The 65223-nt window shown below is 41.7% G+C and overlaps 1 protein-coding gene across 2 annotated transcripts; it reads right to left on the bottom strand.

Annotated features, from left to right (window-relative positions):
- Positions 1 to 4794: 4794 nt before the first annotated feature.
- On the bottom strand, positions 4795 to 36334 carry LOC114899046 (cytochrome P450 2J2). Of its 2 annotated transcripts, none has more exons than XM_029229403.1 (9): positions 36071 to 36280; positions 25648 to 25810; positions 22554 to 22703; positions 21775 to 21935; positions 18982 to 19158; positions 16814 to 16955; positions 13667 to 13854; positions 10473 to 10611; positions 4795 to 5215 (listed from the first exon to the last, which is right to left on the bottom strand). In XM_029229403.1, exons 1-9 carry the CDS (start codon positions 36278 to 36280, stop codon positions 5193 to 5195), a joined length of 1353 nt encoding a protein of 450 aa, XP_029085236.1. In that variant the 3' UTR covers positions 4795 to 5192. The 2 variants fall into 2 exon arrangements, with proteins under 2 accessions (XP_029085236.1, XP_029085234.1); XM_029229401.1 differs by having other exon boundaries at positions 4812 to 5300; positions 36071 to 36334.
- Between the last annotated feature and the right edge of the window lie 28889 nt (positions 36335 to 65223).

Raw genomic sequence — 65223 nt, 5'->3', positions numbered from 1 at the left:
AAAAAAAAAAAAAAAAAAAAAAAAAAAAAAAAAAACTCCTACAAGAGATCATAGGCAAAACATTCTCTGACATAAATTGCACCAATGTTTTCTTAGCTCAGTCTCCCAAGGCAATAGAAATAAAACCCAAACTAAACAAATAGGACCTAATCAAACTTACAAGCTTTTGCACAGCAAAGGAAACCATAAACAAAACAAACAACGTACTGAATGGGAGAAAATATTTGCAAATGATGCCACCAACAAGCACTTAATTTCCAAAATATACAAACAGCTCTTACAATTCAACAACAAAAAAGCAAACAAGTCAATCAAAAAATGTGCAGAAGACCTAAATAGACATTTCTCCAAAGAAGACATACAGATGGTCACTAGGCACATGAAAAAATGCTCAACACCACTAATTATTAGAGAAATGCAAATCAAAAGTACAATGAGGTGTCACCTCACACCCGTCAGAATGGCCATCATCAAAAAGTCTACAAATAAATGCTAGAGAAGATGTGGAAAAAAGGGAACCCTCCTACAGTGCGGTGGGACTGTAAATTGATGCAGCCACTATGCAAAACAACATGGAGGTTCCTCAAAAACTAAAAGTAAATGATCCAGCAATCCCACTTCTGGGCACATATCCTGGCAAAACTATAATTCAAAAAGATACATGCACCGCTATGTTCATAGCAGCACTATTTACAATAGTTGAGACATGGAAGCAACCTAAATGTTCATCAACAGCTGGATGGATAAAAAAGATGTGGTGTATATATGTACAATGGAATCCTACCCAGCCACAAAAAAGAGTGAAATAATGCCATTTGCAGCTACATGGATGGACCTAGAGATTATCATATTAAGTGACTTAAGTCAGAGAAAGACAAATAGGATTATCACTTATACATGGAATCTAAAATATGACACAAATGAAATTATCTACAAAAAAACAGAGGCAGACTCACAGATAGAGAGAACAGACTTGTGGTTGCCAAGGGGGAAGGCGGGTGGGGAAGGGATGGATTGGGAATTTGGGATTAGCAGGTGCAATCTATTATATATAGAATGGATAAACAACAAAGTCCTACTGTATAGCACAGGGAAACTATATTCAATGTCCTGTAATAAATCATAATGGAAGAGAATGTGAAAAATATATATAGAGAGATATAACTGAACCACTTTGCTGTGCAGCAGAAATCAACACAACATTGTAAATCAGCTATACTTCAATTAAAAAAAAAAAGATAGGGCAATGGAATTTATCCAAACTGAAGTACAGAAGGAAAAGAGGCTGAAAAAAATTAACATAACTTCAGGATCCAGTAAGTCAATATCAAGGGGTCTAACATACATGCAACCGAATCCTATGTATATGGGGGCAAGGTGTGAGTTCATAAATAATATTTTAAGAAATAATTTATTTATTGAAAAATAATTTGAAGACCAAAATGTACCCAAATGTTCTCAAAATATTAAAGTCATTGATGCAGTAACATCAACGAACTGCAATTAGGATAAACAAAAAGAAAATTCTACGGAGACACTTTATAACCAAACTGCTAAGGAGTAACAATAAGAGAAAAAAATCTACAAAACAGCCAGAGAACAAAAGACTCATAATGAATAGGAAAAAAATATATATGAATTATTGTGGACTTTTCACCCAAAGCTAATCAGAATAAAATGAAGGCTCATCTTCCATTACAAATATATTTGGAACTTTACTTTCAGAGACTTAATGGCAGAAACACCAAGGAATACATGTGACAGAGTAAAAGTTAAAACTAGGCAAAGAATCCCTTGTAAAGTATGTCACAGCTGTACAGCATTGGTCCAATTTCTGCTACATTTATAGTCCTGGCCTGTTCCTGCCATTCACAGTGCTGACCTTGGGAGACAGCAATGTCCTGAGGAGTCCTGTGTCATTCATCTACACTTTCATTCAACATAAAAAGAGAAATAGCATTTATCACGGTCTGATTGTGGCCCGGATAGCACATTTGTAAAGGAATGTGAAAAAGGGCTTCTTTCTTTCTCAGTTTCAGCTGGAGTCCCAGTTGCTGCCAGTCAAGTGGTCCCTGCCAAGTGCTGGTGAGGCCCCAGGTCTAAAGTAAGGCACTGGGACCCTCCCTGTACGGGCCCTGCCACGGGTACGCGGAAACAGCTTTTGAAACCTTGTAGCCCACTGCCTGGAAAGATGGTATATAATAGGTGGTAAGGTGAGGAAAGGACTCTCCTGGAGTAAACTTCAGTCAGGTTGCTCTAAACTCTCTAGGCGTTGACCTTGGTGACTGTCCTTGTCAGGCTTGCAAGTTGCAGCAAGATTCTTGCTCAGCCAGATTAGAGGGCAACCCTTACCCTCAATATCTGATCACCCAGGCCTGCCTTCAGCCAGACTCCTATGGAGTCAGTTTAACCTTGTCCTTTTCCATCCACTGACCCCACCCTGCTCCTTGGCTGTAAAGCCCCACCTGTCCATGCTGTATGCAGAATTGAGCCCAGTTCTATACTGAAGACTCTCTCCTTCTATTGCAATAGTCGTGAATGAAATCTGGTTTTGACACTTTACTACTGTTCAGCTCTGGTCTTCTTTAACAGGAGGGTCCTCCTTACTTCCCACCCATCTCCCACAAAGGAGGGAGGGACATAGTTACTCCTCACTAGGGAGGAGGCTTCAAGCCAAGAGGGATTTACCTGTGCTGTGTGGAGTTCCTGGAGTACAAGAACGAGTGCCACATGGAGGTTTGAAACTTCCTATAGGCAATAGGCTCAGTGAGGGCGACTGCAGTGGCTCTCTTGAGAGGGCTGTTTTGGGAGGGACCTCCACATAATGTCATCTTTGTCATCATGTGACATATTGTGGACCCTGTTGCACAGCCAGCTCGGGGTCATCTTGGATCCTAGCAAGAGGACTGCCTGCACTGGTAATATGGGATAAAAGGAGCTGAATTTGCAGATGCCCAAGATTGGGAGAGAAACATTAGGTAGAGGAAAAGCATGACCCCCTCAAGGGCAATGCACATGGAGGGCCCTGGTGGATTGGGGGCCTCCTGTGTGTCAGACACAGATACAAAGGAAGAGGGAAAGGGGAGCAGGAGCTTCCAAAATGGACCAGCAACAAGAGAGTTACAAAAGGGAAGAAAACAAAATCTTTGTGTCATGCTTGGACAGGAAGAGAATTCATATTTTAGAGTTTCTCCAGTGAGCTTTGGGGAAAGAAGGAGACATTTTACATGGCCAGAAAATTCAACTACTCTCAGTCATGTGTCCCCAAGCTTCCTGGTTAATTGTGGTCACACTCTACTTGGCTCTGGGTCCCATTGCTTCTATTAGGTCAGGATGAGTGTCCAGGGGTTTTCCGTTGACTCCACAGGGAGTAGGTAAACGCCTGCCCACTTAGAATCATGGAAAATGAACAGCAGCCCAGGAATGGAATTCAGAGATCACTCAACAAAGCCCTTCATTTAACAGCTGAGGAGACTGAGCACAAAATGGAAACTCTTTTGGCCAATTTCTCAGTCTTCTACGTGGATGATCTGACTGAGGGAAAAAAAGAAGTGGAAGACAAGATCTCAGGTGTTCTGTTTGATTGGTTTTATTCTAGAAAGAGCATTTGGGTTGTTTTCTAGAGATGCAACTTTCCAGGAGGTTACAAAGAAATGGCCTCCCTCCCTCTGGTGGGTGGCTTTGGTTCTCCTTTTCTGTTCTTCTAGCAGCCAGGAAAGATCAAATCTAACTCCTACATATTAGGAAAGGTTACCACTGCATCCAGACATACTCTCGGCTCTCTCAGACAGACTCAGGCGAGCACCAGCTAGACTCAGTCTCTGTCTCTCTCTTGCCTGCCACCCTCCGACCACCAATTTTCTCTCTCTTGCTTCTTCCCTCCCCCACCCCACCTCATTCTAATTCTCTCTCTCCTCCCTCCCTCCCTGTTTCCCTTTCTAATGGTCTTCACTGAATTGGCTTTTCTCTGAATCCCAAGCAACAGGAATGAAAAGCCCCAGGTCCTTGTGGCCCGTTTTGCTCTGACCTATTTAAATTACTTAAGTCTAACCATCTTAGAAAAAAAGACCTTCTGTATGGGTTAGGCCTGTTTACCAGGTTTGTTTGTATTGGTCTGCATGGGGGTTGGTATCAAAACCCCATGGACTATCAGGGGTACCTGGCCTTCCAGTTGATGCCATTTTCTCCCCTCAATGACTACATGGAGGAGGGTTGAGCAGGATTCTGACATTTCTAGTTCCTGCTATAAAATATTCTACCAAGGCTCAGCTGTTGTGTTTAGGCAGGGAATACTTGCCAACCAAAAGCCAACATCAATTTGTGAGAAATGATCACACCCACCACATTGTCAAATCCAGTATGAAATGGCTTGGGAATAAATAATGCCTGAGAAGGGATTTAAGGTTAGGAGGCACCTTGAAGGCAGAAAATATTTCCACATTTTTTCCCCCAAACCTGCTTTCCAGGTTTGGTTAAAGTGGTCACATTCTTCTTGGTCCTGGGGTCCAAGGCCAAGGAGTGTATCCTTAGGTAAATCAGAGAAATTTCTTCTCCATAGAAACCTGCCTATAAATCAGGAATCCTACCTGCCCTGCTGACTTCCCAGGGGCCATTCGGAGGCAGAAACAGGATGAGCTTGCCCAGTGCTACCAAGCGTGAGGGCCTTTCTAGCTGACCTCTGTGGCTGCCCCAGGGCCCGACTTCTCCTATCCACCATTTCGCACCACTCTGACCCGGGCCATCTCAACAGGCCAGAAGCAAGTCCCCGTTTAAGGAAGGAAGCAGGAAGGAGGCAGATCACAGCTATGACTTTTATGATGTGCTTTATGGTTTCCAAATCACTCTGGTTTTTACAGCAATTCTTCCTTTAGAGAAGGAATCACTATTCTCTTTTCATTTCCTGGCTGGAGAGGCAAATCACTCACAACATACCTGATTTGCTCAAGGCTCCACTGGAGATGGCAAAGCTGGGGTTTGGATCCTGTTTCCTCTGAGTCCAGTTCCTATGACCTGTCCTCAGAGGCACTGCATGCTCTTCCCTCACTGCTGAGCAGGCGCTCCTGCCTTGGGGAGACACGGCCATTCTTCCTGCTTTCCTTCCCCTCTCCCTCCCTGACAACTTCATGCCCGAGGAACGGCACAGAGGCGGTGGCTGACTGGAGAGATGGTCAGGCTCATTCTGAAGTTCAGACTCAGCTTCTCATTGTTTGGAGGCCTGAAGGTAAATTTTTGCACAAGGGAAGTAAAGAAAATAAACAACTCAGTTCTCGCCAACTGTTCTCCAAGGCACATCCGCTTACCTGAAAGACAAAAATATAAGGTGAGTTACCTGTTCGGGCGGCATCTGTGCCCAGCAAGGACTGAAACCTTCTACCACGTCTTGTGAAACCTGAGCAAACGGAGGGTCTGCTAGGCCCTGGGGCTTTATGTACTCGGCTTATTTGATCGCAGCCACCTGAGTTAACCAAAGCCCAGCGAGCTAAATCCACAATCACACACTCCGATGCCTTCAGGAATCAGGCAGATGAGGCACAGGTGAGGCACAGGTGAGGCGCAGGTGTAGATGAAAGAAGTCAGAGGCCTGGGTTGATCTAGCAAGTGAAGTCTAGCCTAAGGCCTTTCAAAAATCCATTAGCAAACAATAATGACAAAAGCAGACAAAGAACAAAATTCTAGGTAATTTTTCTCAATTGTTAAAAGAAAATTGTTGAAAAGTATAAGCAAGTAAACATCAGAGCAAGGTTTCTCAAGTATGAGGCATCTTTTCTCTTTAGCACGTTTCCCTCCTTAATGACTGGAAACCTCTCTGCCATGGCTACCTGCGCAGGGCAGATGCCATCTCATCCCACCTGTGCTTCACGTCTTCCGGGTTTCCGCCACTCCCTCCCCCTCATGAACGCGCTCCTCGCCTGACTTGTGTAACAGCACCCCACGCTGGTCTCTACTACCAGCCCTCTTGTGGGTGTTTTAATAACTTACGTTCTCCCTAAGTAATATATATTCACTACAAAAAGAAAAAAAAATTGTGAAAAGTATAAACACAATAGAAGATCTCATAATCCAGACAGAACACTTGTTAACATTTTGACATATTTCCTCATGGTCCTTGTAAGGATTCTCCAGCACACCATCACTGGGATTACTCTTTGTAGCTAATTCTGTGCACTGCTTTTACTACTTTGTGTTTCCCCATGTCATGAAACTTTCCTGGAAATAGTTTATATACGCATGCCTCTATTTTGTTCTTGCCTATAATGAGCTGTTGAGGAAATAAAATTAGAGAGTATCTGCAAAAGTGTTTAGTAAATTGAAATATGCTTCAGAATTATATCATACTTATATTGTTTTGTGCCTGTTTCCCACCAGCGTGTGCCTATTTATCTCTGTTCCCCTCATCCTTATCTCTTTACCCATCACAAATAGTACAATGAGGAAATCTGTTAAAATAGTACCAGATCAGATGTATTGTAAATACCCAAGATTTTCCTAGAAGAATTCAGATATTGTGACAAACCTGGACCTAGGGTGTCAGGAACCAGGGTTAAAGTACAGGTTCCGCCAGTAACCAGCTCTGAGCTATGAGTAAACCCTTTATTCTTACAGACCTAAACATGTCAAACTTGTCAAACATATGAGATAATCTCTCTCCTAACTACATTATGTGGCTGGGCAAGGATACCAGTAAGACAGGAGATATGAATTTGCTTTTAAAATTATGAAAACAAGGGCTACTTGATTTCAAAGCTTCATGCTGGACCACGGGAAACATGGACCTTCTCCTTGATGCTTCCACTAACTAACCAGGTCAATTATCTCATTAGTAAAATGAGAACACTGACCCAGGGTTTTTGGGAAAAGTTCTTCCTAACCTTATCTCCTATGATCCAGTGACTTTTTAAACATTTTTTTGAAAAATGAGGACTCAGCCTCTTGCCTTTCATGAAGCTGTCTGCTGCTTTGTTGGATCAACTGCGAAATACTTAAATGAGGAAAAGAAAATATAAATTTGCAGTAAGAGCTTTGCCATTTGCCCTGATTGTGTACGTATCCTAATTCCACACCTGATCATCTTTTGCAAGAGAAGGGCAGGAGCTGTCCACACCCCATCCCTTCAGGGAGGCTGTTTTTAGAAAGTGCTGGATCAAGAATGAGGCAAAGCAGCTGTGCACCAAAGCCGGGAGTGTGGCGGGGGAAATCCAGACAGTGGTGTTGACTTCTTAAGTCAGTGCATCTTTCAGGTTTCTATCTCTTGAAAACTGTTTAGCTAGGCCTCATTCTGTCACAGCTGAGGGAATCCCCAAATTGCTTGCCTTCTAAGAATTTCATTCTTCTCAGGCAGAAAGACAGTGAGACTAACTGCTTGCAAAAATGGCTCCAATTTCCCCTCTCGCCCTGTACCCCCATCATTTGCAATGTGATTTCATAGCTCTTCCCATAAAAATTGTGCTATTTTCCCTTCCCCTTGCACTGGGTCTCACCTTATGACTTGTACTGGCAACAGAATGCAGGGGGGAATGATGGTTGCCAGTTCCCAACCTGGCCCTTAGGAGGCATTGTGTGCTTCCTGTTCTCCCTCTTGGGGTCTTTATCTTCCACATGAACACCAGCCCGGCTAGCTTGCTGGAGGATGAAACTTGGAAAAGAGCCCCATTGTCCAAGCTGAGGTCATCCTAGATCCGCCTTCAGCCTGCTGACCTCCCAAAAAGGCCAGAGAGGCCAGCTAAGATCAGTTGAGCTCCCAGCTCAACTGCAGACTCCTGAGCAATAATACACACTTATTGTTTTAAGTCACTGAGTTTTCCACCTTTGTTATGCAGCAATGTAATAATGGATACATATAATATGAACTTGCTGAATCTTAAAATGGAAGGGCCTTTAAGTGGGGAAATGAGTTACATTGTAATTATTCAGGAAGGAGCACTAGATGAGAACGAGGGAACTTGAGTCTTAGGACCTGTTCAGCCAATTCTTTGGGCGTGTGATCTTGAATAAGAAACAATTCTCTCTTATTCTTAGTTTCCTTACATTAAGAAACGGCATACTGATCGATTGCCTGTCTAACTATTAATAACTGAGTTGCTGTAAGGATTAAATGAGATAATTTGCTTGCAAATGAAACCTGTAATTAAAAGGGTGTGTTATAAATCTCAATAGCAAAAACAACAGTGAGTCAAGAATAATTATAATACTTAAAATACACAGGTGAAACTTTGCATTATAATAGGAAATCTGAACTCTTGTAGACAGGAAGACTGGAAGGTATTCCCATATCTCATGTCTGCTTTCATGTTAGGAAGTGACTTGTCCAACGTGAGGAAAAGTGGCATAGAACCAGAGGAAGAAAGACACAGAAGATCTAATCAGAGTCAGTCCAGATACACTCAGGACAGTGTCCTATAGCAGGAAAATCTGGGCTCCGGATCACGCATACATGGGTTCAAATTCAAGGGCCTCCCTTTCTGTACTTTGGTGGCATGATCAACAAAATGACACTGTCTCAGCAAATCAACCTATATTTAATTTAATGATAAGAAACCTATCATGAATTTCTGAGTGTCAATTCTGTAGCATAGTTACCTTTTTTAGGAGACACTGCTAGGAAGAGCACAGGCTTTAGTGTTTGATAAACCTGGTTAACATTGAGTTGTAGCTCTGCCTTGTGAGCTTTATAGCTTTTTAGATGCTCTAAACGGCCCTGCCAAGCCTCAGGGCTTATCTCCAATGTGGTGATAATAGGAATTTGAAACTTGTAAGTGTACACTAGAACACATGCTCCTTAAGAGATATTTTTTTCTACTTCATTCATTGTCATATCCTCAGGGCTGAATGCCTGACACATGATAGATGCTCAGGAAATATTTATAAAATTAAGAAATTGGGAAATTAGTTGAATTGATCTCTGCAACATACCTAACTCAATACATGGAATATACTAAAATTTTTCTTACTAATTTTACATTGTTATAAATTAAAACACCCTTTTTGGAACTGGCTGGCTTGGAAACATGGGAGTTTTCACTGCATCTTCTTTTGTACATTTCAAGTTGTATACCATGTAAATGTATTAATTAGGTTTTTAAAGGGTCATTAGAATTTGAAACAGCAAAAGGACCTCTTCAGGGACCTGTTATAGAGTAGAACCTCATCTAGTTAAGCCTGTGGCACTTAGAGTCACTTGTGATGCCCATAATGAGAAGCAAGTAGCCCTTTTCCTTGCCCCTCCCCAAGCCTCTTCTTAGCAATTGGCTCTAGTTCTGTGTGAATGGGTTGCCCTAAAAAGATCTTGGAACATTTAAAACTCTGTAAAGAAGGCAAGTGTTCAACCTTCTCTCTGGGAAACAGGCAGGGTCTGAGCTCTTGTTCCAGTGTTCTGGGGGACAGCACAACGTGAAGCTGAAATCTCCATCAGAGTCAAGCCAGGACTTAGTAATTAAGGGCATGAGTCCTGGTGATGCTCCATCCAGGGAATCCTGAGTTGCAACCAACAGCAAGAGTGAGTCATGCTGGGACTTCCCTGGTGGCACAGTGGTTAAGAATCCGCCTGCCAATGCAGGGGACTCGGGTTCGAGCCCTGGTCTGGGAAGATCCCACATGCCACAGAGCAACTAAGCCTGTGCGCCACAACTGCTGAGCCTGTGCTCTAGAGCCTGCGAGCTGCAACTACTGAGCCCACGTGCCACAACTACTGAAGCCCGTGTGCCTAGAGCCTGTGCTCCGAGAAGAGAAGCCACTGCAATGAGAAGCCCGCGCACCGCAAGGAAGAATAGCCCCCGCTCTCTGCAACTAGAGAAAGCCCACGTGCAGCAACAAAGACCCAGTGCAGCCAAAAATAAATAAATAAATAAACAAACAAACAAAAAAAGCATGCTTTAAGAAAAAAAAAAAGAGTGAGTCATGCTGGAGTGGACTATCTGGTGTGGACTGAACACTGCTGCTTGCCATTCCGGTTAAACAGTGAAGGCTGCCCTCCATGAGCTGTCAGTCACTGCAGCTGACCCCAGTGGTGTGCTCTGAGTGGAATTCAGTCCGGAGAAGAAGAGGATACTGGCCCTAGAGTGTCAGGATGCATATAAAGGAATAATTTCAATGAGCCCAAACTCTTGCATCTTCCCATAAAAAGAAAGGCACTAAAATCATAAATTTGAGATGTCTGTTTTTTTTTTTTTTTTTTTTGTGACTAGCAGTAATCTTTTGATGTTTGACTACATGGTTTTTTTTCCATCAAAAACTCCTATATATCCTCATTCTTTCCTTATCTTTTGGGAACAGTCCCTAAGAACTATCTGAGAGGCTGCCTTCCCAGGGTAGAGTCCTCAGTAATGCCCCGAATAAAACATTCTCAACTTTTAGGTTGTGAGTTATTTCTTCCTGTTGGACCTGGAGACATTCCAACTAAAGCAAAGCACACCAGGGAGAAGAGTAGGGAAGGGCTGAGAGTCTGGGTTCCCACACTCTTATTTCTTGCTACTCACCTACTGAGAAAGGCAGAAAGGCTTCCCTTTTCTTAAACTGTCCATTCTCCAGAAAATGCTCCGGATTGAAAACGTCGGGGGTGGCCCACTCTGCGGGGTCCCTGTGCAGTGCAGTCAGGTTGGTCAGGACCATGGTCCCCTGGAGAAGGCAGCAAGGACTCAGGTAAGACTTGACCCACACAACACACATATGCAGAGGGGTGGCAGTCCCCCCGGCTCTCACACCAAGGCTGATAGCACCCTGAACTCCCTCAGCCTCCCCAGTCCGCTCCCTCTGAGCCCAACCCCTAGGACCCTGCTCTTTGCCATGAGACAGCTTACCATGATGGACTGGAATTGTCTGCTGGGAATTTTACCTGGGGAAGTGTGACTACTCGACTGCAGAATGGATCTCTGCAGGGACTTGTCAGGGCATAATTTGGGAGGGAACACGTATGCATCAATAAGAGAAAAATGTGACATCTCCCACTCTCTTCCCTCCAATGTCTAGTCCGTTCTACAGAGTTTAATAATAGAATGAGGTCGCCCAGTGAAAGGAACCACTATCCTTCCAGATGCATAACAAGAAACCCAGGAGTCCTCCTTAGTGCCTCCCTTTCCCTCATTCTGCCTTCATCCAGTCCTTAAGCTAGGCTGGTCAACTGTACTTGAAATTTCTCTTGATTCTGTCACCTCCATTTTATGTCCACCACTGCCCTCTGGTCCAGGCTATCACCTTGCTTGGTTATACTCCTATAATAGCCCTAACGATGTCCATTTCCTCTCTTCCCCTTCAATGTGCTCCGCACGCTGAAAGCAGAGTTAGCTTTGAACATGATTTAATCATTCCACACCCGTCCACCCGCCACACCTGGAACCTGATAGATACTCTTCAATAGCTCCTATCACTCTTAGATTAAGGACACATCACCTGCTCCCTGTCTGAGCGACCCTCCTCCTGCCTGCACTCCCACTATATCAAGCTTCCTTCAGTTTCTCAAACATGCCACGTGTTCCCACTCATTTCTGTGCCTTTTTACATGCTGTTCACATTGCCTGAAATGTCCTTCCTCCCCACTCTGTCATCGAGTTGACTCTTAATCATCCTTTTTTTTTTTTTTTTGCGGTACGCGGGCCTCTCACTGTTCCGGCCTCTCCCGTTGCGGAGCAACAGGCTCCGGACGCGCAGGCTCAGAGGCCATGTCTCATGGGCCCAGCCGCTCCCCGGCATGTGGGATCTTCCCGGACCGGGGCACGAACCCGTGTCCCCTGCATCGGCAGGCGGACTCTCAACCCCTGCACCACCAGGGAAGCCCTCTTAATCATCCTTTAATCCTCAGCTCAAACGTCACTTCCTCTGGGAAGTCTTCTCTGCCTGCGCTTGCTCCCATTCCTCATTGCAGCTAACTTGCGTCTTTCTAAAAGCCAGTGAGTTTTTTCCTTTGGGCGGTTACCATGGTTTGTACTTATAAACTTGCATGATTATTTTCCTCTGAGTTGTTTTCTGAGCCCTAAACGTTTTAGGTGCTTAATGAACATCTGATGAATTAATAAAGAATAATAACTGCTATTTTGAGCACTTTCTATAGTCGGCACAAGGTTAAATAGTATACATGCATGATCTCATGACATGTTCACCTGTGAGGTGGATTTAAATGCACTTTTACGGATAAAGAATTTGAAGCTCTGAGAGGTTGAATAAGATGCCCAAAGTCACAGGGTGGGAGGAAGTAGAACAATGATTTGAATTAGGACGTTTGACATCAGAGTTATGGCTCCTAGCCTCTACAATGTATAGTCAATGGGATCTCACAGTTCCCAGGATGATAATTCCAGTCAATATTAAAAATCAATGTTAGAACAAGTCTGTTGAGCTGGGATGATTCCCTGGAGCTAAATGAATTGCTGTAAAAATGCAAAGATCACCTGTGAGATAATTTACCTCAGCCTTCACCCACAAGATGATCAATCATAAGAAAATAGTAAATGCAATTGCTGCAGGAACAGCTGCTTTTCCTGGCTCTGCAGGGATGGTGACTAAGGGGTGTCCAATGCGGAAACTCCTCTGGCTTTGCCTTGAGATCATCCCCAGGTACAACAAACAGAGCAACTTAGACAAACTGGATCTAATGGATCCACAGAGGCCCACCAAGGTGGAGAAACGAAAGAACTGTAAATGTGCAGTGTGCAGAGAGGACACTAGGGGGCATAGGAGAGCTGCCTGCTGAGATCCTAAGAGTGGTGGGCAGAGTGAGAGCAGAATTTCCTTTGTGAGGACCGGGAATTTAACAGGGATCCACTGAGGAATATTTCAGGGAGACTCTTTTAAAGTCAAAGCGAAGCAACACCTGTGGAGAGAACATGGTGTAGTACAAAAAAGATGAGCCTGGGAATCAGAACACTTCCGTTCCTGGAGCCCAACTCTTGTCGCTGTAGCTGAGAGATCTTATGCAAGATTAATTACTCCTTGAGCTTCGGCTTCCAAATTTATAAAATGAGGATAACAGAATTATTCTGAGGACTGACTAAGACATTTTAAATAACCTATATAGTCCATGGAACATAATCCTATTTAAAAAGCATTGGTTCCTTTCTCTCCTTTTCTGATATTTAATACTGCACACAATTGTATTGCTTTCCCTTGTGAGACAGTCCCATTAAGGGGCTGTAAGTCAAAGCTGGAAAAATACCAGTGGGGATATTATGTTAGAAACACCAGCATCAATGTGATGTTGGCCCAGGAGGTCTCAAATGTCCCTTCATATTTCAACATTCTATAACCCAGGATTATGAAGCAGAATTTTCTAAAGTAAGTCTGGCAGGTCCCTATCCTGTAAGAAGCTCTCCCAAGGCAAAGAAATGGACCACATGGCAAAGTCTGACTGAGAATTGCTTCTTGCTGTATCCCCAGAAATATTCATAATGCATGTCACGTAGTAAGAAATCTCACAGCAAAGAAAAGCCAGGCTTTGCCTAAACACAGTTGACCTAGAAATCCCCCTTCCCCTCCATAACTCCTATTAACATCCAGTTGAACTAATTTTCTAAGATCATACCCAGGGAACAAAACTAGTATTTCATCTGGCATAATATATCTCTCTCCCTATTTAAGTGATTCTCTAGGACAAGAACACATGTTACTTTTCCAGTTGAGATTCCCACCATTTACAAATATGAACTTGGAGATCTGAGGCTGTGAATGAGCCCCTAATTACCTTGGGCAGGTGGTATCCACCCAGGGTGGTGTCCACTGTCACCTCTCTGGGCACATTCATGGGGATGATGTTTCCCATTCTCTGCACCTCGTGGATGACAGCGTTGGTGTAGGGCATGGACTCTCGAGCTGCCGTGCTCGGCTGCTGTGATTGGCCAAGCACCCTGTCGATCTCAGCTTGGACTTTTTCTGGAAAAGCAGAGGAGGTTCTATTATTCCATAACTTTCTTTGAGCCTCGTTAAGTTAAGGAATGGAATAACCAGGATCAAAATGGCTAAAGTTATCGTAGGCTCTCTAGACTAGCTCCTCAGGGAGGTATGTGAGTGGAAAGTGGGCCCTGGTGTGAGACAAATCTGGTGGCAAACTCTTGCTCTACAACATTCCTGCTGCACTTTACTGAAATCATTTGAGCCTCAGTTTGCTCTTCTTATTCGTTAGGATAAATCCACTTCCGCTTTAGGATGTTTTGAGATTTACACGAACTGATTTAGGGAAGCAACCAACAAATGAAAAAAAAACCAATTAATTGTGCCCCAATATCTGTTTTCTTCTTTTTCTACAAAAATAGATATTTTAGCTAGATACCTGGTTGCACAGCTAAAGACTACATTTCCCAGATTACCCTGTGACTAAGCTCTGACCAATAGAATGTAAGTAGAGGGGATGTTTAATACTTGGAAGAGGCCATTAAAGGAAGGGTGTGTGATTCCTCCTCCTTCTTCCCTTCCTACTGGTAGAAAGACAACCTTAGAGGTGAGCCATCTTTGAGAGTGCCAACAAGGGCACCATTCTAGATACAGCAGAGCAACACAATGGAAAGAGATTGACCCCAAAAGGGTTCTGCAGAGTCCAGCTTAGAGTTTCTCATTTGAAAGAAAAATAAAACTCCTTTTTTTTAACTGAATATTTAAAAACTTTGAAAATTGTGGTAAAATAAACATAATATATAATTTACTATCTTTATCATTTTAAGTGTGCAGTTTATTCACATTATTGTGCTACCAATCTCCAGAAATTTTTATCTTGCAAAACTGAAACTCTACATCCATTGAAGAGGATGCCATTTTGCACTTTCCCCAGGCTCTGACAACCACCATTTTACTTTTGCTTTCTATGAATTCAACCACTCTAGATACATTATATGAATAGAATCACACAGAATATGCCTTTTTTGACTGGATTACTTAGTTTAGCATAATGTCTTCAAGGTTCATCCATGTCGTAGCATGTGTCAGAATGTTTTCTATTTTTTTTTTTTTTTTTTGCCGTACGCGGGCCTCTCACTGTTGTGGCCTCTCCCCTTGCAGAGCACAGGCTCCAGACGCGCAGGCTCAGCAGCCATGGCTCACGGGCCCAGCCGCTCCACGGCATGTGGGATCTTCCCGGACCGGGACACGAACCCGTGTGCCCTGCATCGGCAGGCGGACTCTCAACCACTGCGCCACCAGGGAAGCCCAGAATGTTTTCTTTTTAAGGCTGACTAATATTCCATTGCATTCCACATTTTGCTTATCCATTCATCCATTGATAGTAACTTGGGTTGCATCTACTTTTTTATGCCATTTTAAGCCACTGTTATTTTGGAGCCTCTAATAGGGAAACTATATCAACACACTAACTAGGTGGCTTTTAAATTTAAAAAGGACTTCCTTGGTGGTGCAGTGGTTAAGAATCCACCTGCCAATGCAGGAGACACGGGTTCAATCCCTGATCCGGGAAGATCCCACATGCCACGGAGCAACTAAGCCCATGCACCAAAACTACTGAGCCTGTGCTCTAGAGCCTGCAAGCCACAACTATTGAGCCCACGCACCACAACTACTGAACCCTGCGTGCCTAGAGCCCGTGCTCCGCAACAACAGAAGCCACCGCAACAAGAAGCCTGAGCACCGCAACGAAGAGTAGCCCCCGCTCGCCGCAACTAGAGAAAGCCCGCGCACAGCAAAGAAGACCCAATGCAGCCAAAAATAAATAAATAAATAAATAAATAAAATTTATGAAAAAAGTATCTGATAAATAAAAACACAGAGAATTTATAAATAAATTTAAAGAAAACCCTGTAATTCACAGTTACAAGCACATTTTTTAAGTGCATGACTCAGGACACATAAACATAAATCTACACACATATAAAATAAACATTTATTCATATGTATAAGGGAAGAAAGTTTCACAAAAAAAGCCTTATCCTTAATACACAGAAAGCACTCTGATTTCCCTAATCTATTTTTTTTAATTTAGGGAAAAAAGTTAGTTTCGATCTACTAAATTGACTTTATGTCCTGTTAATAAACTTTTACCCACAGTTTGCAGAACTGTATCCCAACAATTTTTATCCTTCATGTGCTTAAACTGTTCTGGGGCCTAGAAAAGGAAAAATGATTGTAACAGTCACTGTCGTCGAAAGGATTACAGTCTGTGGGGAAGATATATAAATAATGTGTGGTAAGCAAAGTAATGGAGGTGCAGTTAGGCAACCTCTAAAGGAAGGAAATGCTAGTATTTTCCCAGAAGTGTGGGGAAACATCTTAGAGGGGCTGTGGTTGAGTAAACTCTTCAAGCATAGCTAGGAGTTTACCGTGCAGAGAAATTAGGGAAATACATTTTGGTATTATCCTTCTAGGGAAGAGCAGGTGTGACGGCCCAGAGGTACAAATAAGGACAGTGAAATTAAGTGACATATGACTTAATGATGCCCCCATGCAGGGTGGGTAGAGTCGAGGCTGGACGGGCAGAAAGAGGCCCAGCAGAGGGCATGATATACCAGATTAAGGAGTATGAGCATTGTCCACAGGGCAATGGAAGACATTACTTCAAAGGAGGGAAGGCTGCGACCAGATTTCATACGTGAGTGGAATGGAACTCTTTCCTGGAACTCACCACAATGTCAGTGGACTTCACTGTTTTCCCCACTGGACTGGGAGTTTCCTGAGGGCTGGGACTCTCTGTTATAGTTGTGTTACATGGACCCATCACAATCCTCACAGAAAAACCAAAGAAGGTTCCCATTCTCAAGTTCACCTGGCCCGGTAACTGTCCTACGTATCTCTCCATCCTACCGTGCTATCTTCTGTTCCCACCTTGGGACAGTGTGTTCCAGGGCACGCCATTCTGACCTGGCCCAGGCCCATCCACTGACATGCTCACCTTGGATTTCGGGGTAAAGGGCCATGTAGAGCAGACCCCAGCGCAGGGTGGTCGAAGTTGTCTCCGTTCCAGCAAAGAAGAGGTCCAGGGTGCTGTAGATGAGGTTTTCTTCGTGGAAACTTGAAGTAGCACTGCCCTTATGCTAGAAAGCACAATGATTATTGGTTTATTCAGATGGTTCTTAGTTGCCACAACACAGAGGCCCTCATCCTAGAGAAAACGTGGAAGGAGAGAGCCCAGGAGAAATGACTTTCCCTTTGGTCATCTCAGGAGGCAGAGGCTTATTACTGCAACATCACTAGAGTCCTCCTGCCCCAAGTGCTGGAAGCTTTTATTAGCTTTGGTGGATGAAACAACACAACTAATTTTTTTACACCCATAATTTGGGAGAATCTAGCATTACACTGGAAAAACAGCCTTGGGTTCCAATATTAGCCACACCATTCACTATCTGTATGACTTGAGCAAGTGAATAAACCTTTCTGTGCTTATATCCTATTTCACAAAATAGAAATAACAATACTCACCCCTTAAGATGGCATTACGAATTATACGAGATGGAAAGGACACATAGCAAATTCTCAACAAATGTTTGTACTGATACCAGAAAGAATAACTGAATTTCTCTAAAGTACAATAATTCTCATATCTCCCTGTTAATCTTTTCCTTTTTAGGTTAAACTTCTCTGGTTCCAACAGCCATTCCTCATGGCACTCCAGCAGCTTTGCCACGTTCCTCCAGAAGCTTCAATGCATCAACATTCCTCCCTCTGTGGTCCCACACCTGCACACCATATAGCAAGTGACGTCTCCCCCTCTGGGGAGTAATCAATGCTTCTATTAATGTTATGTCAATCAGGTGAAACAAGAGTGGAGTTGGAAAGAAATCCACATTTCTGCCAACTCTAGGAGAACGAATGAGTAATCTGCTGAGTCAAAGATAATGACACAGACGCAGTGATGTGTGCTAACCAGAGGTGTTACTATGGTAAAGGATATACATCCCATTTTGCTTTTTTCCTGTAGTAATATTAAAAAGCAGATGACATGGCGATGAGGGAGGAAGGCGAATGTCCGTCCCATTTGAGGCTAATCTCTGGCAACTGACACAGATTCACTTGTGCTCTGCACTGGGAGCTGGGGGAAGGGGTAGGTAACTGGGCACCGGTCTGACTAATGATGAAACAGCACTTATTCTTCCTTTGGTATGTATCTCCCTCAGATATATGCCGAGGACAGAGACTAGATCATGAGAAGGCAGTATTTGGGCTTTCCAAAGCCCTTAAGCCAAATACTGTTAAACCTCTATCTTTATTTCTAATTGTCTCATCAATTAACTCATAAATCAATTCTGAGTTAATGTTATTCCTACACTCCATGAAGTATTGCCTCTATTTTCCTTCCCTGTGGTAGGCTGAATAATGACCCACAAAGATGTCCATGTCTTAATCTCTAGAACCCGTGAATGTTACACGGCAGAAGGGACTTTGTAGATATAGTGAATTAACGATACTGATATGGGAAGATTATCCTGGATTATCCCAGTGAGCCCAATATAATCACAAGAGTCTTTATAAGAGGGAGGCAAGAAAGTCATAAAGAGAAGATGTGAGGATGGTGGCAGAAAAGATGCTACATTGATGGCTTTGAAGTCGGAGGAAGGGGCCCTGCAGCAGGGAGTACAGGCAGCCTCTAGATACTGGAAAAGTCAATCAGTGGATTCTGTCCTAAAGCCTCAAGTAGGAGCCAGTCCCTCCTGCAACTTGACTTCAGCCCAGTGAAACCGGTTTCAGCCTTCTGACCTCTAGAACTGTAAGGGAACAAATGTGTTTGTTTGTTTGTTTGTGGGTTTTTTTTGCGATACGCGGGCCTCTCACTGCTGTGGCCTCTCCTGTTGCGGAGCACAGGCTCCGGACGCGCAGGCCCAGTGGCTATGGCTCACGGGCCCAGCCGCTCCGCGGCATGTGGGATCTTCCCGGATCAGGGCACGAACCCGTGTCCCCTGCATCGGCAGGCGGACTCTCAACCACTGCGCCACCAGGGAAGCCCCATGTGTGTTGTTTTAAGCCCCACGTTTGTGGTGATTTGGTACAGCAGCAATAAGAAACCAGAATCCCCTCATTTGCTCTTTAAGAGTAAAACTCAGGTAACAGCTCTGGTTTCCTCACCTTTTCTATTTCCTTGAGGTAAGCATCAATGAAGTCTCTTGCTTCAGCAGGATTCCAACCTCTCTTGTGGTTTTCAATCACACGGGCAACAAACATTTTCAGTTTCTCCCAGTTCCTGAAGAGCATTTGGTGGGGCCCAGGAAGGAAATTCATTATCCTTGGAAAGACATTGTAGAGCTGATGGAGAAAACAAAACAGTCATGGAGACAAGGGAGTGCCAGTTTTCTACTTTTGAAGACAATGAAACCACATTCTCTTTCCATCTCTTTTATTTACTTAAATTTAACGCTTGGAGTCACCCCTGACTCTTCTCTCTCTCAACCCTCTTCTTTCCCTCTCAGCCCTCTTCTTTCCCCTTGGGCAAAGCATTTCAGCTCTCCATCCAAAATATAACCAGTCTCGGACCACTTCTCACCACTCCATGTGCTTTGTCTTCCTTGTACAAACCACCAACATTACTTACCTGGATGCCGTAAAGCCTCCAACAGGTTTCCTGATTCTATCCTTAACCCCATTCCCAGTCTATTTTCCACTGAGCTGCCAGAAGGACCATTTAGCTGTTTGATTGATTATTTCACTTTTTGGCTCTTCCAATGACTTTCCATGACATTTAGACAAAATTCTACACCATTCTCCTAGCCTGGAGCTCTACATGAGCTGGCCCCTCACCCTCTTGCCACCTCCTCTGCTATCACTCCCTGCCATCTTACTCTCTTTTACTCTTTCAAGTCCAGCCCCATTGGCCTCTGTGAAAACATAAAAAATATTCTTGTTTAGGACACTGCATTTGCTGTTCCTTCCATCTAGAATGGTTTTCCTCTGAAATCTGTATAACCCCAGTTCCTTTAATTCATTAATGTGCTGCTCAAATGTCACCTACTTGGACCTGTCTTACCTGATAATCTTACAGTTAGTAGCACTTCTGGTACTCTCTTTCCATTCCTTTATTTTGTTTTATTTTTTTCTGTGACAATTATCATTAGTATGTGTATGTATATATATTTGGGTGTGTATGTGTGTGTGTGTGTGCAAAATGTCTGTCTATCTATGTATATGTTTCTATGTATCTATGTATATGTATCTATGTATCTGTCTATATATCTACATACCTATGTATGTATCTATCTATCTATGTTAAATATGTACATGTATTTATTTGTCTGCCCCCACTATGATGTAATCTCCATGTGGCTAAGATATTTTTTACTGAAATAAAGTGGCCTTTGAATATATTTTCTCTAATAATACATAGTAGAAAATAGATAGCGTAAGGTAATAGAAAGTTGCCTAGATTTTAAGTGAAACAGGCATGGGTTTGACAATTAGCTCTGTTTCTTTCTAGCTATAATACTTCGGTAATAATAGTAATAATAATAATAATAGTAGTAATGATGTGATTTGTGGCTACTTTAGCTGCCAGTGGGGCCTGATGGTTATTTTCATGACTAAATGACATGAGATCTATACTGCACTTGACACAGAGCCAGTAGACTACTATGGGATGTGCTTACATATTCCCATATCTGCTTGCACAGATCCATTTCATCTTTAAAGGACTGCTGTAAAACTTATTTGAGATAAAGTATGAAGAGTTGTCCATCAAAGTGCCTGGTCTACTTTGGGTCTCTAAGAAATGCTTCTTACCCCTGCCCTACTTACTGCCCCATCCTACCCTCCCAGGATTTCTGTTCCTTGGGAACAGTCAGCTGGGTACCCACTGAACTCCCATGACTTCCTAGGTTCTGTCTTAACAGGAGGGAAGAAACTGGAATAACTGGATGGGCGGCTACCACGGTTAGAAGTGAGAACAAGGAACATTATTCAAAAATAACACTGACAATAAATCATAATAGCTCACATTCATTATGCCCCTTTAATGTGCCAGGAATCATGCTAACTACTTTATCAGTATTGGTGTGATGGATCCATAAGACTCCAGCTAAAGATACTTGTTAAGAATAAACAAAACCCTTGGGGCTGATTTTCCCCTAGAAGTGTCTTCCAAATCCAGAAATGTGGCTGAGAGGCCAAGAAGCTGAGTAGAGGTTTTGACAGACTCACAGCACTGACAGGACAAAAGTGGAAAGCAGGGCCCACCAAGGAAGGGGTGAGTTTGACCCTCTAAATCTACACCCTACAAAGTTAGAAGACTGATAATATCAAGTGTGGATGGACATGTAAGTAGTGCAACCACCTGGGAAAACTTTAAGTATTTTTTACAGGTGTGAATGCAAGAGAAATGAGTGGATGTGTCCACATGAAGGATTGACAAGAATGTTCATTCCAGATCCCCAAACTGGAAGTCCCCCAAGTGTTTATTAATAGGGAACAGAATAACAAACGGGCATATTCATAAAATAGAAAAGTAAGCAGATATTTTTCTAAAAGTGCAACTAACATATGGACCTGAAAACAATGTGCCGAGGGAGAGTCAGGCAAAGAACAGTACTTCTGAGGGAGGATGGACACGAAGGGCTAGGGAGGGACGTGGAGAGGAAAGACACAAAGGTGATGGCAATATTGTGCTTTTTAAAGAAAAGAACATAGGTCCGTAGGCGCACTTCATGTAAAGTTTTGTACCGTACACAAATGTTAGAAACGTTCTTTGTCTATAGCCAATATTTAACAATATGATGTAAAATACTAAATTCAACAGATTGACTACAAACATGTTTGTGTTAAAGTAAATTTTAAAAGGTTATATGTTAGCTTAAAAAAAAAAAGGAAGAGCTCATCTGTGTCTGACATCAGCCCAATATCCTTATCCAAGATAGGAAGTGAGGACTGCCTCACCTGGCACCACATTGATGTCTCGAGATATGTGACCTCATCCAGCAGCCTCAGCAGCTCCTGGAACTGAGTGTCCTCGTAGTCAAAGCGCTCCCCAAATGTGATGGAGCAAATAATATTGGAAACTGCATTGTTGATTTTGAAGTGAGGGTCGAAAGGCTGTCCTAGAGGCAGAAGAAGCGATGGAGCCTTCAGATTGGTTTCCTTCTCCTTCCCTGAGAGTCTACTCTACATGACATATGACATACTGACTACAGAACCACCTCTGAGACTGTGGCCCCAGCACCCTACACAGGGTCTACTGTATAGCAAGTATTCAGTCAATGCCCGGGAAGTCAAACTGATGACCAGGATTTAAAACCAATAATAAGGGCTTCCCTGGTGGCGCAGTGGTTGAGAGTCCGCCTGCCGATGCAGGGGACGTGGGTTCGTGCCCCGGTCCGGGAAGATCCCACATGCCGCGGAGCGGCTGGGCCCATGAGCCACGGCCGCTGAGCCTGCGCGTCCGGAGCCTGTGCTCCACAATGGGAGAGGCCACAACAGTGAGAGGCCCACGTACCGCAAAAAAAAAACAAACAAAAAAAAACAATAATAAGTTTAATACCCATCTTATTCTTAATTCTTGAGCTCCATGAGGGCAGGTCATGGTTAGCTGTTCACTGTTATCCCCTCAGTGCCCTACACAGTGCTGGGTGCAGGACAGGCACGTAGACTCTTATTAATCACCTGGTTAGTGAATGAATGAGCCACAGTACCCTGCACCTGTCCTATGACACACTCACCGTTCTCCTCTCCCATTGCCTGGATGAGGAAGTGGGTCTCTTCCTGAATGCGCTCCTCTAAGCTCTTCCTTCCTAAACCAAAGCTCTTCAGTGTTGTCAGGGCAAACCTTCTTTGTTCCTTCCACACCTGGCCTATGGACATGATCAAGCCTGGGAAAAAGAAAGACAACATTATGAAAAGAAAGCCAACAAGAGCCATGGGGGATAATGCATCAGATGGAAGGAAGGAGGAGGGCATTAAGGCACTTGAAAACTATTCAGAGAAATAATTCCAAAGCAATAGATATAGTGGCTAGCATTTACTGACTGCTTCTAATGCCGGACACTTTAACATTTTTAATACATTGTGTAATTTAGCACTCACAGAACCTCTCTGAGGTAGGTCCTATCATAACTGCCAACCCTCCCAACAATTTTATTGATAAGGAAACTGAGGCACAAGGGATAAAGGTTCAAATTCAGTTCTGCCTAACTCCAAAGCCCATTTTTTGATTACTTGTCACATAAGTAACTGTAAGTATTTATGTTATGCAACATACTAAGAATGCACTTAGGGATTAGACAAAATCCATACTCATAAGGAGGCAAGGCCTTTAGGAGACGTCCTATCTAAGCTGGACCTTAAAAAATAAATGAATCAGGGGCTTCCCTGGTGGTGCAGTGGTTGAGAGTCCGCCTGCCGATGCAGGGGACACGGGTTCATGCCCCGGTCCGGGAAGATCCCACATGCCGGGGAGCGGCTAGGCCCGTGAGCCATGGCTGCTGAGCCTGTGCATCTGGAGCCTGTGCTCCACAACGGGAGAGGCCACAACATTGAGAGGCCTGTGTACCACAAAAAAAAAAATAAATGAATCATTCAAGAGCATGGAAGAGTGAAAAATCTATGCAGAAAGAAAAACACAGGCAAAGGAAAAAACAAAAAACCATCTTGGTGTGTTCAATAGATGATCATTTATTTCACAATACAGGTGAGGCCACACTTCTTTCATTTCTTCACTTCCAGAGCACTCTTCAACTCCTTCTAATATCTGCCTTTGGCCTCTACCACCTCAAGGACATGGCCTTCCCTGCTGTCCAGTCCAGGATCCTTTTCAACCTCATCTTGATGTGTCAGCAGCATGAGACACTTCCTTCTTCTCTCTTTTCCCAGGACGTGACACTCTCCAATTTTCCTCCTAATTCTCTGACTGCAGAGAACTTACCATATCTTTTGTTAATTCATCTTCTATTATATTTCAAAATGATCTAGTTCTCCATTCAAGTTCTGCAAGCCTCTTCTCCCCTTATCTATGCTCCATTTTTGGGAAAATCTCATTAGCTCTTTCTGTCCCTCAGCTCTAGACATACATACAAGTGTCTGTTTGACTCTGCTGATTTAAAGGCATTTCAAACTCAGCACTTCTACGACTGAATTCATGATTGCTCCATATACAACTCCCCACCCAGGCCAGCCAACACCTTGCCCTCCTCCAAATATTCCTCCTTTCCTTTACCGTCTACCTCAATACCTCATTCTCTCTCTGTCTAGGTCATTATGTCTTATTGGATTTGCCTCCTGAATATCTTAAATCCATATATCTTCACAGCCACTGTCCTGGTCTAACCTACTGTACTGTCATTTCTTGCCATCTCCCTAGTCCAAGCCACCACCTTCTCTAACCTAAAATGCTGCAACAGTCTCTTGCTCCCTTTATTCCATTCTTGACATTGCAGCCTGAAGAAGTCTTTAAAATGTACCATGTAAGTACAATGATTCCTTTCTCTACTGAAACCGTTCAAGAGCTTTCATTATTATTAGGAATAAAAAGCAACATCCTTAACAAGGAGATGCATGAACTACTCCTGGCCAAACTCAGCACCTTCATCTCCATTTAATTATCTCTGTTTAATCCCTGTGCTTCCCACACTGGCCACCTTTCAATTCCTCAGTTCACTGTCGTTCTTCCCACCTCAGAGACTTTTCATACTCTATTCCCTCTGACTGATTGCTTCTTCACATTTGTCATTTACTTACATTAGCTTTTCCTGAGTCTCTGAATTAGATTAGATACACCTAAGAAGTGCACCATGCTCGTATCTTCATAACAGTTAAGGTCTGAAATTATTAGAGTAATTGATATTATTTTCATGAATGGAATGTAAGTTACAGAAGAACAGGATTTTGTCATTCTCCTCACTGCTCTGGCACTGGTGCCTAGCACTGGGCTTCACATGGCTGATAATAAATAGAGTGAATGGATGTAGAGTTAATGGATGAAATATTTCAAAGAGGAATTGAGAAGCACCTGAAAAATATGGTACTTTGGTAGAAGAATAAATCTGAGTTTTTCATTTAGATTTTTAAATGTGTTCGTTTATTTAATGATCATTTTAAGTGTTCCTGCCAAACTCTTCTAATATAGATGGAAGGGTTAAGATACCTTGTGGGGCACAGCCTTAATAATACAGCATAAGGAACTAGAGGCAATAAGGGATTACATAATCAGCAGGAGGAAGCAGATCCACATCCATTCTCCTAGGGAAGAGATCTGAATGGGACAGCAGAAAGAGAGAGCGAGAACGCATTGCCTTTCTTAAAAAACACATCACATCACTGAGTGATGTGAATACTTACTAATTAGAGCTGCCAGAGTGAGTTCATGCAGGTGATGCAGCTTCTCTCAAATCCCTGACATTAGGGCTAACCCTGCCAGGTTCCCTGAGGGGGTGTCTGTAACAGGGAAATGTGGCCACTCAGCTTCTTTGAAATACTTTTTTTTTTTTGCGGTACGCAGGCCTCTCACTGCCGTGGCCTCTCCCGCCGCGGAGCACAGGCTCCAGACGCGCAGGCCCAGCGGCCACGGCCCACGGGCCCAGCCACTCCGCAGCACGCGGGATCCTCCCGGACCGGGACACGAACCCGCGTCCCCTGCATCGGCAGGCGGACTCTCAACCACTACGCCACCAGGGAAGCCCCACTCAGCTTCTTTTAGGGGCAGGAATTTTATGATGGGCCTGGTAACTGGGAGTGTTGGAGAATTACAGTCACAAAGGTACCTTTCACAGACTACAAGAATATCAAACGTACACATCTTATATTAGTCAAGAAACTTACCATTTTTCTTAAAAACACGTTCTCGAATAGGGGTTATAGGGCGGTTCACAAACTTTTGCTCCTGGTGGACAAGGACTTCTTTGATTAAGGGCAATCCAGTTATAATAACTGAAGGCAAGTCACCGAATTCCAGGCTAAAAAGGTTCCCATATTTCTTCACAAACTGAAAAATAGTAAAATAGTCACAGAATATGCACATGTCTGTGTGTCTAGGAATAGAGGGTTTGTGTAGCTGTGGGAGCTTGGATGGGGGGAGGGGGTGTCCGTGTGCACACCTCTGTGTGCACTTAGGTCTGATGGTCTGATGGGGATGTTTCTACCTGTTTCCATTTCTCCTCCTCTCAACTAGACTCGGGCTGAATCCACTACAGGACATAGACATTCCTTATAAACATTCATTCATATGTTCAACTTCCTCGAATTGAGGGAGTATCCACCCTTAGTCCTGAGAATAAGGCCTAAAGGTTTAACAAAACAAACAAGGTCTTTAACTGCAAGCATCTTAAAATCTAGTGAAGGGAGAGAATTCATACATGTGACTCACCAGAGAAGGCTGAGATATGTTTAGTGAACGTGGACTTCTTAGTAAATCATATCTGTTTAACCAGGAGAGAATGTCCCCTTCCTCAACATGTTCTAGGTGACAGAAAATTCATTATAGGGCTGGGACCAGGTATGGAGAAGAGCACACTAGTTCTGGAGCCATGTGCAAATCTTAACTCTATGGTTGACTAGCTGTGAGCTCCAGGGAAAGTTGCCTCACTTGTTTGGAGCCTCAGCTATAAAAGGAGAAAATTATTCTTCCCTCAAAGGGTTCTGTGAAGAAGAATGAGAGCAGCGATGTGAAAGGCACTTTGTTCCCTGGTACCTGGCAGACAGCCACTCGAGCCTCTGGGGAATGAATGGGCTCTGTGTGCAAAGGGATATGGAAGCACTTGCTCATGTGACAGACAGGACAAGAGCACAGGGATGATGTGCGAGAGACAGGAGCTGGTGGTCACAGACAACCACGTCCACTGGGTGCCATGATAAGCACCTTTCACATTTTATTTCATTAACCTCACAACTACCCTATGGTAGTAATGATTTTCCTTGTCTTTCAGTAAGAAAAATGAGTCCTAGCAGAAGTAACTTAGCCAAGGTGACAAAGCTATTGGATGTTGGTGAAATTTGCCAAGCATTATGTAAGATTTAAGAACAAAGCCATGAACCCGAGATGGTGCTTGGACTTTAGAGTTTAGTGGATGTGACAGAATGAATGTGAGAATGAGGGTGAGGGAGCTGGGAGAGGAAGAGTAAGACAGAGAGAATGGAAGAGTGTGTGGGTGTGTCAGGAGTGTACACAAATGTTCAGGTATGTGCAAATATGGCTTGGACCGCAGTCAAGGGTCATAAATCAAAGTCTTCCCTGACATGCTTACTCAAAAGAGGAATCTAAGTAGACCTGCCCATTCCTGCAGACTGCAGGGCTGTGTCTTACTAAGGCTGTGGTATCAAAGCAGAAGTGCTCATTTCCTCCAGGTATCTGTGGCCCCACCTCCCCAGCTGCCACGCACTTATGCTCTCCCATGTCACCTCAAGCTCCCTGGACTGTGTTACCCCTTCAGAGCAAATACCGTGGATTTAGTCTCATTCCACCACCCTGCTCCCATATTAAAGACCAAGCCTGAACTCTATCCTTCCATTGTCTTGTTGGTCTACAGTCTTCCATCCATGTTTGTTCATCACTAGCACAGTAAGTCTGTCTTATTAGAAAGAGCAGAACCAAGATTCCATCTTAGTCTGGTCTGCCTCTAAAAGTGCACGTCTTGTTCTAACAAATGGCAGGAATGGGTCTGCATAAATCAAGACTTTTTATTTCATCATGCTGAATGCCTGGATGAACTTCTTAGGTTTTACAGGAAGGATTTCTTGACTATTTCAGAATATACAGTAAAAAATACTTTTGGAATGGCTGAAAATCTCAGGTTAAGCTAAAGGACTCTTAACTGACAATGTATACAACCTGGAATCTCAGCTTGTTCTTGGAGGGGACTTGGCACTCCAGTAGTGTTTACTGAAATGAACTTCTACAGAGTTTCACCTCTTACCAACTCTCTGCCCACGTATATTTCTAGTCTGACAGAGCTACATCAAACATTTTTATGGCATGATCAACTGTGTAAACATGGATACATCAAAGGACCTCCTGCAGCCCTGGTACCAACGGTGGTGATGTCTACCAATTCTTAAGTAACCATGCCAGTCACTGTGCCAATGGCTTTACTTGGAGGTAAATGTAAGTCCCAGTGTCATCTGAGAAGACTTTGTAAGGTAGAGAATACATTTTGATGTACAAAAACAAACAAGTTCTTAAGAAAAAGACAGTGTAGGGGAAAAAAAAGAGGCTAAAAATAAGGTTGTTCAGCCTCCTACACTATTGGTGGGGATGTAAGAAGGTACAGCCACTATGGAAAACAGTATGGAGGTTCCTCAAAAAGACTAAAAATAGTGTTGCCATATGACCCAACAATCCCACTGCTGGGCATATACCTGGACGAAACTATAATTCAGAAAGATGCACGTACCCCTATGTTCATAGCAGCTCTATTCACAATTGCCAAGACATGGAAACAACCTAAATGTCCACCGACAGATGAATGGATAAAGAAGATATGGTGCATATGTACAATGGAATATTACTCAGCCATAAAAAGAATGAAACAATGCCATTTGTGGCAACATGGATGGAACTAGAGATTATCGTACTAAGTGAAGTAAGTCAGAAAGAGAATGACAAATACCATATGATATTACTTGTGGAATCTAAAATATGACACTACTGACACAACGAACTTATCTACGAAACAGAAGCAGACTCACAGACACAGAGAACAGACATGTTGCTAAGGCAGGGTGTGGGAGAGGGATGGTATGGGAGTTTGGGGTTAGCAGATGCAAACTATTATGAATAGGATGGATAAACAACAAGGTCCTACTGTATAGCACAGGGAACAATATTCAATATCCTGTGATAAACCATAATGGAAAATAGTATAACAAAGGATCTGTATATATGTATAACTGAATCACTTTGCTGTACAGTAGAAATTAACATAGCATTGTAAGTCAACTATGCTTCAATTAAAAAAAAAGATGGTTCAGGAGGCTAAAACAGGCTTAAAATGAGAAATGAAAATAGAAAGGTCAAGAGAAAAGGAATAGCACAGTAGCTATAAAAGGAAAATAAAAGTAATAGGTTACAGGAAATTTTATATGAACGATAAGTATTCCAAATGTAAGATGAAGCACTTAAATAATAAAGTAGAGTAAAATAAATGTTTAGAATAAAAAAAATTAGAAGTGGTGAGTTAGTGAGACAAGAGACTGAACCACGAGATATAAAGTTGAGGAAGATTCTACTTAATTTAAGTTCTTAAACTCAAAAGCCAACAGAACAAAGACAGGAAAACATAAAAAGGAAAAAAGGAAGAGTATATCAATTCTTATTCCCACTAGCAGTAGGTGAGAGGGTCTGTTCCTCTGAACACTCACCAGCACTGAGCTCTGTACTCAAGGAGCTAAGATTCTCTCTCACTTGCTAAACTGTATTTTAAAATGTGTCACTCAATGCATTTGTATTGCTTTTATAGTTACAAAGCGTTTCTATCCAATAAAGCACCAAAAAGAAACCCAAGGACATAGGGAATAAAGCTTCATAACACTTCTTACACTTTTTAAGTCATAAAATCCTTCAAAAATCTAGTATGTCATGGATCTGGTAAAGCAAAACCCTGTACACATGAATACATTTATGCATAAATGCAGTTCACCAGTCCCCTGGGGTCTCTGAACTCCTGCTAAAAATACTGGCCTCACTGGTAGTTCTTGGGGTTATGCTAGGTTTCTGGGAACAGCCTGTGGAAATCAAATTCAGTTGTCAGGCACCTTCTGACGTTGCTATGTTATATGTGAGGGCAATACAGAGATCAATATGCTATGGTGTTTTCCTGAAGTGTCAAAGCCTCTCGGGGAAGGCTGACTACAGAAAAAAACTAACGCACAGTGGAAGATGATACATGTTATAATGCTGAAGCAAGGGGCATGACGCTATTGAAAGAAGAGAAGAATTCCACTCCAGGTACGGGAGAAAGCTTCTAAGAGGAGCTGATATTTGGGCCAGATTGTAAATGAAGGTGTGGGTACCTGCAAAAGGATGTGTGTTGTGAAGGCAAAGATTTTAGGCTGTGGGAATAGCATACACCAATGCAAAGACAGGAAAATGTGGGCTTTCAGGAACAAGTGAGTTGTTTTCTGACTGCAGTACAGGTTCCTTAGAGAGCACTAACCCTGTGGTTGGTCAAGGCCGGGTGCTGGAGGTACAGGTCCTTAATTTTAAGATGCCCCCAATCTAATGGAGCGTACAGATAAGTAACCAGTTCTTATTATTACCATTCTGTACAATAACTTATTAAATGGGGGAAAGCAGGAAGCACATAAGGGGACCAAAGGCCAGGATAGGTTTCTGGGAAAAAATACCTTCTCATTTGTGTACAGAGAGGGGAAACAAGCCTGACAAGGTAATGTGACCTAGACCACGGATATACAAATGTCAAGTGAAATATTTTGGATCTTGTTTTGTTTGCAACTAGAAAACTGAATAGGAGAGGTAAGGGCAGTGAGTGCTTAAGAACTTGGATTTTTGAAGTCATACAAATCCATTTATATCCAGCTTCTGCTTTCACTTTCTATGTGATTTTTGGTCAAGTTATTTAACTTCTCTGTGTCCCAGTTTCCAAATCTATAAAATGGGGGATATTACTAATTCCCATCGTTGGGATGGTGGTGATAAGTAACCATAATACTAAAATAAATAATAAAATTATTTATTGTTATTGATATATTTGGGAGTATATTTTAGCAAAAGGACTCTGGTTAGATCTGGACAAAGGAATGGAGGGGAAGTGGCCAGAGAGTGGATTAATGCAGCCCATGCAGCAATCAGGCCAGACAAGGTATGCAACCTCAACTGGCTTTTCCTTGAGTTTGTTACTATAAATTTTTGAAGAAAGGAGGAGGGCAGTAGATATAGAAAGAAGCATCAAATATGGGCTAGGCACCCTGGCAGTAAACTGATATTCATGAACTTGTTTGATTCTTATAATAACCCTACAATGTATTCTTGTTTTCAGAAAAAGAAGCACAGAGATTTAGTGCCTAGCTGGTGGTCATAAATTTGGGCTCTTCCTAACTCTCTCTGTATGTCTCATCCTTAACTGAAAGCATGAAGATATTCTCTCTCTCTCCTTCTGAGTGATGAAGCTCCCTAAATATTAGCTGGCCACATGACTTTCCAATCAAAACCACATTTCTCAGCTTCTCCAGGTGTGGCCAATGGGATGTAAGCAGTGGTGATGTGTGCATCTTCTGGGTCATGTCCTTAAAGGAAAGTTGCTTCTCACCACCTGCTCCTTTCCCCTTTCCATGGACTGGAACTCATACATGAAGATGTTGTAGGATGAGAGCAACGTGATAGAAGGAACTGGGGTTTCTGGATGACCTTGTGTTACAAAGCAGCTTTCCTACCCTGGTCTTCCTGCCTACATCTGAACTCACTTCTGAGAGAGAAATAAATTTCACTCTTTTTTTACACCACTGTATTTTGGGGCCTTTTTATTACAAGCAGCTTAATATATATCCTCATAATACATTTATCCACCTTATCTACCATTCTCCCACTTTAGTCCAATAAGATTTTCTCTTATTTAAATACATGCACATATAGCTGTGGTAGAGGAAGTTTAGAAAAAAAGGGGAAAAACAAGAATGGTTCATGGTTCCCATCATGCCATACAAATAGGCCAGTTTCTTCACGGCCTTCTCACTTTGTTTTAGCTCATGTCACTTCCTCCCATTTAAAAATCTCCTGTCCACTTTACTCCATATAACCATTTGCCTAACATTTATTTCCAGTTCAGCCAAATTTATTTCAACATTCTATAGAGGTTATCCCCAGGGCTTCCCATTCACAGTGATCCCACCTCATGATATCTCATTTGGTTACCAAAAGTTTATACACACATTTCATCATACACTGTCTTGTACTGTGCCTGTCATATAATAATCACTTCATAAATGTCTGTTGGATAAATGAACCCCTGGATAAGTCAATTATCCTCTAACTACATCGTGAAAAGTCAGGTAGCATAAGTCAAAGAATAGGTATATGAGTCAAATAGTCCTGCGTCCAAGTCCTTGTTTAATGTTATAGCTGATAGGTAATGATAGGTAGGTAAGTAAAGATAGATAAATAGGCAATGATAGGTAGTTAATGATAGGTACTTAATGTTTCCAAATTGCTGGAATGTAAATTTAATTACAACTAAATCACACCATTTAACTCCATTTTTTTTACAGCCAAAAATATTTCATTTCAAACCTATATAAAATAAAATTTAACACTTCTGGTGAAAAATCTTTGGGCCAGAGATAAGACCCTAGCCTCAGTTTCATCCCTGGCCAGTTTTATGACATGAGGCAAATCATGTAACCTATTTAGTCATATCTACCTTAATGGTAAAACAAGGGCACAGACAAAGTTTCTGATTCCAGACAAGAGTGAGTAAAAGCATCCCATTTTACTCCTCCTCCTCATCATGATACTGACACATACAAAAAGTAACACCAATAAAACCCTGTTCTCTGTAGTCAAAGGACCAGATAAAGGGTGGTCCACCAGGACAGAACATTTCAACCTTTCTACCTTCCTTTTCTGGAGACAAATACCATAAGAGATGTGACCCTCCCACATCCTAATGAGGGGCTACAGCAGTGAAGAAGATGCATGGAAACTTGCCTTCATCCTACCTTTGCAATAACGCGGTGCCCCTTCCCTGCTGACTCTATGAGCTGAATTGTGACTATCACCCCTGAACTGCAGTAAAGAGACTCCTTGAAGTAGTCAGTGGGCAAAATTCTGATTTCTACCACTCCACAGAAATAAGGAGGCACCTGTATCCCATGGAGATGATATGGTTAGATTACTGACTTCCCTCCTCAGGCTACCCTACTCAGAGGGGCCCCAATCTTTTGTCCCCATCCTCATTCTCTCCAGCCTGCACTGATGAGAATGTGGGTTGGAGTCCTATGGGGGTGGACAACACATAAGTGGGGTAGACCAGTATAGTATTGCAAAGACTTTATAACCTAAATTGACATTTGAACCACAATCCACAAAAGTGAACATTCTGAATATCAACAGATTGACTATCTGCTAAAATAAAAGATTTACAGAGTCCAGAGTGACATAACAAAATACACCAGATGTCCAGAATATAGTCCAAAATTACTCATGTTACCAAGAACCAGAGAAATCTCAAATTGAATGAGTTGAAACTAATACTGAGATGATAAAGATGTTGGAATTATAGGATAAAGATTTTAAAACAGCTATTGAAAATGTTTCGATAAACAATTATACTCTCAAAAAAATTTTAAATAGAAAATCTTAACAAAGAACTAGAAAATATACATAAGAACCAAAGAGAAATTTTAGAACTGAAAAATACAATAATGTAAACAAAAAACTCAATAGAGCAACTCAGTAGCAGAGTGGTAATGACAGGATAATCAGTGAAATTGAAGACATCAATAGAAAGTATCCAATCTGAACAACACAGAGAAAATAGATTGAGAAAAGATAAAACAACTGAGTTTCAGGGACTGATATTAGAATAACAAAAGATCTGTCAGTTGTGCAATCAGTGCCAAAGAGTACCAGAAGGAAAGGAAAAAAACATGGACTTGAAAAAATATTTGAAGAAATAATGGCTGAAAAATTCTCAAATTTGGTACTAGAAAAACCTACAGATTCAAGAAGTTGTGAGTGAACCCAATAAATCCAAAGAATTCAACACCAAGACATGCAATCAAATCTCTGAAACCAATAAAAACAAAGAAAACTTCTTGAAAGCATGCAGAGGAAAACAACTCATTACTCATGGGGAACAACAATTCAAATTACAGCAGATTTCTCATCAGGAACTAGAGAGGCCAGAAAGAAGTAGCACAGCATTTTCAAGGGTTTAATAAAAGAAACTGTCAACCTAGAATTCTATATCCAGTGATATAGAATTCTGATTTCTACCAGAAGAAAAGAAGGTGAAATAAAACATTCTTAGAAGAAGGAAAGCTAAGAGAATTTTTTTGCCAGCAGACCAGTTCTAAAAGAATAGCTAAAGAAAGTTCTTCAGTTAGGAAACAAAGAGCAACAGAAAGGGTAAATAAATGGGTAAATACTATAGACTAATCTTCTCTTCTTGAATTTAACAAATCATGTTTGACAGTTAAAAGAAAAATTATAATACTGTCTGAGGTGGTTCTCAATGTCTGTAGAGGTAATATTTAAGACAAATTATATATTATAAAGTAGGGGAAGGTAAAAGGACCTAAAGAGTTTTAAGGTGTCTGTATTCCACCTAAAGTGGTAAACTGTTGATACTTATTGCAATGTTATGTACGCATAGCATGTAATCTTTACAGCAAGCACTTAAAAACAATACAAAGAGATATACTCAAAAACACTATAGATAAATTAAAATGGAATTCTCAAAAAATGTTCAAGTGACCCACAGGAAGACAGGAAAGGAGAAGCAGAGGAGTAAAAAACAAAGTGAAAAATAGGAAACAAATAATAAATTGGCAGACTTTTGTTTTAACAAATCAATAATTACATTAAATATAAATGATCTAAATTCACCAATCAAATGTCTGATATTGGCAGAATGAAAAAAATTACCCACCTATATGTTATCTACAAGAAACTAATTTCAAATAAAATGGTATAAGTAGATTAAAAGTAAAAGAATAGAGAAGCATATATTATGCAAATACTAATCAGAAGAGAACTGGTGTGGCTATATTATATCAGATGAAGTAAAATTCAGGCAAAGAAAATTACCAGAGATAAAGAGGGACATTACATAATAAAAAGCCAATTCACCAAGATGACATAATAATTTTAATGTGTATACACCATCTAAAAGAGCTGCAAAATACACAAATGAAAACTACCAGAACTGACTAGAGACATAGAAAAACAAGTAATTATAGTTGAAGACTTCGACAACCCTCTCCTAGTAACTGATAGAATCAGTAGACAAGAAGTCAACAAGGGTTCAGAAGAACTAAAGAACGCAGTCATTTAATTATATCTAATTGACATACAATATAGAACACTCCACCCAACAACGGCAGAATTCACATTTTTTCCAAGTATGCATGGTGCTGTATCTTGGGTCGTAAAACCAACCATAACATATTTTTTAAAAATTGAAATTATGCAAAATATGACCTCTAACCATAATGGACTCCAACTGGAAATCACTAACAGAAAGAAAACAGGAAAATCTCCCAATATTGGAAATTAAACAACACATTCATTAAAGAAGGGTACAGGTTTAGGAGCCTAGCTTTAAAATTCTGTAGACTAATCCTGTACCAAATGTGTGTTTCTCCCAGAAAGTGATAAAAACCTTCTCCATCTGAATCTGAGTTTGTATTATAGGCTTGTGTTTAAAGTGCTCCAGGCATTTCTAGGGAAACGGGAACTATTATTTGTTGGGCACCTACACTAAGCTGTATTAATATTGACCATTCACTGTTTTATTTAATGTTCACACCCACCTATCACAGTGTTGTCTGTCAGCAAGGTACCTGTGCTGAGAGGCAGGGAAGCAGCTGAAAATGCTTGAGAAAGTGCTGGATGTTGGAGGGAATTCTAAGGAATTCAGAGTGGCCACAGTTAGGCAGCCCTGATGGAAGATGATTATAAAGAAGTGGAAAGAGGCTACAGCAAGATTTCCAAGTGGCTCCCTAAGGAGTCTGAAAGCTGGGAAGCAGCAAGAAGCCTTGAGAAAGCCTAAGCAGAGGAGTGACATTTTAAAATGATTACTTTAGTGAGAGTGGATTGCAGGGCGAGGAGGCTGAATGTGAGGGGCTCAGTCCTTGTGGGGATGGGAGCAATTCATTTGAAAAGTGGTGAGGATTTAGGTAGAAGTATCACCATTTCACACATGGGAAACGGAGCCTCCGAGAGGGAAAGTACCGGATTTTTCCCCCAAGGATAATAATATTAAAAATACAAAGTGATTATATTATAAATACAATGTCCCAATAATATGTAACAAGACACACAATTAAATGACTTAAAGAACATATCGTGTCTGGCACACTTAAATAGTAAACAGTTAACAAAATTTCATCCCTAGAAGTGGAATCATGCTGGTTGCTGGTGAGGAGAGCGAGGCTCAAAGCTACCCGGGTGCCCGCTTTAGCCTCAGAGCCCACACACCCCGCCCCAGCCTCCCGCCCTCGGTACCCGGAATGGCCCTTGTCCTGCAGATTAGGGTCAGGACGCGGCCCTGGCACCTTCGCCCACTCCTACCCTCTGAAGCGACAGGTGCCCCTTCTCAAAGTCCAGATGGAAGAAGTTGCCTACGAAGGGCAGGCGCGGGGGTCCCGGCGGGTAGTTCTTCGGGCGCCGCCTTTTGAGGAAATCAGCAAAGAAGAGAAAGGCGACGGCCCCCAACAGGACAGTGCGGGGACGGAGAACGGTCCAGAAGGCAGCCGCCAGGGAGCCCACCGCTGCGAGCATGGCGGCGACCTCGGCTCGCCCTTCCGCGGTCTGATCCAGCGAAGGTCCCGGCGGCTCTCAGCCTCTAAGCTGCCAGCACTGCCCTCCTTCCCCGCCTGCCCCCGGCCCCGCCCCGCCCCGCCCCGCCCCCCCTCTCCAACCCTCACTCCGCCGCGCCCCTACCCTGGCCCGCTAGGCTCCCGCGAAGCCTGGTCTGCATGACCCGTCTGGGCTCTTCCTCAGGCCGCGCCTCCTGCCGCGCCCCCAACCCGCCTCCACCCGGTCCTCTACTCCCCTCTGCCTTCTCCCAGCTGCCTGCCGCCCACCAGATGCCTGTGGCCGGATTCCTGGGAGAACAGCAAGGGTCTTGGAAAAGGCCTGGCTATAAGCGTTTTTATTAGCTACTTAGACAGCCTGTCTCTCTGTGAGACCATCGGGGCTCTTGGGTTTATGTCATCGCATCTCAGAGAGGGCCGCGGACACTCGAGCTCTGTGTTTTTCTAGCATCACCGTCTCACCAAAGGACTGGAACCGCGCCTGGTAATAAAATAGGGAAACAGCAGCACCTGATATTTCCTGGGCGCTTACTATATGCCAGACTTCTTTAGATGAATTGCTTAATTCTGACAAATTTATGCAGATACCCTTCGTTCCATCTTGCAGCTGCAGAAACTGAGACAGAGGTTAATATCAAATACGTGGTAAATAAATGAATCCACCGGTCTGCAGCACATTTAAAGGAGGCCCTGTATTTGTAACTGTTTCGAAGTTTAAGAAGCATTACATCAAAGCTCTAGCACTGAGGCTAGTCTTTAATAGGTGCTTAATGAACATTGAAGGTAGGTGTCTTAGTCCTTGTCCTTTTTGGTTTGCTTAGTGAGATTCTTCCTCTGAAGCCTCAAGATGGTGTAGGACCCCAGGTTCCAACCTTCTATGCTATCCTGTGTGCCTACCTGTGTCTCACCATTTGTGAGGTACTCAAAAGGTGAAGCATAGTACTGGAATAGTATAGCACACACTCAGATTCTCAACATATATATATATAGACAACCTGATTAAAATCTTTCTTTAAAAAGAAAAGAAAAGAGCATTCAAGTCTCTTTTCTATCTTCCAAAGTCTATAGGGAGATACTAGTCAGAGCTTAGTCTTTAAGTTTTTATCCTTCCAGTCCACATCTTCCTGTTTCACTATAGTTGTTATGCATCCATGCAGTGTTTCTAATATTTATATAAATGCTGTTTTTAAAATAATTCTACAATAGATTTTTTTCTCAGTACTTTGTGTTTGAGATCTATCTGGGTTGATACACGTGGCTTTAGTTTATTCACTTTAACAGTTATGTAGTTCTATCACTACCCCACAATTTTTTGGGGGGAGTATAATTGACATATAACATTGTATTAGTTTTGGGTGTACAGCACAATGATTCATCTGAGCAAAATGATCACCCAAAAGGTCTAGCTAACAGCCAATACTATACACAGTTACAATATTTTTTTCTTGTGATGAGTGCTTTTGAGATATACTCTCTTAGCGACTTTCAAATTTGCAATACGGTATTAACTACAGTCACCGGGCGGTACTTTACATACAGATGATTATTTTATTACTGGAAATTTGTACCTTTTGACCCCCTTCATCCGTTTCACCCATCCCCTTCTCCTGGCCTTTGGCAACCACCAGTCTGTATCTATGAGCTCTGTTTTTGTCTCTGTTTTCAGATTCTACATATAAGTGAGATCATATAATATTTGTCTTTCTCTGTCTGACATTTCACATAGCATAATACCCTTGAGGTCCAACCACATTGTTGCAAATGGTAAGATTTCCTTAAAAATATATATAGATCTCACATTTTTCTTATTCATTCATCCATTGATGGGTGTTAGATTGTTTCCATATTTCGGATATTGTAAATAATGCTGCAAGCAATATGGGGATGCCATCAACTTCTGTGTTTTCATTTTATTCAGATAAATACCCAGAAGTGTCCTGGATCACATGCTAGTTCTATTTTTACACCACAATTTATTTAGCCATTTCCATATCAATGAACATTTAGGTTTGTTATCTCCCTCTATCCCTTTTTTGTTTGTTTGTTTTTGTCTTCTGTGGGTTTTTTTTGGCGGGGTTGTTTGTCTTGTTTTGTTTTGTTTGCGTTTAAACAATGCTGCAAGTGAGATTGTGCCATGGGCTGGAATGGATGATGTAACATTTAAGATTAGATGATCTCTATTGACTTCTTTTCATGGACTTTGTATAAATCAAGTGCTGGACTTTACCTAAAAAGGTAATGGTTTCGATATATTTATAATAAACTGATCTAAACTTCTTCTACAAGAAGAAAAATTAAGAACACTTCTTTGAAAACAAAGATGAAGCTTCACCTAATTTGCTTTCTCCTTGGTTCCTTCTGAAGTAAGGTCTCAAAGCTGTGATTAATATTTTTTCATATAATGAATACTCAGGACATTGTATAGCCTGTGGTAAGTACAAAGGGAAAAAAAGACATTTTCCACCTTAAGAGCTTTTACCATGATCAGTATGACCTTCCCTGGTTGAATATTGTTCTCTTCTTGTTCCATTAAGTTAAAATACAAGTCAGCACAGGTATGTGGTTCCTAATATTTTAAAATGTAGTATGACTTAAAAAAGTATTTTGCATAAGGTTGTGTGTGTACTCTGTCTATACCTCAGGTTCAAGTTACTGACTTTATGTTCTAAAGAAAAGTGAATAACACAAAATTAATAATATCCTTAGTTATAACAATAATGAGGTGATTACTGGTATTGGTGTTCAGTGTTATTTTGTACTTTATACTTTTCCCTTTATGTTCTCTGTCTTGTACCAACTAATCCCCCAAATCACTGAGTTGCTCTTAAAAAAAGAAAGAAAAAGAAAAATGTTGATATTGTGTACATATTTTTTGTCGATCAAGTCACACACATGAAAGCATGTAAAGCAACTAAGTGGAATATTAATTGCATGCTGGGAAATTATCAGATTAGCCCCTTCATTGGTTCTTATGCCACATGAATTCCTAGATAAATTGGTAATTCATTATGAGTGAATTGTGATTACTACTATAAAGTGATTTTTTTCAGCATTAATTGAAAACTGTTATGTGAAACCTGTCTATCCAGAGAAGTTACACTGTATAAATATTAAGAAGTACTTTAGCTAGATTATTTTTGGTATTAAATTATATGTCAAGTACTTGAAGTGAATTTGAGTTTAAAAGTAAGGCATATTTCCTAAACGACAATAATAAATTATTAATTTGAAAATTTCTTATTTTGAAATTTTAAAATTCTATTAGTTGTCTTTTATATCTTCTTCCACCACATAAATACATTGTTTGACAATGAAAAGACAAATGTTTTCTGAATGCTTTTAAGTATTTATTTTATTTTATTTTATTTATTTAACTTTATTTATTTTTGGGTGCACTGGGTCTTTGTTGCTGTGCACGGGCTTTCTCTCTAGTTGTTGCAAGCAGGAGCTACTCTTCGTTGTGGCTCACAGGCTTCAGTAGTTGTGGCACATGGGCTCAGTAGTTGTGGTACACAGGCTTAGTTGCTCTGCAGCATGTGGGATCTTCCCAGACCCGGGATCGAGCCTGTGTCCCATGCATTGGCAGGCGGATTCTTAACCACTGGGCCACCAGGGAAGTCCAAGGATTTATTTTAAAAATTGATGTGGTATATTATTTTTAGAAAGAAATAACTTGGCCCATCAGGATTTTTTTTTCTCATTATCTGAGAGTTGAAGGGCTTCCTGTAATAATTGTGAACAAACTTAATCTAAATGTGTTAACAAATATTCTTCTGTACTTTATTTGTATATCTTTAATGCCCTGAAAATCTAAAGGGTAATCTAAGCTAACATGTTTTAGAATATCCAAGAAGAAAAAAAACTGCTTTTTATATCAGCCTTTTAGATTTCTTGAAGATTTTGGTGAAGAATAAAAGTACGTACTACAAGTATTGACAAAAATCTGAAAAACCTTTTCTATAAAACCCACAATATTTAAATAGAGTTAGTCGTGGAGGATCACTGTTTAACAGTGGATATTTTGTCTTTTGTGTTTATATTATTATATTCAAATTGCAAGTACAGCTGACCCTTGAGCAACAACATGGGTTTGAACAGTAAGGGTCTGCTTATACACAGATTTTTTTCAATAGTAAATACTACAGCATTACACAATCTTTGGTTGGTTGAATCCATGGATGGTTGAATCCACAGATGCAGAACTGTATAACATTTTAATATTTGCCAAAATGGTTTTGTAGAAGAAATCCTAAATATCTAATTTTTTTTTTAAGTTAAGGAGAAGTAAAGATTTTCTCAAACAAACATTGAGGGAATCTGTTGCTAGTAGATCTGCCTTACAAGAAAGGTAAAAAGTAGTTCTTCAGAAAGAAGGAAAAAGATACAGGTCAGAAAATCAGAACTGTATAAAGAAAAAAAAAGCATTAGAAAAAAATAAAGTAAAATAAATATTTTGTTTTCTTTCTCTTGATCTGATAAATAAGTTTGTTCAAAATAAAAATATTAACCATGTATTCAGTGATTATAGCTTATAAATAAGTGATATGAATGTTGTAAGGGACAGAAGGAAGGAATTAGGAATACTCTGTTATAAAATATAATTTCCCTACTGATGAGGCAGTTTGATATTACCTGAAAAGTGGATTTGGGTCACTAGAAAATGTGTATCATGAACTCTAGGGCAACCGCTGGACAAATTTAGAAAAAGAAAAATTTAATCAATATGCTAAGACAGAAGACAAAATGGAATTATATAAAAGACTCAGTTAAAACTAGAGAAGACAGTTAGGTTGCTTCCATGTCCTGGCTATTGTAAATGGTGCTGCAGTGAACATTGGGGTGCATGTATCTTTTTGAATTATGGTTTTCTCCAGATATATGCCAAGGAATAGGATTGCTGGATCATATGGTAGGTTTTTTTAGTTTTTAAGGAACCTCTATACTGTTCTCCATAGTAGCTATACCAATTAACATCCTACCAACATTGTAAGAGGGTTCCCTTTTCTTCACACCCTCTCCAGCATTTATTTTTTGTAGATTTTTTTGAGATGACTATTCTGACCAGTGTGAGGTGATATTTCATTGTAGTTTTGATTGCATTTCTCTAACAATTAGTGATGTTGAGCATCTTTTCATGTGCTTCTTGGCCATCTGTATGTCTCCTTTGAAGAAATGTCTGAATGTCTATTTAGATCTTCCACCTATTTTTTGATTGGGTTGTTTCTCTTTTTCATATTGAGCTGCGTGAGCTGTTTGTATATTTTGGAGATTAATCGCTAGTTGATTGCTTAGTTTGCAAATATTTTTTTCTCATTCTATGGGTTGTCTTTTCATTTTGTTTATGGTTTCCTTTGCTGTGCAAAAGCTTTTAAGTTTAATTAGATCTCATTTGTTTATTTTTGGTTTTATTTTCATCACTCCCTAGGTGGTGGATCCAAAAAGATCTTTCTGTGATTTATGTCAGACAGTGTTCTGCCTATGTTTTCCTCTAAGAGTTTTGTAGTATCCAGCCTTACATTTAGGTCTTTAATCCATTTTGAGTTTACTTTTGTTTATGGTATTAAAGAATGTTCTAGGACTTCCCTAGTGGCGCAGTGGTTGAGAGTCTGCCTGCGGATGCAGGGGACATGGGTTCATGCCCTGGTCTGGGAAGATCCCACATGCCGTGGAGTGGCTAGGCCCATGAGCCATGGCTGCTTAGCCTGCGTGTCCGGAGCCTGTGCTCTGCAATGGGAGAGGCCACAACAGTGAGAGGCCCGTGTACCACAAAAAAAAAAGAATGTTCTAATTTCATTCTTTTATGTGTAGATGTCCAGTTTTCTCAGCACCACTTATTGAAGAGACTGTCTTTTCTCCATTGTATATTCTTGTCTCCTTTGTCATAGATTAGGTGACCATAGGTGCGTGGGTTTATCTCTGGACCTTCTATTCTGTTCCACTGATCAATATTTCTGTTTCTGTGCCAATACCATACTGTTTTGATTACTGTAGCTTTGTAGTATAGTTTGAAGTCAGGGAGCCTGATTCTTCCAGCTCCATTTTTCTTTCTCAAGATTGCTTTGGCTATTCAGGGTCTTTTGTGTTTCCATACAAATTTAAAATTTTTATTCTAATTCTGTGAAAAATACCACTGCTAATTTGATAGGGATTGCATTGAACCTGCAGACTGCTTTGGGTAGTGTAGTCATTCTGACAATATTGATTCTTTCAATCCAAGAACATGGTATATCTCTCCATCAGTTTGTGTCATCTTTGATTTCTTTCATCAGTGTCTTATAGTTTTCTGAATACAGGTTTTTTGCCTCCTTAAGTAGGTTTATTCCTAGATATTTTATGATTTTTGATGCTATGGTAAATGAGATTGTTTCCTTATTTACTCTTTGTGATCTTCATTGTTACTGTGTAGGAATACACAAGATTTCTGTGTATTAATTTTGTATTCTGCAACTTCACCAAATTCATTGATGAGCTCTAGTTAGTTTTCTGGAAGCATCTTTAGTATTTTCTATGTATAGTATCATGTCATCTGCAAACAGTGACATTTTTATTTCTTCTTTTCCAATTTGGATTTCTTTTATTTCTCTGATTGCCATGGCTAGGACTTCTAAAAACTATATTGAATAAAAGTGGAGAGATTGGACATCCTTGTTCCTGATCTTAGAGGAAACACTTTCAGTTTTTCACTGTTGAGAATGTTTGCTGTGGGTTTGTCATACATGAGCTTTATTATGTTGAGGTAGGTTCCGTCTATGCCCACTTTCTGGGGAGTTTTTATCATAAATGGGTGTTGAATTTTGTCAAAAGCTTTTTCTTCATCTATTGAGGTGATCATGTTGTTTTTATTCTTCAGTTTGTTAATGTGGTGTATCACATTGATTGATTTATGTATATTGAAGAATCCTTGAATCCCTGGGATAAATCCCACTTGATTATGGTGTATGATCCTTTTAATGTGTTGCTGGATTCGGTTTGCTAGTATTTTGTTGAAGTTTTTTGCGTCTGTGTTCATCAGTGATATTGGCCTGTAAATTTTCTTTTTTTGTGGTATATTTGTCTGGTTTTGGTATCAGGGTGATGGTGGCCTCATAGAATGAGCTTGGGAATATTCCTTCCTCTGCAGTTTTTTGCAATAGTTTGAGAAGGATTGGTGTTAACTCTTCTCTAAATATTTGATAGAATTCTCCTGTGAAGCCATCTGGTCCTGGGCTTTTGTTTATTGGAAATTTTTTAATCATAGTTTCAATTTCAGTACTTGCCAAAATGTGCACCGCTGGGAGCGCTACTCCGATCAATATTCCTTGGGGCTTCTGCTACCAGTATCTTTGCCCCCACAGTGAGCTATAGTTGATCTTTGCCTTCCCAGGAGACCCTCTAGGACCCCTAGTTAGGTCTAGCCCAGGTTCCTATGGAGTCACTGCTTTGCCCTGGGTCTCAGTGCATATGAGACCTTGTATGTGCCCTCCAAGAGTAGTCTCTGCTTCCCCCAGCCCTGTGGAGCTCCTGCACTCAAGCTCTGCTGGCCTTCAAGGCTAAATGTTCTGGAGTTTCATCCTCCCAATGCCAGACCCTCAGACTGTCTTGGTGGGCTATTTTTATGTGGGAATATCCCTGTGTAACCTGCATGGGTTTAATATTTTTTGGTGTGAAGGCTGTTTTTAGTATAGATGTCTGCAACCTCTTTCCTCAGTGCATGCTGGCCATCATCCTCTTGATAGGAGGTGTAACTGATGTTGTGGTGGCCAGAGCCTGCACTGAATATTGACCAGAGACTCCCCTTTTCTCTGTGGTTGTCACTGCCCTGTCAGACGGGGGTCTGTTTCCTAGTTGTTGGAGTAGAGGCCCTCAGATCTGTTTCTTAGCTGTGTTTCTGATATGTGGTGAAAGGTAGGCAGGATTGGAGCATTCCCACTGGGAGAGAAGTCACTGAGCATTCCTCCTCTGGAGCTCACCTGTGGGTGTGCTCTGTTGTGTCAGCTTTCACCTGTTCTGTGAGCTCTCAGATTACATCAGATTACACTGCTGTTGGCACTGTTCTCAGCCACACCTTAACCATGGGTACACTGGCAGTTGGCCCTGATGTCTCTCAGATGTTGTTTTCACTAAGCCACCAATGTAGATCCACTGAAGTCAGGTCCCAGGATTGCAGTAGTCCTGGATTTGGACCTGCTCTGGTCTCTATGGGGGCAGCTCAACTCTAGCCTGGTCCAACCCTTGCATGTACGTGCCCACAAAGTCTACAGCTGATAAAGCTAGATCCATCTTGGCTGCAGGAGCACTTGTTTGTTCAGATGTTCTGCAGGCACTGAGTTTACAAAGCAGGTCGTGGGGGTGTCAATCTGTGTTTTGCACAGCTGCAAGGAGAAATTTCAGCTTTTCTTCCTTAGTTGCATGGCCCCTGGGGCTCAGCTGTGGTTTCAGCCCCACCTCTGCATGTGGGCCACCCACAGGGGTCTGTTCCCAAGGCTGCCCTAGATCACACAAGTCTGCCCCAGTGAGGAGGGGGCACAAAGGTGGCAGCAGTTGGGGTTGTGAGAGTGCCTGCCGCAGCGGGGACATGGTGCGGAGGAGAAGGCGGTGGCTTCCAGGTTGTGGGAGCCCTTCCTATTCCCCAGGCGTCAGGGTCCAGCGCATGGGGAGGGAGGTTGCAATGGCGGCCCTGCCCCTTGCACATCACTCAACAATGGTGCTTCACTTCTATAGGATTCTGGGTTTCCTCCACAAGCATTCCCGGGTGCAGATTTCCTTACTCCTGTCCCATCAGGCTGTCTCCTCACAGCCAACAACAGTCCTCTCCCTGGGTCTGTTCTCCAAACCCCGTGTTCCAGCATCTAGCCCCCTCTGCACAAGTGGACACACCTCTCAGGCTGGGGCATGCAAGGCTGTGGTAAGGACCATCTGTGTCGGTCTCACTCTGTCCTGCCTGCCACAGACCAGTTGCTGCACTCCTCTGATAGCCCCCAAAGCTGCCTTTCTGTCCCAACTGATCTCCTTACCAGTGAGGGGGCTTCCCCCCATGTGGGAACCTCTTCTCTCATTCAGCTCCCCGCCAGGGGTGCAGGTCCTGTCCCTCTTCCTCTCCTCTTCCTTTTCCCTTCTTCTTTCTTTCATCCTACCTTGTTACACAAGAATCTTTCCTGTCCTTTTAGGTGTCTGAGGTTCTCTGCTAGTGTTCAGCAGGTGCTCTGTGAGAATTGTTCCATTTGTAGATGTATTCTTGCTGCGTTTGTGGGGAGAGATGAATTCCATGTCCTCCTACTCCTCCACCATCTTGACTCCCCCATTAATGTTCTAAATACACAAATTAAAGACAATATCTGTCAGAGTAGATACAAAACTGAGACCCCATTTCAGATTGTTTATTGTTGGTGAGTAGAAACACAACATATTTTTGTATGTTGATTTTATATCCTACAACTTTACTGAGTTCATTTATTAGTTCTAACATTTATTAGTTTTAAATATGTGGAATCTTTAGTGTTTTCTACATATAAGATAATGTCATCTGCAAACAGAGATAAACTTAGCTCAGCATTGAAAAGAATAAAATACTTAAGAATAAGCTTAACCAAGGAGGCAAAAGACTTATACATTGAAAATTCTAAAATATTGTTGAAAAAAATTAAATAAGACACCAAAAAATGGAAAGATATACCCCTGGAAGAATTAATATCGTTAAAATGTCTGTATTACTCAATGCAATTCCTATCAAAATTCCAATCGCTCTTTTTACAGAAATAGAAAATATAATCCTAAAATTCATATGGAACCACAAAGGACCCTGAGTAGCCAAAACAATCTTAAGATATCTCCATAGGTTTGTACATATTAAAGAAATTTAATCAATAATTAATAAACTTTCAAAACAGAAAGTTCCAGATCAAGAAGCTTCCACTAATGAATTCTACCACACTTTCAGGAAGAAATTATAGCAATTCTCTACACTCTCTTCCAGAAAATAGAAGCAGTGAGATTACTTCCTAATTCATTCCATGAGGCCAGCATTACACTAATAACAAAACTAGACAAAGCCTTCAACCTCTTTACCTTACTGAGAGCTCCTGACCACCCCCCCCTCCCACCAGGACTCACCATGTGGGAGCTGCTGACGCCAGGGTACAGATAGGAGCTGGACACAGAGAGATCTCTGTTGGGGGTGCTGTGGAAGGCCAGACTGAAGGATGTGGTGAAGGGGCGGGACAGAATCATGGGGCCCCCCATGGCTGAGCAAGGGGTCAAGGACAGGTCTCCAGATAACCTGGACCCAGATCCTGTCTCCCACTGCCTTGGGGTCAGGTTGTGAGCTCCTTGGCCTGTTCTTTAAGACCTCTATGCTCTAGTCTCACACATACCATGCCCTGTGACACCTCTGGACCTCCCCTTCCTTAGAAGATAGGAAAACCAATATCTCTTATGAACATAGATGCAAAAGTCTTCAACAGCATATTAGAAAATCAAATACAGTGTTGTATAAAAAGAATTAGAAACCATGACCAAGTGGGATTTATTCTAAGTATGAAAAGTTGATTCCATATTAGAAAATAAATCAATGTAACCTCATCACATCAACAAGCTAGAGAAGAAAAATCATATGATTATAACAATAGATGCAGAAAAAGCATTTGACAAATTCCAACGTACATTCATGATAAAAGCTCTCAGCAAATGAGGAATAGAGGGGAACTCCCTCAACTTGATAAAGAATATTTACAAAAAAATTATAGCTAACATCACAGTTAATAGTGAGAAACTAGATGTTTTCTCCACAAGATTAGAAACAGGCATGGATGTCTTCTTTCACCACCTCATTCAACATTATGCTGGAAATCCTAGATAATGCAATAAGACAAGAAAAGGAAATAAAAATTTATAGATTGGTAAGGAAGAAATAAAACTGAGATTACAGATTTCATGTTTGTCAATGTAAAGAACCTCAAAGAATCCACAAAATGTCTTCTGGAACTAGTAAGCAATTTTAGCAAGGTTGCAGTATACAACCTTGGATTGTATTACTAAAGTACTAATGAAGAAAAATTAATATACAAAAGTCAATTTCTTCATTGAGTGCCAGCAATGAACAATTGGAGTAAGATATCCTTCTATCTTGTTGTTCACCATGCCCTATTGTGCAGGCTTTGTCTCAAAATTCATACTAGGTTCAACAGAACCACAGCCATATTCTACTCTGGGATTATGGTGTAAGAAGCTTTTAAATTATTTATTGAAGTGTATTACACATATAGGAGGAGGTAATGTTACTGAAAGCTTGGCCTTTCTGTACACAAGTGCCAAATCAAACCCCAGAGACAGGGTTTTGGGTGAAGTAGAAAAGGATAGCTTTATTGCTTTGCCAGGCAAAGGGGGACACAGTGGGCTCCTGTTCTCGAAAACTATGTGTCCCAACCCAGGAAGATTTGAGGAAGGATTTTATAACAATGGTTTGAGGTGGGGTCTCTGACAAGATTAGGGTGTGTGCAGGGCCTGGACTCCCTTCATCTCACCTCAGGTTGTCAGTCCCCTAATCTTGATGAGTTTCTCTGGTCCCTTTAATCTTGCCTCTGGTGGTTTCTTGTCTGTTCCTCCCTTGATTAGCAACTGTTCGTATCAACTCTTTGGAACCCAGAGAAGGTCACGGAGGCTGGAGAGGCTGGAGTCTTGCCTACAAGAAATGTGGGACAAAAGGGCCTCCATGCCTGGGAGCCCCACAGGGCCCCACTGGGTTTCACTCATTGGAAGGAGGTCAAGAGGGCAAGTGGCTATTTTTTTTCAAGTCACGATGGGGAAATTGTTCTTGTCATTTCTACTCATATTCCATTGTTACAGCAGGCAGGTAGCTAGATACGAGCAAAGACATGAGTGCAGGGGCTAGGTGACAGGAAATCATGCATCTTGTAAACAGTGGGAGTCCATAGACAGACAACAAAAAGTGGAAACCTTCAGACTCACAGGAAACCACACATTTTGGGTGATAAGTGTCCTGGTGGCAGACAAAGAAAGGTGGGGAAAGGCAGGAATCCCTTGTGTTGAATGTAACCTGTTGCTCATTATGCTGTCATTACAATAAAATAAGCCTTGCAGGTAAGAAGTTCCCATCATGCACTGACGCCATGACACGTTTTTGGGGGGCGTGGGTGAAGTAGAAAAGAATAGCTTTATTGCTTTGCCAGGCGAAGGGGGACACAGTGGGCTCCTGCCCTCGAAAACTATGTGTCCCAATCCAGGAGAGTTTGGTGAGGAGTTTGCCAACTTAAAAAAATGCACAATGTGAGAGTTGTGAGTTGAGTTTTATTGGGGGCAAAATGAGGACGATAGCCTGGGAGACAGCATCTCAGATAGCTCTGAGAAACTGCTCCAAAGAGATAGGGGGAAGGTCAGTATATATGTGATTTTGGTGAAGGGGGAGTACATGCAATCAAGCACATAGTTTTGCAGAAGGTTTCTGCTAGTCATGAGGAGCAGACGTCACCATGAAGGAATTTACTGCTTTTCTAGATAGGAGGAGATGCAAGAATTGGGCTTATAAAATTGAAACAGGACGGAAGGGGGCAGGGCACAAACTTTAAAGAAATGATGTAAACCGAGGACATGACATAAACTGATTAGAACAAAATGGGTCCAAGATGATGGACAAGTCAACTTCCACTAGAACTTGACCCTCAGTATATGCTCACTGTAACACATCAGCAAGATAAATGACACACCCACAGGCACCATGACAGTTCCAAGGCCAACTGTAAGGATCAAAAAGTGGGCAGTGGCCCAATTCCTGAAAATCCCTGCCCCTTCCCAAAATAGCTGGAATACTCCTCTCACTCATTAGCCTATGAAATTGCGCAGCCCTACAAAAACTGACAATCCCATACCCTGATGCCTTTCTCACCTTCTGAGATGGCCCACACTCTGTGGAGTGTGCATCCCTCTAAATAAATCCACTTCAGGCTTCCCTGGTGGCGCAGTGTTTAAGAATCCACCTGCCAATGCAGGGGATAGGGGTTCGAGCCCTGGTCTGGGAGGATCCCACATGCCACGGAGCAACTAAGCCCAGGCTCCACAACTACTGAGCTTGCGCTCTAGAGCCCACCAGCCACAACTACTGAAGCCCCCGTTCCTAGAGTCTGTGCTCCACAATAAGAAGCCACTGCAAAGAGAAGCCTGAGCACCACAAGCAAGAGTAGCCCTCGCTCGCTGCAACTAGAGAAAGCCCGCAAGCAGCAATGAAGACCCAACGCAGCCAAAAATAAATTAAATAAATAAAATTTAAAAATAAATAAATAAATAAATCCACTTCTTATCTATCACTTTGTCTCTCACAGAATTCTTTCTGCAATCAGACATCAAGGACCTGAGCTTCATTAAGTCCTGAAACCAGGTGTATGACCTCAGTTGGAAGACTGTGAGCTTTGGCAGGGTTTGAATCCCAGCTGTGTGGGTTTAAGTCCCAATCTGGGTTTAGGCTGGGTTCGAGTCCCGGCATATGGGTTCAAGTCCAAATCTGAGGTGCACAGTTTCAAAATCAGCTCCTACAAATATCTAACTATATGAAGATCTATTCTGCCAAGTATATAATTTCCAACACATCATTTGTCCCATATTGATTATAATCTTATATTCTAAAAGAAACTCATTCTTTTTTTTTTTCTTGGTGTGTTACTTTCTGCTTTATAACAAAATGAATCAGTTATACATATACATATGTTCCCATATCTCTTCCCTCTTGCGTCTCCCTCCCTCCCACCGTCCCTATCCCACCCCTCCAGGCGGTCACAAAGCACCGAGCTGATCTCCCTGTGCTATGCGGCTGCTTCCCACTAGCTATCTACCTTAAGTTTGGTAGTGTATATGTGTCCATGCCACTCTCTCGCTTTGTCACAGCTTACTCTTCCCCCTCCCCATATCCTCAAGTCCATTCTCTAGTAGGTCTGTGTCTTTATTCCTGTCTTACCCCTAGGTTCTTCATGACATTTTTTTTCTTAAATTCCATATATATGTGTTAGCATACGATATTTGTCTTTCTCTTTCTGACTTACTTCACTCTGTATGACAGACTCTAGGTCTATCCACCTCATTACAAATAGCACAATTTCGTTTCTTTTTATGGCTGAGTAACATTCCATGTATATATGCGCTACATCTTCGTTATCCATTCATCTGATGATGGACACTTAGGTTATTTCCATCTCTGGGCTATTGTAAATAGAGCTGCAATGAACATTTTGGTACATGACTCTTTATGAATTATGGTTTTCTCAGGGTATATGCCCAGTAGTGGGATTGCTGGGTCATATGGTAGTTCTATTTGTAGTTTTTTAAGGAACCTCCATACTGTTCTACACAGTGGCTATATCAATTGACATTCCCACCAACAGTGAAAGAGGGTTCCCTTTTCTCCACACCCTCTCCAGCATTTATTGTTTCTAAATTTTTTGATGATGGCCATTCTCACTGGTGTGAGATGATATCTCATTGTACTTTTGATTTGCATTTCTCTAATGATTAATGATGTTGAGCATTCTTTCATGTGTTTGTTGGCAGTCTGTATATCTTGTTTGGAGAAGTGTCTATTTAGGTCTTCTGCCCATTTTTGGATTGGGTTGTTTGTTTTTTTGGTATTGAGCTGCATGAGCTGCTTATAAATTTTGGAGATTAATCCTTTGTCAGTTGCTTCATTTGCAAATATTTTCTCCCGTTCTGAGGGTTGTCTTTTGGTCTTGTTGATGGTTTGCTTTGCTGTGCAAAAGCTTTGAAGTTTCATTAGGTCCCATTTGTTTATTTTTGTTCTTATTTCCATTTCTCTAGGAGGTGGGTCAAAAAGGATCTTGCTGTGATTTATGTCATAGAGTGTTCCGCCTATGCTTTCCTCTAAGAGTATGATAGTTTCTGGCCTTACATTTAGGTCTTTAATCCATTTTGAGCTTATTTTTGTGTATGGTGTTAGAGAGTGATCTAATCTCATAGTTTTACATGTACCTGTCCATTTTTCCCAGCACCACTTATTGAAGAGGCTGTCCTTTCTCCACTGTACATTCCTGCCTCCTTTATCAAAGATAAGGTGACCATATGTGCGTGGGTTTATCTCTGGGCTTTCTATCCTGTTCCATGGATCTACCTTTCTGTTTTTGTGCCAGTACCATACTGTCTTGATTATTGTAGCTTTGTAGTATAGTCTGAAGTCAGGGAGTCTGATTCCTCCAGCTCCATTTTTCGTTCTCAAGATTGCTTTGGCTATTCGGGGTCATTTGTGTTTCCATACAAATTGTGAAATTTTTTGTTCTAGTTCTGTGAAAAATGCCAGTGGTAGTAGGATAGGGATTGCATTGAATCTGTAGATTGCTTTGGGTAGTATAGTCATTTTCACAATGTTGATTCTTCCAATCCAAGAACATGGTATATCTCTCCATCTATTTGTATCATCTTTAATTTCTTTCATCAGTGTCTTATAATTTTCTGCATACAGGTCTTTTGTCTCCTTAGGTAGGTTTATGCTTAGATATTTTATTCTTTTTGTTGCAAAGGTAAATGGGAGTGTTTTTTTGATTTCACTTTCAGATTTTTCATCATTAGTGTATAGGAATGCCAGAGATTTCTGTGTTTTAATTTTGTATCCTGTTACTTTACCAAATTCATTGATTAGCTCTAGTAGTTTTCTGGTAGCATCTTTAGGATTCTCTATGTATAGTATCATGTCATCTGCAAACAGTGACAGCTTTACTTCTTCTTTTCCGATTTGGATTCCTTTTATTTCCTTTTCTTCTCTGATTGCTGTGGCTAAAACTTCCAAAACTATGTTGAATAAGAGTGGTGAGAGTGGGAAACCTTTTCTTGTTCCTGATCTTAGTGGAAATGCTTTCAGTGTTTCACCATTGAGGATGATGTTGGCTGTGGGTTTGTCATATATGGCCTTTATTATGTTGAGGAAAGTTCCCTCTATGCCTACTTTCTGCAGGGTTTTTTTAATCATAAATGGGTGTTGAACTTTGTTGAAAGGTTTCTCTGCATCTATTGAGATGATCATATGGTTTTTCTCCTTCAATTTGTTAATATGGTTTATCACATTGATAGATTTGCGTATATTGAAGAATCCTTGCATTCCTGGAATAAACCCCACTTGATCATGGTGTATGATCTGTTTAATGTGCTGTTGGATTCTGTTTGCTAGTATTTTGTTGAGGATTTTTGCATCTATGTTCATCAGTGATATTGGTCTGTAGTTTTCTTTCTTTGTGACATCCCTGTCTGGTTTTGGTATCAAGGTGATGGTGGCCTCATAGAATGAGTTTGGGAGTATTCCTCCCTCTGCTATATTTTGGAAGAGTTTCAGAAGGATAGGCGTTAGCTCTTCTCTAAATGTTTGATAGAATTCGCCTGTGAAGCCATCTGGTCCTGGGCTTTTTTTGTTGGAAGATATTTAAGCACAGCTTCAATTTCAGTGCTTGTGATTGGTCTGTTCATATTTTCTATTTCTTCCTGATTCAGTATTGGCAGGCTGTACATTTCTAAGAATTTGTCCATTTCTTCCAGGTTGTCCATTTTATTGGCATAGAGTTGCTTGTAGTAATCTCTCATGATCTTCTGTATTTCTGCAGTGTCAATTGTTACTTCTCCTTTTTCATTTCTAATTCTTTTGATTTGAGTCTTCTCCCTTATTTTTCTTGATGCGTCTGGCTAATGGTTTATCAATTTTGTTTATGTTCTCAAAGAACCAGCTTTTAGTTTTATTGATCTTTGCTATGTTTCCTTCATTTTTTTTGCATTTATTTCTGATCTGATTTTTATGATTTCTTTCCTTCTGCTAGCTTTGGGGTATTTTTGTTCTTCTTTCTCTAATTGCTTGAGGGTCAAGGTTAGGTTGTTTATTCGAGATGTTTCCTGCTTCTTAAGGTGGGCTTGTATTGCTATAAACTTCCCCCTTAGAACTGCTTTTGCTGCATCCCATAGGTTTTGGGTCGTTGTGTCTCCATTGTCATTTGTTTCTAGGTATTTTTTAATTTCCACTTTGCTTTCTTCAGTGATCACTTCATTATTAAGTAGTGTATTGTTTAGCCTCCATGTGTTTGTATTTTTTACAGATCTTTTCCTGTAATTGATATCTAGTCTCATGGCGTTGTGGTCGGAAAAGATACTCGATACAATTTCAATTTTCTTAAATTTACCAAGGCTTGATTTGTGACCCAAGATATGATCTATCCTGGAGAATGTTCCATGAGCACTTGAGAAAAATGTGTATTCTGTTGTTTTTGGGTGGAGTGTCCTATAAATATCAATTAAGTCCATCTTGTTTAATGTATCATTTACAGCTTGTGTTTCCTTATTTATTTTCATTTTGGATGATCTGTCCATGGGTGAAAGTGGGGTGTTAAAGTCCCCTACTATGAATGTGTTACTGTCGATTTCCCCTTTTACGGCTGTTAGTATTTGTCTTATTTATTGAGGTGCTCCTATGTTGGGTGCATAAATATTTACAATTGTTATATCTTCTTCTTGGATCCATCCCTTGATCATTATGTAGTGTCCTTCTTTGTCTCTTCTACTAGTCTTTATTTTAAAGTCTATTTTGTCTGATATGAGAATTGCTACTCCAGCTTTCTTTTGGTTTCCATTTGCATGAAATATCTTTTTCCATCCCCTTACTTTAAGTCTGTATGTGTCTCTAGGTCTGAAGTGGGTCTCTTGTAGACAGCAAATATATGGGTCTTGTTTTTGTATCCATTCAGCCAGTCTGTGTCTTTTGGTGGGAGCATTTAGTCCATTTACATTTAAGGTAATTATCGATATGTATGTTCCTATTCCCATTTTCTTAATTGTTTTGGGTTCATTATTGTAGGTCTTTTCCTTCTCTTGTGTTTCTTGCCTAGAGAAGTTCCTTTAGCATTTGTTGTAAAGCTGGTTTGGTGTTGCTGTTCTCTCTCAGCTTTTGCTTGTCTGTAAAGGTTTTAATTTCTCCATCAAATCTGAATGATATCCTTGCTGTGTAGAGTAATCTTGGTTGCAGGTTTTCCTCCTTCATCACTTTAAATACGTCATGCTACTCCCTTCTGGCTTGCAGATTTTCTGCTGAAAGATCAGCTGTTAACCTTATGGGGATTCCCTTCTGTATTATTTGTTGTTTTTCCGTTGCTGCTTTTAATATGTTTTCTTTGTATTTAATTTTTGACAGTTTGATTAATATGTGTCTTGGCGTGTTTCTCCTTGGATTTATCCTGTATGGGACTCTCTGTGCTTCTTAGACTTGATTAAGTATTTCCTTTCCCATATTAGGGAAGTTTTCAACTAAAATCTCTTCAAATATTTTCTCAGTCCCTTTCTTTTTCTTTTCTTCTTCTGGAACCCCTATAATTCGAATGTTGGTGCGTTTAATGTTGTCCCAGAGGTCTCTAAGACTGTCCTCAGTTCTTTTCATTCTTTTTTCTTTATTCTGCTCTGCAGTAGTTATTTCCACTATTTTATCTTCCAGGTCACTTATCTGTTCTTCTGCCTCAGTTATTCTGCTATTGATCCCATCTAGAGTATTTTTAATTTCATCTATTGTGGTGTTCATCGTTGTTTATCTTTAGTTCTTCTAGGTCCTTGTTAAATGTTTCTTGCATTTTGTCTATTCTATTTCCAAGATTGTGGATCATCTTTACTATCATTATTCTGAATTCTTTTTCAGGTAGACTGCCTATTTCCTCTTCATTTGTTAGGTCTGGTGGGTTTTTATCTTGCTCCTTCATCTGCTGTGTGTTTTTCTGTTTTCTCATTTTGCTTATCTTACTGTGTTTGGAGTCTCATTTTTGAAGGCTGCAGGTTCATAGTTCCCATTGTTTTTGGTGTCTGTCCCCAGTGGCTAAGGTTGGGTCAGTGTGTTGTGTAGGCTTCCTGGTGGAGGGGACTAGTGCCTGTGTTCTGGTGGATGAGGCTGGATCTTGTCTTTCTGGTGGGCAGGTACACGTCTGGTGGTGTGTTTGGGGGTGTCTGTGGACTTATTATGATTTTAGGCAGCCTGTCTGCTAATGGGTGGGGTTGTGTTCCCGTCTTGCTAGTTATTTGTCATAGGGTGTCCAGCACTGTAGCTTGCTGGTCGTTGAGTGAAGCTGGGTGCTGGTGTTGAGATGGAGATCTCTGGGAGATTTTCGCCGTTTGATATTATGTGGAGCTGGGAGGTCTCTTGTTGACCAGTGTCCTGAAGTTGGCTCTCCCACCTCAGAGGCACAGCACTGACTCCTGGCTGCAGCACCAAGAGCCTTTCATCCACACGACTCAGAATAAAAGGGAGAAAAAGTAGAAAGAAAGAATTAGTAGAAGTAGAAAGAATGAAAGAAAGAAAGAAAGAAAGGAGGGAGGGAGGAGGGAAGGAAGGAGGGAAGGAAGGAAAAAAAGAAAGAAGATAAAGTAAAATAAAATCAGATAAAATAAAATAAAGTTATTAAAATAAAAAATAATTATTAAGAAGAAAAAAAGAAAAAAATGGACGGATAGAACGCTAGGACAAATGGTGGAAGCAAAGCTATACAGACAAAATCTTACACAGAAGCATACATATACACACTGAGAAAAAGAGGAAAAGGGGAAAAAAATCATAAATCTTGCTCTCAAAGTCCACCTCCTCAATTTGGGATGATTCGTTGTCTATTCAGGTATTCCACAGATGCAGGGTACATCAAGTTATTTGTGGAGATTTAATCCGCTGCTTCTGAGGCTGCTGGGAGAGATTTCCCTTTCTCTTCTTTGTTCTCACAGCTCCCAGGGGCTCAGCTTTGGATTTGGCTCTGCCTCTGCATGTAGGTCGTGGGAGGGCGTCTGTTCTTCGCTCAGACAGGACGGGGTTAAAGGAGCAGCTGATTCGGGGGTTAGGCTCACTCAGGCCGGGGGGAGGGAGGGGCAGGATGCGGGGCAAGCGAGCGGCGGCAGAAGCCGGCGTGATGTTGCACCAGCCTGAGGCGCACCATGCGTTCTCCCGGGGAAGTTGTCCCTGGATTCCAGGACCCTGGCAGGGGCGGGCTGCACAGGCTCCCCGGAAGGGAGGTGTGGATAGTGACCTGTGCTCGCACACAGGCTTCTTGGTGGCAGCAGCAGCAGCCTTAGCGTCTCATGCCCGTCTCTGGAGTCCGCGCTTTTAGCCGCGGCTCGCGCCCGTCTCTGGAGCTCCTTTAAGCAGCGCTCTTAATCCCCTCTCCTCGCGCACCAGGAAACAAAGAGGGAAGAAAACGTCTCTTGCCTCTTCGGCAGGTGCAGACTTTTCCCCCGACTCCCTCCCGGCTAGCCGTGGTGCACTAACCCCCTGCAGGCTGTGTTCACACCGCCAACCCCAGTCCTCTCCCTGCGCTCCGACCGAACCCCAAGCCTCAGCTCCCAGCCCCGCCCGACCCGGCGAGTGAGCCAACAAGCTTCTCAGGCTGGTGAGTGCCGGTCGGCCCTGATCCTCTGCGCGGGAATCTCTTCGCTTTGCCCTCTGCACGCCTGTTGCTGTGCTCTCCTCCGCGGCACCAAAGCTTCCCCTTCCGCCACCCGCAGTCTCCACCCGCGAAGGGGCTTCCTAGTGTGTGGAAACCTTTCCTTCTTCACAGCTCCCTCCCACTGGTGCAGGTCCCGTCCCTATCCTTTTGTCTCTGTTTATTCTTTTTTCTTTTGCCCTACCCAGGTCCGTGGGGGGTTTCTTGCCTTTTGGGAGGTCTGAGGTCTTCTGCCAGCGTTCAGTAGGTGTTCTGTAGGAGTTGTTCCACGTGTAGATGTATTTCTGGTACATCTGTGGGGAGGAAGGTGATCTCTGCGTCTTACTCTTCTGCCATCTTCCCGGAAGCCCTCAGAACTCAGTTTTAAGGGGACTCAGTTTTAATCCCCACTTCGGTTTTATCTTTCCCCAAATCTTTCAGGGATTGGGGCAATGGCTGCTCTACTTCCTGCTGAGATGGGGCATGGTCCTGCCTAAGTTTGGGGTAATAGTTACCGAATTAGAAATATTTGAGTTCCAAGTCCTGGATCCGAGTCTTATATGATTAAGATTTTAGCCCCTTGGGAATAAGCCTGAAACCTGATCTGGACCTGGCACTTTGGAGAGACTTGTTGTAGCTAGTTGTTTTCAAGCCATTCCCTATAAGGGGGAAACCCATCAAGGCGATCCTGAAGACCCGCAAATAGGAAGCTGACCACATATCTAGCAGTTAGAATTATCGAAAGAATCAGCATATGAATCTATAGTTTTGTAGGTAAAAGTTATGAGAAAGGATGAGAAAACAGAAATTTCATTCCGCTTGTTGAAACAAAGACTTAAAGTTTCCCAAAGGGTGAGATGTTTGTTCTCCGGAGTCTGCTTGCTAGCTGTAGGCAAGCTTGGCTGGTTAGTCTCACCATGGCACTTCTGATCTAAGCTAAAAAAGAACAAAAATCCCTCCTCCCCTTGGGAAGATGGAGCTGGGATGAAAATCAGGTAATATGACCCCTAGACTTCTCCTTCCCCAATGAATATTCTGCCCCTTCATTTGTGTGCCCCTCATAACTGGCTTGCTAAAGAAACCCAGGGCAGCAGCTACTCACCTGTCTGCCCGCTCTCCCTCTGAGAGTGTATTCTTGTTTAAATAAATCCTCATTTTACTTTCTTAACCTCCCTGTCTCATTTCCAAATTTTTTCCACTATGAGGCAAGAACCTTAAGTTCACCAGGAACATCAGCATCAGGAATCCAGCAACATGGCAACAACTAATTTGCAGGAGAAGCTGGTAAATGAAGCCTTGAGCTGGCAGCCATGTGTCTATCTAAAACCTGGGGTGGGGTTCTCTTGCTAAAAGAGAAAAGGGGATCATTAGTATTATAGGAAAGCAGTTAGTGTTAGTGATAAGTTGTGTGCCAAGCTCATTGGGAACCCCCTGAAAACATATCTATCTTGTGGACCAGAGTTGGAATTAAGTAGGTTGCCTTGGATCAAAGTTGCAAGACTCTGTGGGCTCCACTTTGCTTAGTCCCAGGAATCAGTGGTAGCAAAGCATCCTTGTCTTGCCCCATCTCTTCCACTTTTTGCACCTTAATCATGAAGACTGAGTGCAATGCCTTGTGTCTAAAGGTGCCACCCTCTGGTATGCATCTGTTTCTGCTCCCAGAGGTTTCATCCCTCTGCCAGTCTCATAGCAAGATTCCTTCCCCTTGACTCTCTACTTCTTGTGCTCTTTTTCCTTCCAGAAAACTCTTTTTTGCTTTATTTAACAAGTGTTACCTTCATGTACCTTTTTGGGATTAAGGGCATGCTCCTTTTAATTTCTTAATCTGACACTCCAATAAACACAAAGTATGGGGGTGGGGTGTAGCTTATTTTCAGGAGGGTAAAGAGCAAGAGGCTTACTTTGGCAGTAACTGCCCTCTGTTATTCCGTTCCTCCTCTGCATTATTCACCTGGGCAAGGGCTTGCAAATGTAAGTGATGAGTCTCTAACACTGCTCACTGAATCATCCTTGGACTCTTCTAAGGATCCCACCCCCTCACTCTTTAAAAGCCAATGAGTATTGTTTCTAACTGAATCTATCTGGGAAGTCACAGAGAGAGCAGTGGAGCTTTGTAGTTTTCTTGCAATGAGGCACATGAGTGATATAGAGAAGTAACTAAAGGTCAGTATAGCTGGCTGCTGTAGTGGAGGTTCATTCAACAAATTTTGTATACCTCCAATGTGGCAGGCATCATCTCTCCTGCTAGTAAAGGAGATACAATGTTAGGTAAATATATATCAGTCCATGTTCTCATGAAGCTTACAGTCTAGATGCTGTGCCTAAAGGAACGTGAGTTCCCAGATCTATGATTAGTCTTTATATGTTTTAGATGTTTCCTCCTTATGCACTGCAGGCCGTATATATGTCACTGTTACTCACGCCCTGAGACGGTCCCTGTTGTCTCTTAGCTTCTCATAGCTGGAAGTCCATTATGGACTGGCCATTTTGCTCACCAGTCCCAAGTATGCTGTAATGTTGCACATTATACTGTCATTATTTTCTGGTGGGGATTTTATTCCCATGATGCTGCAGAAATATATATGGGTCATCACCAAAACATTCCACTTTGTTTTAAAACTAGTAAGGGTCAGGTCATGAGCCATGAACTAAAAAATCACCCTCAAAACTCTTACATTCTATTCTGGGTTTTGTTTCTAATAGCTAAAGGACTTTCAGGAAATCATTTAGCCTTTCTGAACTTCACTTTTTTAGCATTAAAATGGAGACCAACAATTTGTATTTATCTTCCTCAAAATTGTAGGGCAATACCAGTGAGATAATGAGTGTCAGAATGATTTGTGAAGTGTTTTTATTATTATATCTTATATTCTTTAAGAAGTTTCTCTCTCTTTGTTTAGCATTTACTCCCTGTATCAATTGACATTCTCTACACCCTAAAATCACTCTATCTTATAACTTTTAACTTAATAACTTTTACAAATTCAAATAATGCTATGCTCCAGAACAACTGTATCAACTCACTTTGTCACACCTACACATGCACAATGGTTATTGCTCGTATATACTTTTAAGCTCTTACCTACCTTTGTTTTATTATTTCGCCGTCCTTTTGTTTTGTACATATCAAATAAGTGCAGAAAAAAGTAGTGAGAGTGATAGGATTGCTAGTAAGATAAAGGTATTATTTCAGTGGCTATTAGAGATAAAAATTGAAGGTGATAAGAAAATGCTGTGTATTGCACATATAAATAGAACGAAATATTTGATTCTTGAGAATAAAGATAAAATCATGTATGCAAAAAAAGAAAATCAACTCTACATAACTTAGAAAGAGACATGATTTCACGACTAACTGGAGACTAAGAGATGAGACTTAGAAATAGGACAAGATCCAGGACTGGATTAAATACATCTCCAGGCATCTAGGCTGCAGGTCCCATTCCACTATCCCATCTGATGCTGCTGCTGGAAAGAAGGGACTCTACCTCCTTTCCCTCCAGTCTTTTACTGTTCCAAAACTTGAGGGGAGAGATTCCTGCTGGCTTGGCAGGAATCATGTGCTTGTTCCTCTGCTAGGAAATTCAGCTGCCTTGATTTACTATCCTATCATGATGTCACCCAGAGGGGAAGATTTAATTTCCCAAAAGAAAATCAGGGTACTATTAACATATAAGTGACAATGGATGCTAAATGGTCAAATGGTGTACATATACATGTATATATACACATACACACATACATACATACACAAATGCATATACCTATGTAAACATGACTATGTAGTACATGAAAAAGATATGTATATGCACACAGATATACACACATATCTATACACACATATTACTATACACACACATTACATCATACAACATGTGACAAATGTTTAGAGGCGGCGAGAACCAACAGGGTTGGGGAAGAGTGATGGATAAAATTAAAAAAAAAAGGAAGCAAGGCTTCCCTGGTGGCGCAGTGGTTGAGAGTCCGCCTGCCGATGCAGGGGACACGGGTTCATGCCCCGGTCCGGGAAGGTCCCACATGCCGCGGAGCGGCTGGGCCCGTGAGCCATGGCCGCTGAGCCTACGTGTCCGGAGCCTGTGCTCCGCAACGGGAGAGGCCACAACAGTGAGAGGACCGTGTACCAAAAAAAAAAAAAAATTGAAAAAAAAAGGAAACAGGTGGTTGTAAATAGAGGATTGGCATCAACGTTTAATGCCAATTTTACCCTAACGTTGGTCCAGAAGAGGTTAGAACACTGAAAGTTTGTCAAAGTAAAATACAAAATGAAGACCAAATTTGAAAATTCCCTGAGCAGATAATACCATTGAAGCCACGTAAACACTAAATCTAGCTTCTTTCACGAATATAAGTGAGGCTTAACTTAGGTTGCTTCTTGTAACTGCCTCTGATAATCATACAAGAAATTTAAGTCATCTTCCTAAAATGCTATAAAATAATCACTATTATCAATCCCCTGCCATCTGGAAACTTCCATTATAATAACCAATCATAGGAAAGGTTGAACAGCTTCCTAATTTTCATTTTATATGTCACCCTGAGGACTCATGTCTCTGAGCTTCCTAACAGTTTTGAGTTTGAAAGCTCCCAGTCTGTGAACTGTTCTTATGTGCATAATAAACCCTTACTAAATACTACTTCATTGGTCTGGCTTTAATTTTTCTCTTTCTGGATTTTTGACAAAGTTAAGCCCGATGGAATTGTTTCGGATGAAACTTGATACAAGCCACTGACGTTGACCAGATACTGAAGCCTTTTTGACCCTCCGTGATTAATGAAAATGTACAGGTGAGAAGTGTGTACACTGCAACAATGAGGAATTTTATTCATTGTTGTTCAATAACCACTTACTGAGCACTTACTGTGGGTCAGGCTCTGTTCTAGGCACTGGAGATACAGTGGGGAAGAAGACAAGGCCCCAGCTCTAGTGGAACTTACGTTCTGGTTGGAGACAGCTGATAATAAACCAATTACAAAAATAATCAGATGACCCTAAGCGCTATTCAGGGAAGTAAAATGGAGCTGGTTGAAAGAAAGTGACAAGTTGTTTCTTAAGGGTTGGTGGTCTAGGAAGGTCTGCCTGAGTAGGAACAGTTAACTCATATCTAAATGCTAAGAAGGAGCAAAAAAAAAAAAAAATAGTGTAGTTGAGAGGAGAGGGCAGAATCATGCAGAAGGACTAATAGTGACCCTATATGGGAAGAATCTTGGTGTATTCATGTGGCAGGGCAGGGGTACAGGAATGCTCCAGAGGTAGGAGAATAGAAATCATGTCAGACAAGGAATTTGTAAGCCACAGTAAGGAGTTCGGAGTCTATTTTAATTTTGATTAGAAGCCACTGGAGGTTTTTTTTTTTTTTTAATTAATTTATTTATTTTTGGCTGTGTTGGGTCTTTGTTGCTGCACGGGCTTTCTCTAGTTGCGGCGAGCGGGGGCTACTCTTCTTTGTGGTGTGCAGGCTTCTATTGTGTTGGCTTCTCTTTGTTGCAGAGCACGGGCTCTAGGAGCGTGGGCTTCAGTAGATGTGGCTCGCGGGCTGTAGAGCACAGGCTCAGTAGTTGTGGTGCACGGACTGAGTTGCTCCGCGGCCTGTGGGATCTTCCTGTACTAGGGCTCGAACCCGTGTCCCCTGCCTTAGGAAGGCGGATTCTTAACCACTGCGCCACCAGAGAAGCCCACCACTGGAGATTTTTAATCAAAGAGTGACATGATCTGCTTTTTTTTTTTTTCTGTTTAATGACCCTCCTTCCTTGAAGAAAATGGTTTGCAGGTGTAAGAACAGAGGAAGGGAGAATGGTTAGGAAACTATTGTAGCGAATAGGCTGGTGGATAATGACTCAGCAGCGAGAGTAAAGATGGAGAGAAGCACCTGGGATTCAGGATGTGTCTTCCAGATCTCAGAAATGAGTAGTTCATCCTTCTAGTTTCTCAGGCAAAGAACTTTTGAATCATACTCATTTCCTCTGTTTCTTACACTTCAAATGTAAATTCGCAAATCGAGTTGTCTATCTTCAAAATATACCCAGCATTTCTCACTGCCTCCTCTGCTGACACCCTTTCACAAGTATCCTCATCTCTCATCTGGATTATTGCAAAAGCCTGGTCTCCCTGCTTCTGTGGTTGCCTTTGGAACATTCATACACATTCATGCACGCATATTCATGGCAGGGCGGTTCTTTAAAACACAAAATCATATCATGTCATTCAGCTGCTCAGATAGCTGTCCAACAACTTCAGTCCTCATGATGTCCTGGCAGGCCTTACCGTCTGGCTCTTGTGGTTTCTCTGACTTTATCTAGTACTCTCCCAGGGGATCGTCCAGTCTACTGCAGTCCCCATGCCGCCATCTTTGAATGTGCCATGCACACTCCTGACTCAGAGCCTTTGCCCCTGCTCTTTTCTCTGCCTACAAAGCCCCTCCCCAAGATATCTACATGGCTCTCTCCCTACCCTCCTTCTGGTCTTTGCTCAGAAATTGTGGTCTCAAGAAGGATGTTTCTGACTACCTTATGTAAAACTGCAACTCCTCCCCTTCCTGTTTTCTTTTTCTTTCTTTTTAAAATTTTATTTATTTTTGGTTGCATTGGGTCTCCGTTGCTGCGCACGGGCTTTCTCTAGTTGCAGCAAGTGGGGGCTACTCTTCATTGCAGTGCACGGGCTTCTCATTGCGGTGGCTTCTCTTGTTGCAGAGCACAGGCTCTAGGCACATGGGTTTCAGTAGTTGTGGCACACAGGCTCAGTAGTTGTGGCTTGTGGGCTCTAGAGCGCAGGCTCAGTAGTTGTGGCGCACAGGCTTAGCTGCTCTGCGGCGTGTGGGATCTTCCTGGACCAGGGATCGAACCTGTGTCCCCTGCATTGGCAGGCGGATTCTTAATCACTGCGCCACCAGGGAATCCCCTGTTTTATTTTTCTTTATAGCACGAATTCTCACTTAGCATACCACATGCTCTGATTTTTGTTTATTCTCTCTCCCTCTGCCCCCCAGTGGAATGTAAGATCCATGAGGAGCACAGAGATTATAAAGCTCTGTTTTGTCCACTGTGATATCGCCAATGACTAGCACATAAATAGATGCTCAATAAGTATTTGTTGACTATGTCAGCAGATGAAAAAAAAGGAAAGGAAAGAAGTAATAAAATTCACATTCTAGGAAGTACAGAAAATAAAGCAATCTGAAAGAGACATTAAGGTTAACTGGGTCAAATATTCAAAAAGATAATGAAGAGATTAGATTTTATAAAGTAAAAATGGGTTATTTTACACCTAACAAAATGACATATTTATGTTAGCATCAATAGAATTTCTAAATATAAAAATTTAATCTTTGAAATTATAATGATCACAATGCACGTAGTACTTGTTAAATACTGGTAATATTTAAAGCATTTAAAAAATATTATAGAGACTAATTTAATCTGAGGACGGTGAGATGGGAAAACCGAGGCACAGAAGAGGGGAAACTTGCCTGAAGTTATTCATCCATTAAGTGATGAAGACAGGACTCAGACACAGGCTGTCTGTGCCCCTAACCACTCCTCTTGTTTTTAATTTTTCTAGGTACTTTAATTCCCCAATTGTACTGTTTCTCTGGCCATGACCCTCCTTGGGACTTATTTTTCTTATCTATAAAATGCATGATATGAGGTTAGGCTACGCAGTGTGCTGAATTTTGTAAAGTGAAGAGTGTTTGCAAGATATGTCAGGGGCAGCATTGCCAGGTCCTGTGGAATGTCACCTCTGAAGTTTGAAAACTAAAAGAACAGATTAGAATTTGACCTGGGAAATTCCAAGGCTATTTAGTAAAAACCCATAAAACACCATTAATTTCTGAAAATGTCATTCTCCCAAAGACAGGCAATACAGAGCAGTACCTGAGAGTGGGGTTATTTGGAAAGCTCAGGTGAAATCTGAAGTTCTGAGCCGCTCCTTGGATGCGATGGGTTGAGACTGCCCCCATGTGGTCACAAGGTGAAATTGTAGAAGAAAGCCCGCCGTTTTAGTTTTCAGAACTCTGCTCTATCCTTGTTTTCTTCCAAGCACTACGTCACTTGATGTAAAGCCATTGATGAGACTCTAGACATGCCAGCATTTTTCTAGAGAACATTCATAGTTTGAACTGATCACAGGCTAAAATTTTGTTGGGACCATGGCATTCCTAGCCCTTGGTAATCTGGGGCCAGATAACCTATCCATCCTTGGTTCCATCTAAGGTTTTCCTCTCTATTTCCTGCACACGACAGGCATTCTCTTCCTTCTGGGCTTCTGCATACACAATACCATGGCCTGGAATACCCTTTGCCTCCATTTGTACTACAAGAAACCCCCATAAGACCTGACTAGAAAATTCTGTGTGACCCCTGTATTTCTGCCTCCAAGAGCCTGAGTTATTTTGGGAGGAACGTCATGCTTTTCTTGACTTTGCATCCACCAGACCCTAGGACCGTGAAACCCACTAGCAAGCTGGTACCTCTTGCTTTCAAATAT

Source organism: Monodon monoceros, unplaced genomic scaffold (genome assembly GCF_005190385.1).
Source record: "Monodon monoceros isolate NGI ecotype Baffin Bay Population unplaced genomic scaffold, NGI_Narwhal_1 Super_Scaffold_18, whole genome shotgun sequence".
In the NCBI taxonomy this organism is placed as follows: Eukaryota; Metazoa; Chordata; class Mammalia; order Artiodactyla; family Monodontidae; genus Monodon; species Monodon monoceros.
The sequence above is the reverse complement of the archived record's forward strand: the minus strand, read 5'-3'. Positions and strand labels throughout refer to the sequence as shown.

Bases quoted from the DNA above. Each gene is read 5' to 3' on its own strand.
- LOC114899046 (XM_029229401.1), bottom strand. From the start codon at position 36,280: ATGCTCGCAGCGGTGGGCTCCCTGGCGGCTGCCTTCTGGACCGTTCTC. The intron at 22,704-25,647 runs GTAAGTTTCTTG...TCTTTTTCCCAG, and splicing joins ACGTGTTTTTAAGAAAAATG to GCTTGATCATGTCCATAGGC. The intron at 13,855-16,813 runs GTGAGCATGTCA...CTGCTTTTCCAG, and splicing joins CCTTTACCCCGAAATCCAAG to AAAAAGTCCAAGCTGAGATC.